The sequence below is a fragment of the Zingiber officinale genome, chromosome 7A, assembly GCF_018446385.1.
Source record: "Zingiber officinale cultivar Zhangliang chromosome 7A, Zo_v1.1, whole genome shotgun sequence".
Classification (NCBI taxonomy): domain Eukaryota; kingdom Viridiplantae; phylum Streptophyta; class Magnoliopsida; order Zingiberales; family Zingiberaceae; genus Zingiber; species Zingiber officinale.
Genome location: NC_055998.1, coordinates 92,251,317 through 92,323,405, shown reverse-complemented (window position 1 = coordinate 92,323,405; position 72,089 = coordinate 92,251,317). Strand labels below are relative to the sequence as shown.

At 38.2% G+C, this 72,089-nt stretch overlaps 1 long non-coding RNA gene across 2 annotated transcripts; it reads right to left on the bottom strand.

The window, feature by feature from the left end:
• Positions 1-64,475: 64,475 nt before the first annotated feature.
• Positions 64,476-66,721, bottom strand: LOC122000260. Of its 2 annotated transcripts, none has more exons than XR_006117049.1 (4): positions 66,518-66,721; positions 66,322-66,385; positions 65,353-65,971; positions 64,476-64,518 (listed from the first exon to the last, which is right to left on the bottom strand). It is a non-coding gene; the product is annotated as an uncharacterized LOC122000260 (long non-coding RNA). The 2 variants fall into 2 exon arrangements; XR_006117048.1 differs by lacking the exon at positions 64,476-64,518 and having other exon boundaries at positions 65,352-65,413; positions 65,506-65,971.
• Positions 66,722-72,089: the final 5,368 nt, after the last annotated feature.

Here is a 72,089-nt window from a genome sequence, read left to right as displayed (position 1 = left end):
ATGGGCATACATAAATAACATAGAAGCATAGCAAGTTCTTATCATATCATGAAGCATGGCATGTGAGACACATAGGGATCATAATTAGGTCTCTAACCCTAATATCACATAGTGGCCTAAACATATGGTTGTAACTTAGGTTAACAATCAACATATAAGCATGTGAACCTTAAACCAATATCATATCATATATCATAAGGAACATCATGAGCATGTTTAGTTTAGGTTTTAGGTTTCCTAAGCTTATAAACTTGCCATGGCCGAATCTTATCAAGCCTTACATTTGGTTAAAAATCAACATACAAGCATGTGAACTCTAAACCAATATCATATCATATATCATGAGGAACATTATAAGCATGTTTCGTTTAGGTTCTAGGTTTCCTAAGCTTATAAACTTGTCATGGCCGAATCTTATCAAGCCTTACATTTGGTTAAAAATCAACATACAAGCATGTGAACTCTAAACCAATATCATATCATATATCATGAGAAACATCATAAGCATGTTTAGTTTAGGTTCTAAGTTTCCTAGGCTTATAAACTTACCATGGCCGAAACTTGTTAATCATGTAACTAGGTTTCATGTGGCATAAAATCATGGCAAACCCTAAACCATTTTCATAGTATTTATTACAAAGAACATCATGAGCATGTTTAGTTTAAGTTCTAGGTTTCCTAGGCATATAAACTTGTTGTGGCCGAAAGTTCATGGAGCATGAAATAAAATTCTAACCAACCTACAAGCATGAGCATGTCATGTTATCTTCATATCTTGTCTTAAGGAAAATCATGGCATGCTTGGTTTAGGTTTAAAGTTTTCCTAGGCCCTTAATCCTACCATGGCCGAATGTTTATGAGCATGAAATAAAGTTCAAATCAACATACAAGCATGAGCATATCATGTTAACTTCATATCTTATCTTAAGAAAAATCATGGCATGCTTGGTTTAGGTTTAAAGTTTTCCTAGGCCCTTAATCCTACCATGGCCGAATGTTTATGAGCATGAAATAAAGTTCAAATCAACATACAAGCATGAGCATATCATGTTAACTTCATATCTTATCTTAAGAAACATCATGGCATGCTTAGATTAGGTTTAAAGTTCTCCTAGGCTCTTAATCTTATCATGGCCGAAAGTTGAAAGGGAGACATCCTAATTCCAAGCAACATACAAGTATGGGAAATGTTAACAACTCTCTTATTGTAGGGTACATATCATAAAAACAAAGGGAGCATGTTTAGTTTTGAGTCTTAAGCTTACCTAGTTCTTTTATTCATGCTTGGCCGAGAGTCTAGGATCATGAATCTAAGTTCTAACTAAACATTCCAGCATAGAACAATAGATTAACCCCCTACCATAAGATACATGTTACAAGAAACATATTGAGCATACCCTAGTTGGGTCTTAAAATTTCCTAGGTCTTTCTTTTTTTTGCCTTGGCCGAAAGTTTCATGAAGAACTCCTAGGTTTTTAAGCAATCTAACCTCATGGAAGAATATATGAACTATTGTACTACAGGTGAGGGGAAACTTACATATTTTCGCTTGTTGTTCCTTAAGAAAATGATACCCTTGTGAGGAGGAAGAAGAAACTTTTCTTCCTAGTTTTCCCTTTTTGTTTTATTCTTCTTGTAAGAGATAATCCTTGAGACTCCTTCTTGGAAATTTGTTTTCTTAGGGAGGAAACCTTAACTTAACTTTTGAGAATGAGGGAGAGGAGCTCTAAGTTTCGGTGGAGAAGGAAAAAGGAGGAAGAAGAAGAATTAGCAATTCTCTTTCTCTTTTCTCCTCTAAATCCTATTTATTCATCATGGGAATGAATCATGTCCTTATTCATTCCCCCTTAACTCCTCTATCTCTTTCCTCTTTAATTACCACGAAAATTAGAAGGAAAAGAGGGTAGGAAGGCAATTTGCCTTTTTCTTGCTCCCTCTCTTAACCAAGAGGAAGAGTAGGTAAACAACTTGGTTTTCTCTTGCTCTTTTACTTAGTTCTTTCTTCTCACCTTTAACTACAATTTCCATTCCTTTCTATTCATCTATTATTCATTATTCTAGTGGTTATCATACACCAATTTAACTCTATTATTTGTGGGAGGTTCAAGGTTCAATCCTTCACCTCCCTTTCTTTTTATTTCTATTATTTCTTTTGATTCCTCTTACTTTTATGCTCCAACGAAAAATAATACCTATATCTTATAATTTCGTGGGTGTTACAGTTTACTCCCTTTTATTCATGTTATAGTTCAGGCGGAACTGCTCAAAACTTCTAGGTAACGTTTGGAGAATTATATCGACCTGAGTTTCCCCATCGATTTCACCTCCAAGGACTTGTATTTCGTTCAGATAAGCCATCATTTTGAGGATATGATCCCTTACGAGTGTCCCCTCTGACATGGTGGTTGTCATTAACTTTCTCATTGCCTCTTGCCTAACAGTCTGACTCTGGTGCCCAAAAAGTTCTTTGAGATTGTTCATTATATCATAAGCAGTTGGTAAATCTTGATGCTGATGTTGCAATACATTTGACATTGAAGCCAAAATGTAACACCGCACCATCTCATCTGTTTTTACCCATTTCTTATAATATTCAATCTCCTCTAGGGTAGAATCATCATTAGGTGTATCTGGGCATACCTCTGACAGTACAAACTTATAGCTTTTAACAGTTAAGATAATATCCAGGTTTCTTTTTCAATCTATATAGTTGGGACCAGTAAGTCTATTCTCTTTCAAAATAATGACCAGTGGGTTGAAAGTCATCCTAAGAATCACAAAAAAAATAAACTTTGCTCAAGACTCTAAATTTAGAATAATATTGATTCCTCAAATAATACTATTTTAAATTAACCAATACCTCAAATCACCATGAATTTTGCATGCCACGATAGTGTGGACGTGTACAAAATCAAACATTTGTAAGAGGAGGTTTTACCCATTAATTTTATTCTTGTCAACCTAACTTTATGACAAATAAAATTAATAGTTGGTTTTCCTTCGGTCACACAAATAATAGCAGTGACTCCGATGGGGAGGATACTATTAGACGTGCCTAAGTGTATACCATTACTTGACACTTAGTCTATTAATAAGATTGTGCCTCTTCCGATGGAGAAACACGCTCTTAATTAATTTCCTATAGTCATCCAAAATGAAAGTTTGATCTAGTGATCCACAAATAAACTCATCCGATATGGAGGAAGGCACTCAAAGCCAATGCGCAAGTTTGTTTGCATCACTTACATACCAATAATGGAGACTGTGAAATTTATTTTAAAAAAGTCCCTCTCCCACTTAGTTATTTAAGGTAAGGAATTTTAAACTATGCAAGCATACATCATATGCACACACACACACATCACAGTAAATAAAAGCAATAAATTTATAAATTAATTTTCCAACTATTATGGTATTTTCCATCATTGTCCTCCGTGTGCTCTAACCCTAGCTCTGATACCAATTGTTGGTTGGTCCTAGGAAGATCGTACCAGTTCCACTGTATAAAAATTTTGTACAAGTGTCGAACCTTTCCTAAACAACTTATTGTGTTCTTTAGAAATTAAATTAGGAATCACAAACGGAACTTAACATTATTGATTCCAAATTTAACTTATCTATTCTTAATGGTTTAGATTTGGATCGCAAGCGGAACTTAACACTATTGATCCAAATCAACCTATGTTATAAATTTAATTAAATATTAATTTCCAAAATTAGCTTCCAGGACTGCATGGTGAGGCACATGGCCTTCTTGGGTATGGTGTTGGGACCGAAAAGTAACTAGAGGGGGGGGTGAATAGCTCGTCGCGTGCTCGTGTGCTTGGCGTTGTTTGTTTCTTCAAAGATGCAGCGGAAATATACAAGAAAACAACACTCAACGCTAGCACTAAGGATTTACTTGGTATCCACCTCACAAGAGGTGACTAATCCAAAGATCCACACACTCACGCACCCTCCACTATGAAACACACTCCTCTACGGTAACTACCGAAGGCGGAGAAGCCTTTACAAACTCTCAATACAAGAAGAAAAGGAAAGGATATGAGATACAAGCAAAAGCTTACAATAAACCGTAACCCTAACTTCTCTTCTTGCTTTTGATCCGCCTCTTGACTTGGAAGAACCTCCAAGAATCTTCAAGAACTGGCGATCTGAACTTGAGAGAGAGCTGTGGAGTCACTGGTAAAGATCGAAGATGAATCATAGAAGCGATACCGAAGGAAATGAACGCCTGCGGCTTAAATCGACACTAACGGTCGAATCTCAATCGATCGGGGAGGCTTTGGATCGATCCACGGATCGATCCAGAGCGCCTCTGTGCTCTTGGAATTTGCCTGGATCGATCAGCTGATCGATCCAGGGCTTATCGCCATAAAACGTGCCACCCCGATCGATCCACTGATCGATCGGGGTCTTTGGATCGATCACCTGATCGATCCAGAGGCATTCTGCTCTCGCGACATTTCTTCCCAATCGATCGGCTGATCGATTGGGAGGTGCTCTGTCGCAGGGACTCACCCGATCAATCGGTTGATCGATTGGGAAGCATCCAATTGATCAGCTGATCGATCCAGATGCTGGTTTTTGCCCGAAATCAAGTCCCAAAGCCCCCAACCCAACATCCGGTCAATCCTTGACCTGTTGGAACATCATGCCTAGCATCTGGTTACCCTTAACCTGTTGGAGTGTATACTAAAAGCCTAAGCTTTGTAAACATTCATTATGAATAAAGAATCACATTTGGTCTAATTATCTACATTTGTTTGTAGTTGTTCATTTAATTTATATTGTAGATAACATAGTATGTGGTGTCACATACAGAAGATGATGTTATCAGTACCTTATAAATTATAAACAGTAGCTCACGACCAGAATGGAAAGGAACAAACCATTAGAAGGTCGTAGTGTAATTAGGTATTAGTTTATCTTGACTATATAATTACACTAGTACACTCAGAGTGTATTGAGTAGGACCATTCGAGGTCGTTCCTTTTATACTGACTTTATAAAGGAACAAAGACCTCAGTTATTATGGAAGTGTGTGCTCTTAATCCTAATATAATAACAAGCACATATATTTGATATTTATTTCTTTAATTTATCAATGGGTGAGATTTAGTTCGATGAATCAATAAACCCGATAAGTTGGGAAATGCTATCACTTATAGTGTGTGTTGTTGATTATAGAAGGAAACTGTGTCCTAGAGATACTAGGTTGATAATGTCCCCAAGAGGAGCTCATAAGGATTGTCATGTTAAACCCTGCAGGTGGACTTAGTCCGACATGACGATAAAGTTGAGTGGTACTACTCTTGGACTTAGACATTAATTAAATGAGTTGTCAGTAACTCACTTAATTAGTGGACATTCGATATCTTAAACACAGGGAGACTAACACACTCATAATAAGAAGGAGCCCAAAAATGTAATTTGGGATTGGTGCGGTAGTTCAATAATAGTTCTCTAGTGGAATGAATTATCATTGATAAAATTAAGTTGTGTGTTCGGGGCGAACACGGGATGCTTAATTTTATCGGGAGACCAAAACCAATTCCTCCTCTCGGTCCCTATCGTAGCCTCTTATTTATAGAGTACTATACCCACCTATACCCACCTTCTATACCCACCCAAAGGGGGCCGGCCAAGCTAGCTTGGGAATCAAGCTAGGGCCGGCCTAGGTATATTTTGGGGCAGACCTTTGAACAAAAGCTAGTAAAAAGGAATATAAATTTTAATTTTAATTATTATTATGTGGAAGATATATTTTAAAGAGAATTAAAATTAAAATATCTCTCTTGTAAAAGATCTACAAAAGATTAAAGAAAGAGATTAAATCTCTTTCCTTATTTGTAGATTGGAGAGATGTTTTATTTTCTCTTTAAAATTATTCACATGTTAATAAAATTAAAATTATAGATATTTCCTTTTATTAACCATGAAGAGATTTTAAAGAGAAATTTTATTTTTTTAAAATTTCCGGAAACAAATTAGGAAGTTTTAATTGTTGATTAAAACTTGTCCTCTTTTGTATTCCAATGTGGCCGGCCATCACAAATTAATTTGGGAAATTTTATTTTATTTCTCTCAATTAAATCATGTCAAGGAAATTAAGGAAAATTTATTGTAATTAAATTTCCTAATTTACCTAGGCCAAGGAATATAAAAGAAGGGGTGAGGGTGCCTTCACAAGACACAACATCTATTATTCCTCTCCCTCTTTTGTTCCTTGGTGTGGCGGCCAACCTCTCCATCTCTTCCTCTTGTGGTGGCGAACCTCCTTCTTCTATTGGAGCTCTTGTGGTGGCCGGATACTACTCGGAGAAGAAGAAGAAGAAGGAGAGAAAGCTAGCATCTCTTGGAGCTTGGTTAGTATTTTGGTTTTTCTCCTTGGTGAAGCTTTTCTTTTGTGGCCGAACCTTGCTTGGAGGAGAAGAAGGTGGTTGGTGGTTTCTCATCTTGGAAGATCGTTGCCCACACAACGTCCGAGGTTAGAAGAGGAATACGGTAGAAGATCAAGAGGTTTTTCTACAAGGTATAACTAGTAATTTCTATTTCCGCATCATGCTAGTTATTTATGGAAATAATACCAAATACAAGAGGCTTACGTTCTAGTATTTCGAATATGTTTTTCGAAGTTGTGTTCTTTTGTTTCTTTCTTTTCCTTGTGATTTGATTGTTCTCTTTGGTTAACCTAAAGTTATTTTAGGAAATTAAATATTAGCTTTCTATTAAAGGTTTTGTCTAGTCGGTGGTGGTTGCTCCCATATCCAAGAAGGCCATGTGCCTCGCCACGTCGATCCTGGGAACCTTTTATGGAAATTAATATTTAATGGAATTAATAACTTAAGGAGACTTGGGTCGAACGTGTTAAGTTCCGCAGGAGATCCAAGTCAAAACCTAAAAGAACAAATAGATTAAGTTTTGGATCAAACGTGTTAAGTTCCGCAAGAGATCCAAAATTTAATTTAAAAGAACACATGGTAGCTAGGAAAAGGCTCAGACCTTTGTACAAAATTTTTGTACAGGGGAACCTATAGGCTTTCCGAGTAGCAACCACCAATTGGTATCAGAGCTAGGGTTTTGCCTCCGTGTATTTGGTATTTATCTTAATTATGCACATGTCATACATAATTTAGGCGGGATAATAGTAGGATGTGCTAACTTTGTGGATCAGGATCCAACTATTATGGCTTTTAGTTATTATGTGTGTGATTGGACCCTTGGACATGTCAAGGGCATTTAATGTGTGTGCATGATTGTATTAAAATACCAGGAGCTGTATTTAGTTTTATTAGGATTTTATTTTTTGATCTAGATACATGTACATTCCTTTTATGGAATATAGGATCAAAATGTAAAATTCTATTTATGTCGCGGATCGAATCTTGCAAAGCGTGGAACCTTCTAAGGACCAGAGGCGCAGCGGAACTAGGAGCAAGATGGATGCGACAGCTAGACCCGGTGGCGGTGGCCAAATATGGCAGCAGCTTGGGATGACAACACACGGAGGACAATTAGAGATAAAAGCCATAATAGTTGAAAATTAAATTTTCTATTTATTGCTTTTATATTGTGCTGTGTGTGCATGTTAGTTTACAAGTTTAGTAGGCTAGCATAGTTAAAATTCCTCATTTATAAATAACTAAGTGGGAGAGGATTTTAAATAAATCCCATGGTCTCCATTCTTGGTTTGTAAGTGATGCAAACAAGCTTGCGCGTTGGCTCAGTGCCTTCCTCCATAGCGGATGAGCTTGTTTGTGGATCACTAGAACAAACTTCAATTTTGGATGACTATAGGAAATTAATTAGGCGTGTGATCTTCCCCAGCGGAAGGGCATAATCTTATTAATGGACTTAGTGTCAAGTAATGGTATACACTTAGACACATCTAATAGTATCCTCCCCATCGGAGTCACTGCTATTATATGTGTGACCAAATGATACCAACTATTATTTTTATTTGTCAAAAGTTAGGTTGACAAGATAATAAAATTAATGGGTTAAAACCCTCCTTTTACAAATGTTGAATTTGTATCCGTCCACACTAACGTGGCATACAAAATTCACGGTGTTATGAGTGTTGGTTAATTTAAAATAGTATTGTTTGAGGAATCAATATTATTCTAAATTTAGAGTTCGACCAAAAGTTATTTGTGATTCTTAGGATGTCTTTCAACCCATTGTCCATCATACTTCAACAGAATAGACTTCTTGGACCAAACTACATAGATTGGAAAAGAAACACGGACATTGTTCTTCTTCGAAAGCTATAAATATGTCTTGGTGACGGTGCTGATGCACCTCTTGGTGAATCTACCCAAGAGGAGATTGAATATCATAGGAAATGGGTAAGCGGATGAGATGGCGCGGTGTTACATTTTGGCTTCAATGTCAAATGTATTGCAACATCGACATCAAGATTTACCAACGACTATGATATTATGAACAATCTCAAGGAACTCTTTGGTCATCGGGATAGGGCTTCAGGCAAGAAGCCATGAGAAAGATAATGGCGACCACCATGCAAGAGTACTGTAAGGGATCATATCCTAAAGATGATGGCTTATCCGAGCGAGATCTGATCCTTGGAGGAGAAATTGATGGGAAACCCGGATCGATATGATCCTCCAAGCGCTACCTAAGTTTTGCCTGAACTATAATATGAATAAGAGGGTTTATTCATTAGCGGAACTACTGACAGAACTTCAAGCAGCAGAAGGATTATTTCGTCACAATGCTCAAATTCACTATGCTGAAAATGGTTCTACTTCTAAACCGAAAGGAAAGAAGAAGAAGAAACAAGCTGGTTCAGCAAAGAAAGTGAATAAATCTCAGAGTACGGGATTTAAAGCTGGAGTGAAGAAGCCGAAGGGCAAATGCTTCATCTGCAAGCAGGCAGGACATTGGAAGGCGGACTGTCCTCGTAGGAACCAAAACAAAGGTATATCTCATGCTCTAGTTGTTGAAACATGTTTAGCGGTGTTATCTACCAGCACCTGGTGTGTAGATACGGGAGCCACTGATCATGTCTGCAATTCCTTGCAGGGGTTCCAGGAAACCCACGACTATATTACTATCTACATGGGCAATGCTACTAAGGTGGCAGCTGTTGCAGTGGGAGACGTCTACTTATCTTTTAGTAGAAATAGAAATTTGGTTTTAAGAAATTGTCTTTATGTACCCAGTTTTAGAAAGAATTTAATTTCAGTTTCTAAACTGTTTTTAGATGGATATTCAGTTTCTTTCAGTAACGATGTAGTTATTAAAAGAAATAAAGTGATTATCTGTTCTGGTGCATTAGTTGGCAATTTGTATACTTTAAATCCAATTTCTTCCACAAAGCAAAACATGGAAATTTATAACTCATCTTCTAATTCTAATAAGAGAAAAGAACCTTCAGAAATGAACCAAGCATATCTTTGGCATCTAAGACTTGGTCGTATTAATTTAAGCAGGATTCAGAGGCTTATAGCCGATGGACTTTTGAGTTCATTAGAGTTGGAAAATTTTCCAACTTGTGAATCTTGCTTAGAAGGTAAAATGACCAAGAGGCCGTTCAAGGCCAAGGGGTATAGAGCCAAAGAAGTGTTAGAGTTGGTTCACTCTGATTTGTGTGGTCCTATGTCTGTCCAGGCAAGAGGAGGTTTTGAATATTTTGTCTCTTTCATAGACGATTATTCAAGATACGGATATATTTACCTAATGCCCCGCAAGTCCGAGTGCTTTGATAAGTTCAAAGAATACAAGGGCGATGTGGAGAAGCGATTAGGTAAAGTATCAAGACACTACGATCGATCGTGGTGGCGAATACCTCTTAGGAGAGTTTAGGAATTACTTATCGGAGGTCGATTCAATCCCAATTATGCACTGGAACACCCCAGCGAATGGTGTAGCGAGCGAAGGAATAGGACTCTTATGGAGATGGTTAGATCAATGATGAGTTATTGAGAACCAAATTCGTTTTGGGATATGCTCTGGAAGCAGTGTACGTTACGAACTTAGTACCTTCTAAATCAGTTTCTTCTACTCCCATAGAATTGTGGAATGGGCGAAAACCAGGTCTAAGACATATTCGGATATGGGGTAGTCCAGCACATGTTTGAAACCAGATCTTGATAAGTTAGAATCTCGTACAGAAGTTGGCGTGTTTGTAGGATATCCCAAAGGAGCGAAGGTGGTTTATTTTATAGTCCTAAAGACCGAAGGTCATTGTTAGCACCAATGCCCGATTTTTAGAAGAAGACTATATAATGGATCACAAGCCCGATAGTAAAGTTGTTTTAGAAGAACTTAGAGAGGACATGTCTACTTGATTACCAACAAGATGAAGTACCACAAGAGCGCAACACGTGTCACACATGATACACAACCACAGACGATGCCTCGTCGTAGTGGGAGGTTGTAAGGCGACTGAAAGATTCATGTTTTGGGAGAGTCTTGAGACTTGGTCCGGGTAAACATGAACACGATCCACGAACATGACGAAGCACTCCAAGATATAGATGCGACATCTTGGCAAAAGGCAATGAATTCGAAATAGAGTCTATGTACTCTAATAAAGTGCAGGGAGCTTGTAGAACCACGATGGTGTAAAAGCCGTTGGATGCAAGTGGATCTACAAAGGAAAAGAGGACAGACGGAAGGTAGAAACCTTCAAAGCTAGGCTTGTTGCGAAAGGTACACTCGGAAAGAGAATCGATTATGAGGAGACCTTTTCACCGGTAGCCATGCTTAAGTCTATCCGGATACTCTTATCTATTGCTCATATGGATTATGAGATTTGGCAAATGGATGTCAAGACGACTTTCCTTAATGGAAGTCTTGAAGAGAACATCCATATGAAGCAACCGAAGGGTTCATTGAAAAGGCAAAGAGCATCTAGTGTGCAAGCTTAATCGGTCCATTTATGGATGAAAGCTTCAAGGTCTTGGAACATCCGGTTTAATGAAGTAATCGGTCATATGGATTTATTCAAAGTCCGGATGAGTCTTGTGTATATAAAAGTATGGGAGCGTGGTGGTATTTCTTGTACTATCGTAGATGATATTTTGTTAATTGGCAACAATGTCAAAGTATTATCGGACGTAAGGTATGGTTGTCAAACAATTTGATATGAAGGACTTAGGAGAATGTGCACACATTCTTGGGATCAAAGTTATAAGGGATCGTAAGAAAAGAATGTTGTGTCTATCCCAAGCTTCATATATAGATACAATCCTTGCTCGTTTTAGCATGCGAGTTCCAAGAAAGGTTTCTTACCTTTTAGACATGGAGTAGCTTTATCTAAAGAGATGTCTCCAAAGACATCAAAGAGATAGAGGACATGAAAGCGGTTCCTTATGCTTGGTGTAGGAAGCCTAATGTATGCAATGCTATGTACGAGACACGATATTTGTTTTTGGTAGGCATGGTCGTAGATATCAGAGTAACTCTGGACAAGGACATTGGGCTGCGGTAAAGCATATATTAAAGTACAGAGAAGGACTAGGGATTATATGCTAGTATACCAAGCGGATGATTTGCTCACAGTGGGTTACACGGATTCACAATCAGATAGGGATAACAGTAAGTCTACATCGGGCTATGTGTTTACTTTAGGAGGTGGAGCCATTTCATGGAGGAGTGTTAAGCGAAATGCGTATCGGACTCAAGCTGAGTATGTAGCAGCCTCTGAGGCGGCTAAAGAAGCGGTATGGCTCGGGAACTTTCTAATGGACTTAGATGTGATTCTGGTTTGCCCAAGATCATCACAATTTATTGTGATAATAGCGGTGCAGTTGCAAACTCGAAGGAACCACGAGCTCATAAAGGAAGTAAACATATAGAGCGCAAGTACCACATGATACGAGATTGTGAGCGAGGAGAAGTTGTCATCGCCAAGATTGCATCGGTGGATAACTGGCGGATCCTTTCACTAAGGCCCTTAAAGCTTTCGATCGGCATGTGCAGGAATGGGAATCAGATGTATGGTAGAAGATATGGCAGCTTAGTCATTAGTATAAGTGGGAGATTGTTGGAATGTATACTGAAAGCCTAAGCTTTGTAAACATTCATTATGAATAAAGAATCACATTTGGTCTAATTATCTACATTTGTTTGTAGTTGTTCATTTAATTTATATTGTAGATAACATAGTATGTGGTGTCACATACAGAAGACGATGTTATCAGTACCTTATAAATTATAAACAATAACTCACGACCAGAATGGAAAGGAACAAACCATTAGAAGGTCGTAGTGTAATTAGGTATTAGTTTATCTTGACTATATAATTACACTAGTACACTCAGAGTGTATTGAGTAGGACCATTAGAGGTCGTTTCTTTTATACTGACTTTATAAAGGAACAAAGACCTCGGTTATTATGGAAGTGTGTGCTCTTAATCCTAATATAATAACAAGCACATATATTTGATATTTATTTCTTTAATTTATCAATGGGTGAGATTTAGTTCGATGAATCAATAAACCCGATAAGTTGGGAAATGGTATCACTTATAGTGTGTGTTGTTGATTTTAGAAGGAAACTGTGTCCTAGAGATACTAGGTTGATAATGTCCCCAAGAGGAGCTCATAAGGATTGTCATGTTAAACCCTGCAGGTGGACTCAGTCCGACATGACGATAAGGTTGAGTGGTACTACTCTTGGACTTAGATATTAATTAAATGAGTTGTCAGTAACTCACTTAATTAGTGGACATTCGATATCTTAAACACAGGGAGACTAACACACTCATAATAAGAAGGAGCCCAAAAATGTAATTTGGGATTGGTGCGGTAGTTCAATAATAGTTCTCTAGTGGAATGAATTATTATTGATAAAATTAAGTTGTGTGTTCGGAGCGAACACGGGATACTTAATTTTATCGGGAGACCAAAACCAATTCCTCCTCTCGGTCCCTATCGTAGCCTCTTATTTATAGAGTACTATACCCACCTATACCCACCTTCTATACCCACCAAAGGGGCCAGCCAAGCTAGCATGGGAACCAAGCTAGGGCCGGCCTAGGGGTAAGATTGGGTGGCCGGCCCTAGCTTGAACCCAAGCTAGTGGGGGCCGGCCAAATTAAATTAAAAAAGAAATTTAATTTTAATTTTTATTATTATGTGGAAGATATATTTTAAAGAGAATTAAAATTAAAATATCTCTCTTGTAAAAGATCTACAAAAGATTAAAGAAAGAGATTAGATCTCTTTCCTTATTTGTAGATTGGAAGAGATGTTTTATTTTCTCTTTAAAATTATTCACATGTTAATAAAATTAAAATTATAGATATTTCCTATTATTAACCATGAAGAGATTTTAAAGAGAAATTTTATTTTTTAAAATTTCCGGAAACAAATTAGGAAGTTTTAATTGTTGATTAAAACTTGTCCTCTTTTGTATTTCAATGATGTGGCCGGCCATCACAAATTAATTTGGGAAATTTTATTTTATTTCTCTCAATTAAATCATGTCAAGGAAATTAAGGAAAATTTATTGTAATTAAATTTCCTAATTTACCTAGGCCAAGGAATATAAAAGAAGGGGTGAGGGTGCCTTCACAAGACACAACATCTATTATTCCTCTCCCTCTTTTGTTCCTTGGTGTGGCCGGCCAACCTCTCCATCTCTTCCTCTTGTGGTGGCCGAACCCTACCCTTCTATTGGAGCTCTTGTGGTGGCCGGATACTACTCGGAGAAGAAGAAGAAGAAGGAGAGAAAGCTAGCATCTCTTGGAGCTTGGTTAGTATTTTGGTTTTTCTCCTTGGTGAAGCTTTTCTTTTGTGGCCGAACCTTGCTTGGAGGAGAAGAAGGTGGTTGGTGGTTTCTCATCTTGGAAGATCGTTGCCCACACAACGTCCGAGGTTAGAAGAGGAATACGGTAGAAGATCAAGAGGTTTTTCTACAAGGTATAACTAGTAATTTCTATTTCCGCATCATGCTAGTTATTTATGGAAATAATACCAAATACAAGAGGCTTACGTTCTAGTATTTCGAATATGTTTTTTCGAAGTTGTGTTCTTTTGTTTCTTTCTTTTCCTTGTGATTTGATTGTTCTCTTTGGTTAACCTAAAGTTATTTTAGGAAATTAAATATTAGCTTTCTATTAAAGGTTTTGTCTAGTCGGTGGTGGTTGCTCCCATATCCAAGAAGGCCATGTGCCTCGCCACGTCAGTACTGGGAACCTTTTATGGAAATTAATATTTAATGGAATTAATAACTTAAGGAGACTTGGGTCGAACGTGTTAAGTTCCGCAGGAGATCCAAGTCAAAACCTAAAAGAACAAATAGATTAAGTTTTGGATCAAACGTGTTAAGTTCCGCAGGAGATCCAAAATTTAATTTAAAAGAACACATGGTAGCTAGGAAAAGGTTCAGACCTTTGTACAAAATTTTTGTACAGTGGAACCTATAGGCTTTCCGAGTAGCAACCATCATAACCTGCTAGGACTCCCTCACCAAGTGTCCGGTCAATCCCTTTGACCCACTTGGACTTTTCTTCATCTTGCCAAGTATCTGGTCACTCCCTTGACTTACTTGGACTTTCACCAGATGTCTGGTCAACCTTGACCCATCTGGATTTCCCCCGTTCCTGGCTTCACTCACCAGGACTTTCATTCTGCCTAGCTTCACTCACTAGGACTTCTCTTCTGCCAGGCTTCACTCACCAAGACTTTCACCTAGCTTCACTCACTAGGTCTTTCACCTGGCTTCACTCACCAGGATTTTCACCTAGCTTCACTCACTAGGATTTTTCTTCTGCCTGGCTTCACTCACCAGGACTTTCACCTAACTTCACTCACTAGGTCTTTCACCTAGCTTCACTCACCAGGATTTTCTCCTGCCTAGCTTCACTCACTAGATCTTTCACCTAGCTTCACTCACCAGGATTTCCCTTCTGCCTAACATCCTAGTTAGGACTTCCCAGTCAAGTATCCGGTCAACCTTGACCTACTTGACTCTTCTTCAACCAACCTGATCAGACCCTGATCAGAGAGGAATTGCACCAAACAATCTCCCCAAATGCACAACTGCATTGTCAAACATCGAAACTCAAACCAAGACTCAAGCTTGGTCAACCAGGTCAGCCTTGACCTGAGGGATATTGCACCAACAATCTCCCCCTTTTTGATGTTTGACAATACCACATTTAAGTTAGGCTAATCCCATAGCCTCAACCTCCTACATGCCACTAGGTAATGAAAGCATAAGTTAAACCCTTCATTCTCCTCCTAAGAGGGCAAACTCCCTCTAGGTAATGAAGTCCTAACTTAAACCCTTCATTATCCCCCTATTGGCACACATCAACCCCACCTTTGGGCACACATCAACAAATTCACTTGTTGAAAACTCTCCCCCTGAAGAGTTGCTCATCGTTGTTCACAACTTCACTCGTTGTGATCAACACGATAATGAAAGTCTCATACCCTTCATTATCCTTAACCCTATATTCTCCCATTAATGTAGTCAAATGCCCATCTCCGAGCATTGTTAACTTAACCCACTTGAACCACTTGAACCATGAGGATATCCACTCCCCATTAATGTTCAAACGCTCAACCTTGAGCATGGTCTGAAAAAACGGTTAACCACCTTCCAAAGTTCATGAAAAATAATTTTCATGTCTTTAAAGAGTCTCTCCCCCTAAAAACATGGTGGTAACTTCTGTCATTGCACCAACAATGACTTGGAATCCCTAAACCTTTAGGAAATCCAAATTTATAGGTTTTAAGGTTCAAATATTCAATATTTGAAGCAAACCTCAACCTAAACTTATACTTAGTCTCCCTTAACCAATCCATCCTTGTTTTCAACATGAAAACACCCTTTTTATGTATACAAATATATTTTGAGGGGTTGGAATGGTTACATAGACTAAACAAGGTTCAAAAATGCTGAAATCAGGCTTTACCAGCCAAAATCAGCATCTTGGATCGATTGGAGTTGGGTTCCAATCGATCGGACCATTCTGAATCGATCCATTGATCGATTCAGGAGGGCTGGATCGATCGGTGGATCGATCCAGACGGCTTCTATTCGCGAGAAGCCTGTTCTCAATCGATCACCCGATCGATTGAGACCCTTCAATCGATCGGGTGATCGATTGAGGTCTGCTAGTTACTGAAATTTCATTTCAGTCAACTTTAGAAACTCCTGGAAAATTCTATAAAATTCCAAAAATAGTGAAAATTTGTGTAGACATTATTTAGGGTATACTTTATCATGGAAAAATAGTTTTCTATGAAAATACATCATATTTCCAAAGATGGACACAAACTCGAAAACTTATAAAAACTTTAGTGTTTTCTTCAAGTTTGTGTCTAACTATTCAATGATGATTACTATCAAAAGATAGCCTTCACCAAGGTTTTCCAAAAACATTTAACAACATTTTCAAAACCAATATCCCACCATGTTCCTTGGGCTTAATGCACATGACTTGTACATTAGCTTTCCCAATGATGGGAAAACACATAACTATGTATTTTGATGAACTTAAAACTCAAGGAAATGCACTAAATCAGCATGTTGAGTGTTGTTCATCATCCTAACATCTCACTTGTATCTATTGTGCACAAAACACATACAAGTCATCCTATAGGTCTTTGTGAGATTTAAAAGTTTGGTTTTTCCCTAATCTAGGGATCATGCATATCTATCTAGGTATTTTGTAGATATTGAACATCCACCTAGGATGTCACTTGTTGATACACTTGTACCACTTGTTAGTGAACTTGTATCACTTGTTACAAAGACCCCCACTTGTTGATACAAGTTGATAAATGTCATTTGTCCTTAATTTTAAGGAATTAAAATGCATGATAATGTTATGGCATACATCAAAATGAAATAACTTTCAAAAGAAAAATCCCTATAACTACATGATGTATGAGTGCATGACATGGTATTTTTGTATTTTCATAATAAGAGATGAATGTAAAATATAAAATTAAATATGATGTCATGGCATATAATAGACAAACAATCATGGCAAAGTTTAGCATAAATAAAGTACCTAGATTATCTACCTAAGTATCCTTAAACCTTAGCTAAATTAAAGATTTAACATAGATTGCCCTCTAAACGCTCCAAGAAAATGTCAAACCCTAAATTGGCATTTCTAGTTCTCTTAATTAACTTATGCCAATTGAAATTAATCTTATTCCTCAAATGTTGGCATATTTCGTTCTTTCACAAGAGTAACACTAAGAAAATATCAAAATCCCAACTTGGTATTTCTTAGATTTTCCCAAATTGTGTCATTTTAGATTTTTATCAAATTCCTCAAATTTTTGGCACATTTTACTCCTTTTAAGAGTAAATGAATAATCCACTTCATTTTCAAAGGTTAATAATAACCTTGAAAATGCTCCTTGAGTGTCAATTTCTTCAAAGTTGGGTTAACTACCCTTCTTCTTAGAGTTGACACTCACTAACCCATCTATGGGGTAGAGAAGATGCTCCTAGGAACCCAAAACCTATTGGTGCTCCTTGGATGCTCTAGGTATTCATTAGGGATAACTTCCCTAGATACCTTCCTAGTGACCTTGTTTGGCTTCTTAGAAGCCTTGGTTACATTTTCTAGGTCAGCCCTAGGGATTTCTTCCCTTGTGACCTTCTTTGTGAATTTCTTAGACTTCTTAGGAGTCTTAGTCACATTTGTTGCAAAAATACTTTTAGGGAAAACTTCCCTAGTATTTTTGGCTTGCCCACTAGGCCTAGGGTTGGTTCCATAGCTATATGGAACTCTATGGTAAGAAATTACATCTTTCTTGGTTTTAGATTTGTATCCCAAACCCTTATGACCATTGGATGACTTTGATACTTCTAGACCTAGGTTTTGACTCTTGGACCCTTGTGTCATATTTGTGATTTTTCTAAGAGTCCTCTCTAATTTGTCAAGTCTTGACCTCAAGACTTGATTTTCCTTCCATAATTCTTCAACCTTAGGTTTTTCACTAAAACCTTGATTTTTCTTCTTCTTAGGCACATACCTAGAATCCTTAGGGTTCTTGCCTAAGTTTCTATCTACCTTTCTAAACCTAGGCTGAGAGGTCTTAGCATGATAAACTACATGATTTTCTTTAATTTTATCATGCCTCCTATTTTCATGGTAAATAGCATTGAAATGATATAAATTAGAATTATCATCCTTTTTACCATAATTTAAAGGGGTAGGCTCAATAAAAGATACCTTTCTTTTTACCTTGGAGGCTCCCCCTTGAATTAAGCTTCCTCCTTGAGCCTTGACCACCTTCTTCCCCTTAGAGCATTGACTTCGGTAATGCCCCTTTTGGTTGCACAAGAAGCACACAATGTGCTCCTTGCTCTTCTTTGTTCCGGGGATTGTCTCCTTGGCCTTCTCCTTGCCTTTTTATGCCACTTGGCCCTTCTTCTTGGCCAATTTAGGACACTTGCTCTTGTAGTGCCCATTCTCCCTACACTCAAAACATATAATATGATTTTTATTTTTAATTGAAATATTTATACCTTCACATGTAGGGATGGCACTTGGTCCTCCATGTGATGTAGAAGTAGAGGCTTCCTCTTGATCCGATAGTGATGCTCCTCCATTTGACTTAGCTTGACTTGTGGAGGTGGAAGCTTCTTCCTCCACTTCTTCTCTTGACCCCGGATGTAGAAGCTTCTCCTTCTTTTTGATCTGGTGTCACCAAGGATTGCTCCCCCTCAATCCTAGAGGTGGAGACTTCACCTTCTTCTTCATCCTCTTGTACATGAAACAAGGAATATACTCCTTTCTTGCTCTTTTGATTGCACTCCTTTGAGGATGAAGTTTCTTGGACTTCCTCTTCTTCGGAAGTTGAGCATCTTTCAACTTCGGAGTCTTCCTCCTCTTGGTCTTGATTCAATGAGTCACCCTCTTTGGATTCTTCTTGATCTTGTACAGTGGAGGGGATCTCATGAATCTTTGCCAATTTGCTCCATAGCTCTTTGGTATCTTCAAATTCTCCTATTTTCTCCAAGATGTTTCTCAACAATAAATTGACCAAAATCTTAGTCACTTTGTCATTGGCCTCACATCTTTGGATTTGGTCTTCGCTCCACTTGCTCCTCTTGAGTACTTTGCCCTTGGAATTTGTGGGAGCTTCAAAACCTTCCATGAGAGCAAACCATTGCTCTATCTCCACCATTAAGAAGTTTTCTATCCTTGATTTCCAAAGATCGAAGCTTGTAGATGTATATGATGGAGGCACCCTCGTGTCGAATCCGAGTCCATCTCGAAATTCCATTTGAAGTTGAGCTTCTTGTGATGAGGTCTTCGACTTGTAGAATTGCTCCAACTTCTTCACCCTCTAGCTTTGCTTGTTTTGTTTGCCCCTTCCGGCGATGATTCCGGTGAAGAGAAACCTTGCTCTGATACCACTTGTTGGGACCGAAAAGTAGCTAGAGGGGGGGTGAATAGCTCGTCGCTTGCTCGTGTGCTTGGCGTTGTTTGTTTCTTCAAAGATGCAGCGGAAATATACAAGAAAACAACACTCAACGCTAACACTAAGGATTTACTTGGTATCCACCTCACAAGAGGTGACTAATCCAAGGATCCACACACTCACGCACCCTCCACTATGAAACACACTCCTCTACGGTAACTACCGAAGGCGGAGAAGCCTTTACAAACTCTCAATACAAGAAGAAAAGGAAAGGATATGAAATACAAGCAAAAGCTTACAATAAACCATAACCCTAACTTCTCTTCTTGCTTTTGATCCCCCTCTTGACTTGGAAGAACCTCCAAGAATCTTCAAGAACTGGCGATCTGAACTTGAGAGAGAGCTGTGGAGTCGCTGGTCAATATCGGAGATGAATCATAGAAGCGATACCGAAGGAAATGAACGCCTGCGGCTTAAATCGACGCTAACGATCGAATCCCGATCGATTGAATTTCTCCCAATCGATCGGGGAGGCTTTGGATCGATCCACGGATCGATCCAGAGTGCCTCTGTGCTCTTGGAATTTGCCTGGATCGATCAGCTAATCGATCCAGGGCTTATCGCGACAAAACGCGCCACCCCGATCGATCCACTGATCGATCAGGGTCTCTAGATCGATCACCTGATCGATCTAGAGGCATTCTGTTCTTGCGACATTTCTTCCCAATCGATCAACTGATCGATTGGGAGGAGCTCTGTCGCAGGGACTCACTCGATCGATCGGTTGATCGATTGGGAAGCATCCAATCGATCAGCTGATCGATCCAGATGCTGGTTTTTGCCCAAAACCAAGTCTCAAAGCCCCCAACCCAACATCCGGTCAATTCTTGACTTGTTGGAACATCATGCCTAGCATCTGGTCACCCTTGACCTGCTAGGACTCCCTCACCAAGTGTCCGGTCAATCCCTTTGACCCACTTGGACTTTTCTTCATCTTGCCAAGTATCTGGTCACTCCCTTGACTTACTTGGACTTTCACCAAATGTCTGGTCAACCTTGACCCATCTGGATTTCCCCCGTGCCTGGCTTCACTCACCAGGACTTCCACTCTGCCTAGCTTCACTCACTAGGACTTCTCTTCTGCCTGGCTTCACTCACCAGGACTTTCACCTAGCTTCACTCACTAGGTCTTTCACCTGGCTTCACTCACCAAGATTTTCACCTAGCTTCACTCACTAGGATTTTTCTTCTGCCTGGCTTCACTCACCAGGACTTTCACCTAGCTTCACTTACTAGGTCTTTCACCTGGCTTCACTCACCAGGATTTTCTCCTGCCTAGCTTCACTCACTAGGTCTTTCACCTAGCTTCACTCACCAAGATTTCCCTTCTGCCTAACATCCTAGTTAGGACTTCCCAGTCAAGTATCCGGTCAACCTTGACCTACTTGACTCTTCTTCAACTAACCTGATCAGACCCTGATCAGAGGGGAATTGCACCAGACAATCTCCCCAAATGCACAACTGCATTGTCAAACATCGAAACCCAACCCAAAACTCAAGCTTGGTCAACCAGGTCAGCCTTGACCTGAGGGATATTGCACCAACATATGGGAGCATCCACCACCACCTAGACAAATCCTTTTAAGGAAAGCTAATATTTAATTCCCTTATATAACTCTAGGTTTAACCAAAAAGAACAATCGAATCACAAATTCAAAAAACAAAAAAAAACACAAACTTGAATTACAATTCGAAAAACTAGAATCTAATGACTCTTGTGTTTGGAATTCTTACAAAGAAAAATAACTAGCATGATGCGAAAGAAAATTACTAGTTATACCTTTTCTTTGTATGTTAATAACCTCGAGATCTTCTGTCGTATTCCTCGTCTCCTCTTGGACGTCGTGTGGGCGACGATCCTCCAAGAAGAACACCACCCAAAGAGCTTCTCCTCCTTCTCTAGATTTCGGCCACAACCACCACAAAAGAACCAAAGAGAGCAAGGGGAAAGGGAATAGGGAGAGGGTCGGCCACTATAGAGATCACCAACAAGAGAATAAGAATTGTTATATCATGAGGCCTCTCCTCCCCTTCTTTTATATTACTTGCCCAAGGCAAATAAGGAAAGACTTTTTACAAAAATTAAAATCTTCCTCTTGTTTTTCCTTTTCCCCTTTTATTTTTCCTTTTCTTTCCTCTTGATTGAATCAATCATCAATCATAGATTGAATGATGATTTAATTTGGTCGCCCCCTTGCTTGAGAACCAAGCAAGGGTGGTCGGCCCCTTAAAAAGGAAGGAAATAATTTTTATAAAATTTTATAAAAGAAGAAATCCTCTTATAAAATTTTACAAGCTCTCTTACCTATTGTGGATGTTAAAAAAGGAAAGTTTTAAAAAATTAAAAACCATGTTTTAAAATTTAAAACTTCTCTTCTAAAATTTCCTTTTTTAACATGGTTACAAAATTAGAAATTTTCAATTTTAAAATTTCTCTTCCTTTTTTCTAAAAAACATGAGGATGGTTAAAAAAAGGAAAGTTTTAAAACTTTTAAACTTTCTATTAAACCATGTGACCTAATTCAAATAAGGAAAATTTTATATTTTAAAAACTCTCTTTTAAAACTTGTAGTTTTCTACAAAGAGAAGATTTTTAAAAAATTTTAAACACCCCTCCTAATTTGACATATTATGGTCGGCCCCTCTTTGCTTGAACACCAAGCAAAGGGTTGGCCCCTTTGTGAAGGAGATTGGTCGGCCCCTTTGGCTTGGTCACCAAGCCATGGGTCGGCCTCTTCTTGGACATCAAGAAGGGCTTTATATGGGTGGACAGGGACCTAGAGGAGAAATTGGTTTTGGCCTTCTGATGAGCTTGAGTATCTTGTATTCGCCCCGAACACACAACTCAAGTTCATCAATAATAACTCATTCCACTAGAGAGTTATTATTGCACTACCGCACCAATCCCAAATTACATTATGGGCTCCTTCATATATGAGTGTGTTAGTCTCCCTGTGTTTAAGATAACGAATGTCCACTAATTAAGTAAGTTACTGACAACTCACTTAATTAATATCTAGCTCCAAGAGTAGTACCACTCAACTTCATTGTCATGTTGGACTAAGTCCACCTACAGGGTTTAACATGGCAATCCTTATGAGCTCCTCTTGGGGCATTCTCAACCTAGATAACTAGGACATAGATTCCTTCTATAATCAACAACACATACTATAAGTAATATCATTTCCCAACTTATCGGGTCTATTGATTTATCAAACTAAATCTCACCCTTTGATAAGTTAAAGAAATAAATACTAAATATATGTGCTTGTTATTATATTAGGATTAAGAGCACACACTTCCATAATAACTAAGGTCTAGTTCTTTTATTAAGTCAGTATAAAAAGAACTTACCTAAAATGGTCATACTCAATACACTTATAGTGTATTAGTGTAATTTATTAGTCAAGATAAACTAATACCTAATTACACTACGACTATTCCAATGGTTTGTTCCTTTCCATCTTAGTTATGAGCAATTGTTTATAATTTATAAAGAACTGATAACATGATCTTCTATGTGTGACATCACATACCATGTTATCTACAATATAAATTAATTGAACAACTACACTTAACAAATAAATGTAGACATTTGACCAATGTGATTCTTTTATTTCAAAAATAAATGTTTACAAAAGCTAGGCTTTTAGTATACACTCTAACACTGCATTCCTCGGTAAGTGATATGGTCTCAATGTCTCCCCTTCTTCTTTTGTTTGACATGATGTCCTTCAAAAATTTGGCAAACTTTAGCATTTGTAGAATCGCATCAATTAAAGGAACTTCAACACAAATTTCTTTAACTTTCTCCAAAAATCTGCCAAATTCTTCATCTTTTTCAGCTTCACTAATCTCTGAGGAAAAGGGACTACTTGATTTTGTGGGTTTAGTGGAAGAGTCTCTTCAACCTTATTGGTACTCCCCTCCTCTTCTTGAATTTGAAATGGTTCAAATGCAGGAGGAGAGAGCTCAGTTTTCATCCCTTTTGGAGTAGTTACTTGAGGATTACCCAAGGTCTGTCCACTCCTAAGCTCGATTCGATTGTAATGCTCTATTGGATTGACATCAGGTTTTCTAGGAAATTGTCCGAGTGCTCTTGAAGATGATGAGGCTAGCTGGGTAATTTGGCTATCTTGAATCTTTTGATGCTTTTCAGAATTATCCATATTCTCTGAGTTAGCTTCAAAATATCTTACTTCATTTCATTTTTATTGGAGATAATTTCCTCAAGAATCTTCTCTATTTTAGAAAACTAATAGCTTTGAGAAGATTGTTGTTGTTGCTGAAAATTTTGTTGCCCCGATTGAAAATTTTGTTTTGCCCCCATGGATGGTCCTTGTTCTTGATTGTTTCTTTAAGAAAAATTAGGATGATTCTTCCACCCAGGGTTGTATGTGTTGGAATATGGATTGTTCTGTTGTTGATTAAAACACATGATAGCGTCGCATTGCTCTAATTGATTATTTGTGCAGAAATAGCTCCCAAAGGACATGAGTCTTGAGAATGATGAAAACATCCATATGTTTCACAACAACATACTATGGCATTCACTGTATTAGTGCTAGTCCCCATATTTTCTAGTTTCTTTGTAAGAACATCCAACTTTACAGTCATTAAGGTAACTGCATCTACATCAAATTTTCGTGATGCTTTTGTTGGGTTTGTAAAGGAATAGCCCTCACTTCTCTCTGTTTCCCATTGATGATGGTTTTGTGCTACACTTTCAATAATTTCTTCGGCCTCATCTAGACTCTTATTCATAAGTGCCCCTCCAGCAGCTGAATCTAGGGACACTTTAGTATGATAGTTTATGTCGTTATAAAATGTGTGCAACACTAACCATTTCTCTAACCCATGGTGTGGGCATTGTCTGAGCATATTATTGTATCTATCCCATTCTTCAAATAAAGATTCTGAATCAGATATTCTGAAGCTTGCAATAAGATTTCTCATATGAGCTGTCTTGCTAGGAGGATAGAACTAGGTCTGTAAACAAGCCGAGTCAAGCTGAGCTTTGGGGTGCTCAAGCTTGTTTGATAAGGTAACTAAGCCGAGCCAAATCGAGCTTAAAATGAACAAAGCTTTTGAAATGAGTATTCAAGCTTGGCTTGGTTTATTTTTTATGAGCTTAAGCTTGTTTGAAGCTTGACTTGAGCTTGGTTCGTTTAGATGTTATCAAGCTCTCAATTCAAGCTTGGCTTAAGCTTGGTTCGAGTTTGGCTTGAGCTTGGTTCGAGTTTGGTTCATTTAGATTTTATCAAGCTCTCAATTCAAGCTTGTTTGATTATTTAAAACTTTTAGTTGTTTGATTGGTTATTGAGCTTGATAATTTAAATTTATTTATTTATTTTATTGTTTATTTAGCATATTATGTAACGCCCAAAAATTCTCAAATTTATTTTAGAAATATTCTATTATTTTTCTAGAATTTTAGGATATTTTTCTGGAATTTTTAGAATAGCCGAAGTAGCAAAATTAAATAAAAACGTAAAATAGCCTAAGCGGGAATTGAACCCGAGACCTATGGACCCTACGACTTATAAGGTGATTTTAGTAACCAAGGGGCCCCAGCTGGGGTGTGCTGAAAGGAAAGGAGAGCAATTATATTTAAGGTTTAGGTGGGGTGTACTAATCACTTAATATAAATAGGGAATTAAGATAGGAGTTATTATTTTCTAAACGACAACTTTTCCCTCACCCTCACCCGCCGATCTCTCTCTCTCCCGTACCCTCTCGGCGCCCAAGGCCAAGGAAACCTAGGGTTTCATCCCTAGGGTCATAGGAGCACCTCCCGGCGATGTCTCCAATACGAGGGCACTCCTCTCTGCGAGAAGAACGCATAGACGTAGGAAGATCGTCGAAACAATCTTCTTCTCCGGAAATCTAGCGATCGGATTGTAAGGAAAGTTAGCGCAGGATGTAAGTAACCCCTCACCTGCAGTATAAGTAGTTAATCGAGCATTTTTATGCTTTTAGTTCAGTTTTATGCATGATTATTCAGTTAAGTAGGTTTAGAGCACACCAAGTGTTCAATAAAATGCCTAGTACAGTTATAAATTACAGTAGGCATTTTAATAGCTCAATTAAATGTCATAGAGGCATTTTAAATAGCATACATAGTCTTGCTTCAGTTATATTGGACTACGGTCCAATGGGTGGGCTCCCATAGTCGCCTCTAGGTTCAGATAACCTAGCTCTAGGTTCAGATAACCTAGTAAAAGCAAGATAAGACAAATCAGTTTATAAACAATATTTTACTTTTATCAGTGGCACTGTACTAGACTCTTAGTTGTCCTTGGGTTGGGCTCCCATAGTCGTCCCTAGGTTTAGATAACCTAGTAACCCTACTAGATTCGGGACTTGCTACCTCAGGTCTAGTTAGGGATGCGCGCATAGCAAGTACAGTTGCCAGGCCCATCAGCAGCATGTTTATTATGTTTAACTATTTATATAAATAGTTTTCAAACTTCACAAAACAGATATGTGAATACAGCTTAGCTTCAGTTTAGTTTTCTTATTGTTATAACAAATAGCTTAGCTTATGTATCGGTTTAGTTTGCTTGTTGATACAATGAATAGCTTTATGTTCAGTTCTGATTGCTATGACTTGTATGTCCATATGCCATGTTTTTAGCCCGTTCAGCATGATCATCAGCATGTATTTCAAAAAACATTCTTTGAAAGCATGATTTCTTCGAATGCATGATTTGTGAGATAGATGGTTTCTTACTAAGCTCCCAAGCTTATAGTTTCATTTTCCTTATACTGCAGATAAAGGTAAATGAAAGATGGATTAGCGGAGGCTGGAGGGCAATGCGACTAGATGTGTGTGAGAAGGAACTTGGAATAAAGACTCTTGGGAAATAGCCCACCAAAAGATTTAGTATTTATGTTTTTAGTTACTTTTCTGCAACTTTAGATGTTTGAGTGTCTTGAATTATGAAAGTTATGCTTAGATTACTCATTGTCTGTATATTAGATAGCTAACCATGAGTACTGACATGCCTAGTAGTAGTGTGGTGTCTTTTGTTGATTTCTGAAGGTCCTGTACGAGGTTGGGTCTGATTTCTGCAAAAATCAGAAACCCAATCGATCAGCCGGTCGATTGAGGAGTCCTCAATCGATCAGCTGATCGATTGGAAGAAGTCCCCGCGTACAGAACGTCATTGATTCAATCAGCTGATCGATTGAGGAGCCCTCGATCGATCAACCGATCGATCGAACCATGATCTGCCGTGTACAGAGAGCTGATGAGTTGATCAACTGATCGATCGGCTATGGATCGATCAGCTGATCGATCGGGAATTTAAATCCCACGAACAGAGAGCTTCTAAATCAATCTCTGGATCGATTGGCCAGACTGGATCGATCAGCCGATCGATCCAGACAGGACTTCTGTGCACAGTAGCACGTGGGATCGACCAGTGGATTGATCAAACCACTCCAATCGATCAGCCAATCGATTTGAAAGTCTGATTTCAACCAGAAGTGTCTGATTGTAATTTTTGATCAAGTGGGAAGGTTAGGTTCCCTTCTTAGCATATGTATAACTTCAGAAGTGTAATCTGAACATAGAATTCCAAATTTTATAATTAATAGTAGAATTATTAATTAGTTCAGTTTTCCACACAGAATAGTTTAGCATAATGTAACCCCTGTCCTTACAGCTTAGTCAGTAGAAGGCGGGTCATTACATATTAAAAAGAGTGTTATTAATAAATATGGTTCGTTAACATTGTTTATGAACGTTGTTCATGAACATTGTTCACGAACGTTGTTCACGAACATTAACGAGTTGAACACATATATGTTCAAGCTTGTTTATTTAACTTAACGAGCTGTTCAAGCTTGTTTGTTTAATTAATCTTATGTATATTAAATGAATATAAATAAGCTCTTACAAAGCCGAACACCAAGCTTGTTCATGAACGCTTGGTTCATTTATAGCCCTAGATAAAACTTACCTAAGAATTACTACTCAAATTGTTCCCAAGTGGTAATGTTATTTGGAGGTAAGGAATTCAACCATTGTTTAGCTCTATCTCGTAAAGAAAACCCTGTTGGTTGGTCCTAGGAAGATCGTATCGGTTCCACTGTACAAAAATTTTGTACAAGTGTCGAACCTTTCCTAACAACCTATTGTGTTCTTTAGAAATTAAATTCGGAATCGCAAACGGAACTTAACATTATTGATTCCAAATTTAACTTATATGTTCTTAATGGTTTAGACTTAGATCGCAAGCAGAACTTAACACTATTAATCTAAGTCAGACCTATGTTACAAAGTTGATGAAATATTTATTTCTAAAATCGGCTCCCAGGTTAAACATGGCGAGGCACTAGGCCTTCTTGGGTATGGGATCATCCACCACTACTTCGACAAAGCCTTTTATAGAAATTCAATATTTAATTTCCTAAAATAACATTAGGTTTAACCAAAAAAACAATCGAATCACAAATTCAAAAAACAAAAAAAAACACGAACTCGAATCACAAATTAGAAACCTAGAATTATATGCCTCTTGCGTTTGGAATTCATACAAAGAAAAACTAGCATGATGCAGAGAATAATTACTAGTTATACCTTTCTTTGTATGCAACGACCTCTTGATCTTCTACCGTATTCCTCTTCTTATCTCGGACGTCGTGTGGGCGATGATGTACCGAGATGAGAACCACCCAAGCTCCTTCTTCTCTATGCTTGTTTCGGCCACCACAAAAAACTCCAAGAGATGTGAGGTTCGGCCACCACCACCAAGCTCCAAGGGATGCTAGAAACAAAGCCTCCTTTCTCTCCTTCTTCTCCTAGCTAGAATCGGCCACCAAGGACTCCTCTTGTGTTGATGCTACCAGCCACAAAGGAGGAAGAGAAAAGGAGAAGAGCAAGAAGCAAGGGCCAGCCACCACCAAGGAAGAGAGGGAGGAAAATAGAATAGAGTTGTTAGCCATGAAGGCACCCCTACCCTCTCTTTTATAATCCTTGGTCTTGGCAAATAAGGGAAATTTAAATAAAACCTTCCTTAATTTCTTTGTCATGAAAAGGAAAATTTAATTAATTAAAAGCAAACTCCTTTTCTTAAATCATATGGTCGGCCACCTTAAAGCTCCAAACAAGGAAAGTTTTAACAATACAAGAATTAAAACTTCCTAATTTGTTTCCGAAAATTTTAATAAAAATTTCTCTAATAATTTTTCCCTTCATGGTTGGTTATAAAAGGAAATTTTATAAATTAAAATCTTTTTTTTAAACATGTGGATAATTTCCAAAAAGGAAAGTTATCTTTAAAATTAAAATCTCCTTTTAATCTACAAATAAGGAAAGATATCAAATTTTTTCTTAATCCTTTATAGAAACTTAATAACAACAACAACAACCAAGCCTTTTCCCACTAGGTGGGGTCGGCAGTATGAATCCTTTCACGCCATTGAGCTCTATCTCCTATTATATCATCATCTATATTTAAATAAATTTTATCTTGTTTTATTGTTGCTAACCAAGTCTTTTTTGGTCTTCCTCTTCCTCGTTTTATATGCATGTTTATCATAGTTTCACATCGCCTAACTGGAGCATTTATTGGTCGTCTAAGTACATGTCCATACCATTTTAAACGTGTCTCTCTGAGTTTTTCCTCAATATATGTAACTCCTACTTTCTCTCTAATGCTCTCATTTCTTATTTTGTCCATCCTCGTATGTCCACACATCCACCTTAACATCCTCATCTCTGCAACTCTCATCTTCTGCTCATGTGCTCAAGTCATAGCCCAACATTCAGCTCCATATAACATAGCAAGTCTAACTGCGGTTTTATAAAACTTACCTTTAAGTTTAAGAGGTACTTTACGGTCACATAAAACACTCGACGCTCCCCTCCATTTCACCCATCCTGCTTGTATTCTATGTAAGACGTCTCTCTCAATCCCTCCATCATTTTGTAAAAATGATCCTAAATATTTAAATCTCTCGGTTCCGGGCAACTCGTCCTCTCCTATCTTAACAATTGTTTCATTACTTCTAATATTGCCAAACTTAAATTCCATATATTTCGTCTTTAATCTACTAAGCTTAAAACCTTTCCCTTCTAGTGTTTCCCTCTAAGATTCTAGCTTAGCATTTACTCCTTCACGTGTCTCATCTACCAAAATAATATCATCTGCAAACAACGTGCACCACGGTACTGTGTCTTGAATGTGTGCAGTGAGTTCATCCATAATTAATGTAAAAAGATAGGGACTTAGAGTTGATCCTTGATGTAACCCTATCTTTATAGAAACTTATAAAAGGAAAATTTTATAATTTTAAAACACTCTTTTAAATCATGAACATGGTTACAAAAAAGGAAAGTTTTCTCAAAATTAAAATTTTTCTTTCAATCTACAAATAAGGAAAGATATCATATCTTTTCTTAATCTTTTGTAGAAAGCTATAAAAAGGAAAGATTTAAATTTTAAACTCTCTTTTAAAATCATGGGATCCGCAAAAGAAAATTTTTAAAAATAAAATACTTTTAATATGATGTGGTCGGCCACCTAAGCTTGGACTCAAGCTAGGGCCGGCCACCACTTGGTTCATCCAAGGATTAACTTGGTCGACCCCTTTCTTGGGCTCCAAGCAAGGCTTGGCCGGCCACCTTAGGATGGGTATAAAGATGGGTATAATACTTTATAAATGAGAGGCTACGATAGGGACCGAGAGGAGGAATTGGTTTTGGTCTTCCGATGAAATTAAGCTCCCCGTGTTCACCCCGAACACCCAACTTAATTTCATCAATAATAATTCATTCCACTAAAGAATTATTATTGAACTACTGCACAGATCCCAAATTAAATTTTGGGCTCCTTCTTATTATGAGTGTATTAGTCTCCCTGTGTTTAAGATATCGAATGCCCACTAATTAAATGAGTCACTGACAACTCCCTTAATTAATATCTCAATCCAAGAGTAGTACCACTCAACCTTATCGTCATGTCAGACTAAGTTCACCTGCAGGGTTTAACATGACAATCCTTATGAGCTCCCCTTGGGGACATTATCAACCTAGATTACTAGGACACAGTTTTCTTATATAATCAACAACACACACTATAAGTAATATCATTTCCCAACTTATCGTGCCTTTTGATTTATCGAGATAAATCTCACCCTTTGATAAGTCAAAGAAATAAATACTAAATATATGTGCTTGTTATTATATTAGGATTAAGAGCACACACTTCTATAATAACTAAGGTCTTGTTTTTTATTAAGTCAGTATAAAAAAACTTATCTTAAATGGTCCTACTCAATACACTCAGAGTGTACTAGTGTAATTTATCAGTCAAGATAAACTAACACCTAATTACACTACGACTATTCAAATGGTTTGTTCCTTTCCATCTTAGTCGCGAGCTACTATTTATAATTTATAAAGAACCGATAACATGATCTTCTATGTGTGACATCACACACCATGTTATCTATAATATAAATTAATTGAACAACTACACTTAGCATAAATGTAGATATTTTTGATCAATGTGATTCTTTATTTCAAAATAAATGTTTACAAAAGCTAGGCTTTTAGTATACACTCTAACAATCTCCCACTTATACTAAAAGACTAAGCTGCCATATCTGCTGCCATACATCTGATTCTCATCCCCTCCACATGCCGATCAAAAGCTTTCGCCGGAAGGGCCTTAGTGAAAGAATCTCTTAGGTTATCATCTGATGCAATCTATGCGGCAACAACTTCTCCTCATTATATGATGTCTCGGATTGGATGGTACTTGCGCTCTATTGTGTTTACTTGCCTTATGGACTTATGGTTTCTTCAAGTTTGCTACTGCACCATTATTATTACAATAAATTGTAATAATTGTTTGGGCAAACCAGAAATCATGTCTAAGTCCATCATGAAGTTTCTGAGTCATTCAGCTTCTATGGTGGAATCCGAAAAGCACCTATGCTTAACACTCTTCCATTGTTATGGCTTCACTTCCTAAAGTAAACACAAAACCCCGAGGTCGACTTACTATTTTCCCTATCTGATTGGAAGTCAAAATCTGTGTAACCTTTAGGGAGAAAATTATCTACTTGATAAACCAGCATATAATCTATAGTCCTTCTCAGGTACTTTAATATATGTTTAACAGCAGTCCAATGTCCCTGTCCCGGGTTACTTTTGATATCTGCTAACCATGCCCATGGCAAAATAGATATCCGGTCTCGTGCATAGCATACATTAGGCTACCGTTAGCCGAAGCATAAGGAACTGCCTTCATGTCCTCTATCTCCTTTGATGTTTTTGGAGACATCTCTTTAGATAAAGTTACTCCATGTCTAAAAGGTAGAAAACTTTTCTTGGAGTTTTGCATGCTAAAACGAGCTAGGATCGTATCGATATATGAAGCTTGGGATAGTCATAATATTCTTTTCTTGTGATTCCTTATTACTTTGATCCCAAGAATATGTGCATTCTCCCAAGTCTTTCATATCGAATTGTTTGGACAACCATACTCTTACTTCTGACAACACTTTGATATTATTTTCAACTACAAATATATTATCTACGTATAGTACAAGAAATACCTGTTGGAGCAATATCTCTTAGGTCAAGGTTGACCTGGTTGACCAAGCTTGAGTCTTGGTCATGATTTCGATGTTTGCCAATACATGCAGACGACACATGAACAATGCAGGTGCAGTTGTTCATGTGGGGAGATTGTTGGTGCAATTCTCCACTGATCAGGGCTTGATCAGGTTTGGTTGAAGAAGAATCAAGTAGGTCAAGGTTAACCAGATACTTGACTAGGAAGTCCTAACTGGGATGTTAAGCAGAGAGAAAATCCTGGTGAGTGAAGCCAGGTGGAAAGTCCTAGTGAGTGAAGCTAGGCAGTGAGCAAATCATGGTGAATGAAGCCAGGTGAAAGTCCTAGTGAGTGAAGCTAGACAGTTGGAAGTTCTGGTGAGTGAAGCCAGGCAGAAGAAAATCCTAGTGAGTGAAGCTAGGTGAAAGTCCTGGTGAGTGAAGCCAGGCAGAAGGAAAATCCTAGTGAGTGAAGCTAGGCAGTGAGAAAATCTTGGTGAGTGAAGCCAGGTGAAAGTCCTAGTGAGTGAAGCTAGGCAGATGAGAAGTCCTGGTGAGTGAAGCCAGGCAGAAGAAAATCCTAGTGAGTGAAGCTAGGTGAAAGTCCTGGTGAGTGAAGCCAGGCACGGGGAAAGTCCAGATGGGTCAAGGTTGACCAGACATCTGGTGAAAGTCCAAGTAGGTCAAAGGAGTGACCGGATACTTGGTATGATAAGGAAAAATCCAAGTGGGTCAAAGGGATTGACCGGACACTTGGTGAGGGAGTCCTGGCAGGTCAAGGGTGACCAGATACTAGGCATGATGTACCAACATGTCAAGGTTGACCGGATGTTGGTTGGAGGGGCTTGGGACTTGGTTTTGGGCAAAAACCAGCAGCTGGATCGATCAGCCGATCGATTGGCTGGAGCTCAATCAATCGGTCGATCAATTGGGGAGTCCCCACGAGAAGCCTTCGTCCCAATCGATCAGTGGATCGATTGTGAGGCAATCGCGAGCGCACAGTAGCCTGCTGGATCGATCAGTCGATCGATCCAGAGGTCCCAATCGATCAATGGATCAATTGGGAAGCTGTGATTTGTTGCGATAAGCCCTGGATCGATCCGTTGATCGATCCAGGCATTTCCCGAGAGCACTGAGGCATTCTAGATCAATCAGTGGATCGATCCAAAGCCTCTCCGATCGATTGGGAGTAATCCAATCGATCAGGATCCGACCGTTAGCGTCGATTTAAGCCGCAGGCATTCGATTCCTTCGGCAGAATTTACAGAACTCATACGATTCATCTCCGATTCTTTTCTGCGCTTTCAGCTCTTCTCCACAGGGTTCTCACCGCCAGCTCTTGAAGGTTCTTGGAGGTCTTCCAAGTCAAGAGGTGGATCTACAGCTGAAGAAGAAAGCTAGGGTTAGGGTTTTCTATACTCATTGTAAGCTTTTGCTTGTATTTGTGTATCCTTTCCCTTTCTTCTTGTAGTGTGAACTTGTAGGGCTTCTCCGCCTTCGGTAGTTACCGAAAAAGAGTGATTTCATAGTGGAGGGTGCGTGAGTAGGTGTGGATCCTTGGACTAGTCACCTCTTGTGAGGTGGATACCAAGTAAACTCTCCTTCTTAGCATTGTGTAGTTTGTTTCTGTATTTTCCGCTGCGTATTTCTGAAGAAACAAGCTACAACGAGCACCTAGCATGCGACGAGCTATTCACCCCCCCCCCTTCTAGCTACTTTTCGGTCCCAACAAGTGGTATTAGAGCGAGGTCTCTCTTCACCGGAATCATCGCCGGAAGGGGCAAACATAACAAGAAGAGCTAGAGGGTGAAGAAGTTGGAGCAAATTCATCAAAGTCAAAGAATTCAAGAAGCTCAACTTCAAGATGCAATTCCAAGATGGACTTGGATTTGACACAAGGGTGGCTCCACCGTACACATCTACAAGCTTCGGTCTTTGGAAATCAAGGATCGAAAACTTCTTAATGATGGAGATAGAGCAATTGTTTGCTCTCATGGAAGGCTTCGAAGCTCCTACGAACTCCAAGGGAAAAGTCCTCAAGAAAAGCAAATGGAGCAAAGAGCATATTCAAAGGAGCGAGGCAAATGATAAAGTGACCAAGCTTTTGATCAACTTATTGCCTAGCCACATTTTGGCTCAAATTGGAGAGTTCAAGGATGCTATGGAGCTATGGAGCAAATTGGCATCAATTCATGAGATCCCCTCCACTACACCAATCCAAGAGGAATCCAAAGAGGTCGACTCATTGGAGCAAGACCAAGAGGAGGACTCTGAAGTTGAGAGATGCTCAACTTCCGAAGAAGAAGTCCAAGAAAAAGCTTCATCCTCGAGGGAATGCAATGAAGGGAACAAGGAGGGAGCATACTCCTTGTTCCATGTACAAGATGATGAAGCCTCCACCTCTAGGATTAAGGCGGAGTGTAGATCATTGACCCCGGAGCAAGAAGAAGTCTCCACATCCGGGTCAAGAAAATAAGAGGATGAAGAAGTTTCCACCTCCACAAGTCAAGCTAAATCTAATGGAGGAGCATCACTAACGGATCAAGAGGAAGCCTCTACATTCACATCACATGGAGGACCAAGTGTCATCCCTACATGTGAAGGTAAAAATATCTCAATTAATAATAAAAATCATATTATATGTTTTGAGTGTAGGGAGAATGGGCACTACAAGAGCAAGTGTCCCAACTTGGCCAAGAAGAAGGGCCAAGTGGCACCCAAGGGCAAGGAGAAGCCCAAGAAGACCATCCCCGGAACAAAGAAGAGCAAGGAGCACATTGTGTGTTTCTCTTGCAATCAAAAGGAACATTACCGGAGTCAATGTCCCAAGGGGAAGAAGACGGTCAAGGTTCAAGGAGGGCGCACACCTCAAGGGGGAGTCTCCAAGGTAAAAAAAAAAAAGATATCATTTATTGAGCCTACTCCTTTGAACAATGGTAAAAAGCATGCTAAGTCAAGTCTTTATCATTTTAATGTTATTTACCATAAGAATAAAGAGCATGATAGCATTAAGGAAAAACATATGGCTCTACATGCTAAAACCACTACACCTAGGGTGATCCGGTGGTAAGGACGGGGGACCCTCATGGGCGGAGGGTCAAAGACACGTGGAGATCAACCCCAAGTTCACGCCGAACGAAGGATGTCGGGCCGAACGGAAGGATGCCCTGCCGAACGAAGGATGCCGGGCTGAACGGAAGGATGCCGGGCCAAACGGAAGGATGCCCTGCCGAACGGAGGATGCCCTACCGAACGAAGGATGTCGGGCCGAACGGAAGGATGCCGGACCGAACGGAATCATGCCGGGCCGAACGGAAGGATGCCCTGCCGAACGGAAGCATGCCGGGCTGAACGGAAGCATGTCGGGCTGAACGGAAGGATGCAGGGCCGAACGGAAGGATGTCGGGCCGAACGGAAGGATAACGAGCCGACCTGACATTCGGCCAGGAGCTTCCCGGGCCGGACAGAAGACAACCCGACCATGGGCGGGTTTCCGACGCTCATAGTGAAAAGGGTCACCTGGCCGAGCGGATAGCCCGCTCGGCCGAAGCATAAAGCATCGTTGCTGTGGAACACTCTCAGCCGAGCACCCAGTCGGACCGATATCTACGCCCGGTCGGACCTATGCCTGTGAGCGACTGGCCGCTCGGCGCGGGAACAGAAGAGACAAGGACAAAGGAAACATCGGGGGAACATCTCCTGACAGCGGATATGTTCAACGATCAGGCCATACGCAAGATCTTACAACAGAGGATCTCGCTGTCCCATCATAGATGTGCTCGGACTGTAGCAGTATGGTGTCAGGTAAGCTCTTCTGACAAGCCCATACCGAGGTATGGACAGAGGACACGTATGCACCTCGGTATGTGTGCCCGAGCCTCTTCACAGCTCTATATAAAGGGTCCTCACCCTTCGCCGGAGGTACGCATTCTACAATATTTGGAGCCACTTCTTTGTTGAGCTTGCCTGACTTGAGCGTCGGAGGGTCATCGCCGGGAACCTCTTCCCGGCCCGACTTCCTTGCAGGTTCGCCGGAGGACCGTACGACCGGTCGGAGATCCACGTCAGCGACTCGGAGAGCGCCACATGCCCAGCGTCCGTTGATTCAGCGTTCGGACAGGATCAATTTGGCGCCGTCTGTGGGAACGCTCCTGCATCCGACCGGAAGCAATGGACGAGGCTGGACGACCGCACACGGTGATGCTCTCCACGAAGGAGCTCAACGCTCTAATCAAGGCAAGAGCAGCTAAGCTCGTGGAGCAACAGAAAGAGGATGCGCAAGCCGAGCGGCTGAAGCAACAAACAACGTCAGCATCAGGTGGCCGAGTGGAGGCAATGATCCCCAAGCGGACGCCTCCCCCGAGACAATGATCCAACCGGCATTCAAGGCAAAGCACCGCCGAGCAGATGAAGATGGATTGGGAGTTGGATCAACCATGAAGCGCAAATTATCTCTAGCCTTTCCGGGGCAGGGTGAAAGGTGCACCAATATAATGTGTGCTGTATATTTTTCGTTTGGCTGTATATTTGAAATGCAGGAAGCAAAATGTTCAATTGGCATTATCTGCCGAGCGGCCTATCTCCATGATGTATAAGATCCGAGGCACCGACTCAATGTCGAAGACCCCAGGCCGATCGGCCGGGCGTAAAAGTTATCCGAGCCAAGTCATCGAAGACGAAGACCCCTCGCCGCTCGGTAGGGCGTATGTCATCAGTGTCAAAATTAGCCTTAAATGCCGTCGAGCTCCGACGTTAAAAATCGAGAGACGAGCCGGCGTCTATAATTAAGCCGAGCGGAAGACCGTCGAGCTTCGACGTTAAAAATCGAGAGACGAGCCGGCGTCTATAAATAAGCCGAGCGGAAGACCGTCGAGCTCCGACGTTAAAAATCAAGAGATGAGCCAGCGTCTATAAATAAGCCGAGCGGAAGGCCGTCGAGCTCCGATGTTAAAAATCGAGAGACGAGCCAGCGTCTATAAATAAGCCGAGCGGAAGGCCGTCGAGCTCCGATGTTAAAAATCGAGAGACAAGCCGGCGTCTATAAATAAGCCGAGCGGAAGGCCGTTGAGCTCCGACGTTAAATATTGAGAGACGAGCCGGCGTCTATAAATAAGCCGAGCGGAAGACCGTCGAGCTCCGACGTTAAATATCGAGAGACAAGCCGGCGTCTATAAATAAGCCGAGCGGAAACCGTCGAGCTCCGACGTTAAAAATCGAGAGACAAGCCGGCGTCTATAAATAAGCCGAGCGGAAGACCGTCGAGCTCCGACATTAAAAATCGAGAGACGAGTCGGCGTCTATAAATAAGCCGAGCGGAAGACCGTCGAGCTCCGACGTTAGAAATAGAGAAATGAGTCGGCGTCTATAAACCCTCCGAGCGGAAGACCGTCGAGCTCCGACGTTAAAAATCGAGAGACGAGCCGGCGTCTATAAATCATCCGAGCGAAAGACCGTCGAGCTCTGATGTTAAAAATCGAGAGACGAACCGGCGTCTATAAACCCTCCGGCCGGAAGACCGTCGAGCTCCGATGTTAAAAATCGAGAGTCGAGCCGGCGACTATAAACCCTCCGAGCGGAAGACCGTCGAGCTCCGACGTTAAAAATCGAGAGACGGACCGGCGTCTATAAACCCTCCGGCCGGAAGACCGTCGAACTCCGACGTTAAAAATCGAGAGACGAGCCGGCGTATATAAATATTCCGAGCGAAAGGCCGTCGAGCTCCGATGTTAAAAATCGAGAGTCGAGCTGGCGACTATAAATCCTCCGAGCGGAAGACCGTCGAGCTCCGACGTTAAAAATCGAGAGACGAGCCGGCGTCTATAAACCCTCCGAGCAGAAGACCGTCGAGCTCCGACGTTAAAAATCAAGAGTCGAGCCGGCGACTATAAACCCTCCGAGCGGACGGAGGAAATCAATAAGACTTGTGAGCAAGTACCCGAGGGTATTCACCGTCAATATCGTTCGACCGCCTCTACGTTCCGCTCGGCTCAGTACCCAAAGGTACATCAACATCAAGCGAACAACTTCTTATCAAAGTAGGGCATATTCAGCCGAGCGGACTAGCTATACAAAATACTTCGTGAGAAATCCCTTGCAAAACGCAAGAGAGGTGGGATGAGAGGCGATTAACGAGGAGAAGCGGAGGATGGTTTCTTGGATGCGCCACTCGGCACTACGGGCGTCCAGTCAGTCGGACTGTGCGCCTCCTTCGACTAGACTTGAAGGGGAGGCATGTGATCCGGTGGTAAGGACGGGGGACCCTCATGGGCGGAGGGTCAAAGACACGTGGAGGTCAACCCCAAGTTCGCGCCGAACGAAGGATGCCGGGCCGAACAGAAGGATGCCCTGCCGAACGAAGGATGCCGGGCTGAACGGAAGGATGCCGGGCCGAACGGAAGGATGCCCTGCCGAACGGAGGATGCCCTACTGAACGAAGGATGCCAGACTGAACGGAAGGATGCCGGGCCGAACGGAAGCATGTCGGGCCGAACGGAAGGATGCCCTGCCGAACGGAAGCATGTCGGGTTGAACGGAAGCATGCCGAGCTGAACGGAAGGATGCAGGGCCGAACGGAAGGATGCCGGGCCGAACGGAAGGATGCTGAGCCGACCTGACATTCGGCCAGGAGCTTCCTGGGCCGGACAGAAGACAACCCGACCATGGGCGGGTTTCCGACGCTCATAGTGAAAAGGGTCACCTGGCCGAGCGGATAGCCCGCTCGGCCAAAGCATAAAGCATCATTGCTGTGGAACACTCTCAGCCGAGCACCCGGTCGGACCGATACCTACGCCCGGTCGGACCTATGCCTGACGAGCGGCTGGCCGATCAGCGTGGGAACAGAAGAGACAAGGACAGAGGAAACATCGGGGGAACACCTCCTGACAGCGGGTATGTTCAACGACCAGGTCATACGCAAGATCTTACAACAGAGGATCTCATTGTCCCATCATAGATGTGCTCGGACTGTAGCAGTATGGTGTCAGGTAAGCTCTTCTGACAAGCTTATACCGAGGTATGGATAGAGGACACGTATGCACCTCGGTATGTGTGCCCGAGCCTCTTCACAGCTCTATATAAAGGGTTCTCACCCTTCGCCGGAGGTACGCATTCTACAATATTTGGAGCCACTTCTTTGTTGTCTGCTCGCCTGACTTGAGCGTCCGAGGGTCGTCGCCGGGAACCCCTTCCCGGCCCGACTTCCCTGCAGGTTCGCCGGAGGACCGTACTAGCGGCCAGGATCTACGTCAGCAACGCGGAGAGCGCCACGTGCCCAGCGTCCGTTGATTCAGCGTTCGGACAGGATCATAGGGCTAGGAATGTAGATAAAAATCTAGGCAAGAACACTAAGATAAATAACTATACGCCTGGAAATAAAAACGCTCAAGGATTAAATAGGAAACCTAAATCTAGGGAGTTATGGGAAGAAAATCAAGTCTTGAGGTCAAGACTTGATAAAATGGAAAAGACCCTAAAAAGGATGGAAAATATCCTAATAGGGAAAAATGAGCAAAATCTAGGGTTAGGACAACAAAGGTCATCCAAGGGCCATAGAGGTTTGGGATACAAACCTAAAACCAAAAAGGATGTACCTACTTACCATAGAGTTCCATATAGTTATGGAACAAACCCTAGGTCTAGTGGTCAAGTCAAGAATACTAGGGAGGTTATCCCTAAGAGTATTTTTGTAACAAATGTGACTAAGACTTCTAAAAAGTCCAAGAAAGTCACAAAGAAGGTCACAAGGGAAGCAATCCCTAGGGTTGACCTAGAAAATGTGACCAAGGCTTCTAAGAAGCCAAACAAGGTCACTAGGAAGGTATCTAGGGAAGTTATCCCTAGTGAATACCTAGAGCATCCAAGGAGCACCAATAAGTTTTGGGTTCCTAGGAGCATTTTCTCTATCCCATAGATGGGTTAGAGAGTGTCAACTCTAAGAAGAATGGTAGTTAACCCAACTTTGAAGAAATTGGCACTCAAGGAGCATTTTCAAGGTTATTATTAACCTTTGAAAATGAAATGGATTTATGATTTACTCTTTGAAAGAGTAATATGTGCCAAATTTGAGAAGTATTGATCTTATTTTAAAATGGCACATATTAGGAAAACATAAGGAAATACCAAGTAGGGATTTTGGTATTTTCTTAGTGCTAGTCTTGATGGAAGAACGAAATATGCTAACATTTGAGGAATAAGTTTAATTTCAATTGGCATAAGTTAATCAAGAGAACAAAAAATGCCAATTTAGGTTTTGGCATTTACTTGGCACATTTAGAGGGCAATCTAGGTTTAATTTTTAATTTAGCTAAGGTTTAAGGATACTTAGATAGGTAATCTAGGTATTTTATTTATGCTAACTTGCCATGATTTGCTTGCCCATTATATGTCATGACATCATGATTATTTTTGCATTCATATCTTATGATGAAAAACACAAAAATATCATGTTATGACATATATACATCATGTAGGTATAGGAAATTTTCTTTTGAAAATTATCTCTTTTTGATGTATGCCATAACATTATCATGCATTATGTTTATTTCCATAAAATTAAGGACAAATGACATTTATTAACAAGTATCAACAAGTGGCATCCTAGGTGGATGTTCAATATCCACAAAATGCCTAGATAGATATGCATGATCCCTAGATTAGGGCAAAATCAAATTTTACATCTCACAAAGACCCATAAGGTGACTTGTATGTGATTTAGTGCACATTAGATACAAGTGAGATGTTAGGATGATGAACAAAACTCAAAATGTTGATTTAGTGCATTCTTTTGAATTTTAAGTTCATCAAAACACATAGTTATGTGTTTTCCCATCATTGGGAAAGCTAATATACAAGTTATGTGCATTAAGCCCAAGGAACATTGTGGGATATTGGTTTTGAAAATCATTTTAAAATGCTTTTGGAAAACCTTGGTGAAGGCTATCTTTTGATAGTACTCATCATTGAATAGTTAGGCACAAACTATAAGAAAACACTAAAGTTTTTGTAAGTTTTCTAGTTTGTGTCAATCTTTGAAAATATAATGTATTTTCATAGAAAACTATTTTTCCATGATAAAGTATACCCTAAATAATGTCTACACGAATTTTTATGATTTTTATAATTTTGTATAATTTTCTAGGGGTTTCTAAAGTTGACTAAAATGAAATTTTAGCAACTATCAGACTTCAATCGATCACCCGATCGATTGAAGGGTCTCAATCGATCGGGCGATCGATTGAGAGCAGGTTTCTAGCAAACAGAAGCCTTCTGGATTGATCCACCGATCGATCCAGACCTTCTGAATCGATCAATGGATCGATTCAAGCTGGTTCAATCGATTGGAACCCAACTCCAATCGATCGAAGATGCTGATTTTGGCTGGGAAAGCTTATTTTCAGCATTTTGAACCTATTTTAGTCTAGGTAACCATTTCTAACCCCTCAAAATATATTTGTATACATAAAAAGGGTGTTTTCATGTTGAAAACAATGATGGATTGGTTAAGGAAGACTAAATTGAAGTTTAGGTTGAGGTTTGGGTTCAATATTGAATTTTTGAACCTCAAAACTTCTAAATTTGGGTTTCCTAAAGGTTTAGGGATACCAAGTCATTGTTGGTGCAATGACAGAAGGTACGACCATGTCTTTAGGGGGAGGTACTCTGTAAAGACATGAAAACTATTTTTCATGAACCTTGGAAGGTGGTTAACCTTCTTTTAAGAACATGCTCAAGGTTGGGCATTTGTCTACATTGGGGAAGAATATAGGGTTGAGGATAAATGAAGGGTATGGGACCTTCATTATCGTGTTGATCACAATGAGTGAAGTTGTGAACAACGATGAGCAACTCTTCAGGGGGAGAGTCTCAAAGAGGAGAGTTTTCAACAAGTGAATTTATTGATGTGTGTCAATATGGGGAGAATGTAGGATTTAAGTTAGGCCTTCATTATCTAAGAGGGAGTCTGCCTTCTTAGAGGGAGAATGTAGGTTGTAACTTAATGCCCTCATTACCTAGTGGCATGAGAAAGAAGTTTGAGGCTATGGGACTAACCTAACTTAAAGGTATTGTCAAACATCAAAAAAGGAGAGATTGTTGGAGCAATATCTCTTAGGTCAAGGTTGACCTGGTTGATCAAGCTTGAGTCTTTGTCATGGTTTCGATGTTTGCCAATACATACAGACGACACATGAATAATGCAGGTGCAGTTGTTCATGTGGGAAGATTGTTGGTGCAATTCTCCGCTGATCAGGGCTTGATCAGGTTTGGTTGAAGAAGAATCAAGTAGGTCAAGATTGACCAGATACTTGACTAGGAAGTCCTAACTGGGATGTTAGGCAGAGAGAAAATCCTGGTGAGTGAAGCCAGGTGGAAAGTCCTAGTGAGTGAAGCTAGGCAGTGAGAAAATCTTGGTGAATGAAGCCAGGTGAAAGTCCTAGTGAGTGAAGCTAGGCAGTTGGAAGTTCTGGTGAGTGAAGCCAAGCAGAAGAAAATCCTAGTGAGTGAAGCTAGGTGAAAGTCCTGGTGAGTGAAGCCAGGTAGAAGGAAAATCCTAGTGAGTGAAGCTAGGCAGTGAGAAAATCCTGGTGAGTGAAGCCAGGTGAAAGTCCTAGTGAGTGAAGCTAGGCAGATGAAAATTCCTGGTGAGTGAAGCCAGGCAGAAGAAAATCCTAGTGAGTGAAGCTAGGTGAAAGTCCTGGTGAGTGAAGCTAGGCAGAAGAAAATCCTAGTGAGTGAAGCTAGGTGAAAGTCCTGGTGAGTGAAGCCAGGCAGAAGAAAATCCTGGTAAGTGAAGCAAGGTGAAAGTCCTAGTGAGTGAAGCTAGGCAGTTGGAAGTCCTAGTGAGTGAAGTCATGCAGATGAGAAGTCCTGGTGAGTGAAGCCATGCACGGGGAAAGTCCAGATGGGTCAAGGTTGACCAGACATCTGGTGAAAGTCCAAGTAGGTCAAGGGAGTGACCGGATACTTGGTATGATGAGGAAAAGTCCAAGTGGGTCAAAGGGATTGACTGGACACTTGGTGAGGGAGTCCTGGCAGGTCAAGGGTGACCAGATACTATGCATGATGTACCAACAAGTCAAGGTTGACTGGATGTTGGTTGGAGGGGCTTGGGACTTGGTTTTGGGCAAAAACCAGCAGCTGGATCGATCAGCCGATCGATTGGCTGGAGCCCAATCGATCGGCCGATCAATTGGGGAGTCCCCACGAGAAGCCTTCGTCCCAATCGATCAGTGGATCGATTGGGAGGCAATCGCGAGCGCACAGTAGCCTACTGGATCAATCAGTCGATCGATCCAGAGGTCCCAATCGATCAGTGGATCGATTGGGAAGCTGTAATTTGTCGCGATAAGCCCTAGATCGATCCGTTGATCGATCCAGACATTTTCCGAGAGCACAGAGGCGCTCTGGATCGATCAGTGGATCGATCCAAAGCCTCCCCGATCGATTAGGAGCAATCCAATCGATCGGGATCCGACCGTTAGCGTCGATTTAAGCCGCAGGCGTTCGATTCCTTCGGCAGAATTTACAAAACTCATACGATTCATTCCGATTCTTTTCTGCACTTTCAGCTCTTCTCCACAGGGTTCTCACCGCCAATTCTTGAAGGTTCTTGGAGGTCTTCTAAGTCAAGAGGCAGATCTACAGCTGAAGAAGAAAGCTAGGGTTAGGGTTTTCTATACTCATTGTAAGCTTTTACTTGTATTTGTGTATCCTTTCCCTTTCTTCTTGTAGTGTGAACTTGTAGGGCTTCTCTGCCTTCGGTAGTTACCGAAAAGGAGTGATTTCATAGTGGAGGGTGCGTGAGTAGGTGTGAATCCTTGGACTAGTCACCTCTTGTGAGGTGGATACCAAGTAAACCCTCCTTGTTAGCATTGTGTAGTTTGTTTCTGTATTTTTCGCTGCGTATTTCTGAAGAAACAAGCTACAATGAGCACCTAGCACGCGACGAACTATTCACCCCCCTCTAGCTACTTTTCGGTCCCAACAATACCACCACGTTTCCATCACACTTCTTATATACATAAGACTTATCCGGGCACTAAATAAATCTATAAGTCTAGATTACTTTATTAAACTGATGTTCTAAGACTTTGAAGCTTCAGTCCATAAATAGACCGATTAAGCTTACATACTAGATGCTCTTTGCCCTTCGCAATGAACCCCTTTGGTTGCTTCATATGGATGCTTTCTTCAAGACTTCCATTAAGGAAAGCTATCTTGACATCTATTTGTCAAGTCTCATAATCAATATGAGCAGCAATAGATAAAAGAATCCGGATAGACTTAAGCATGGCTACCGGTGAAAAAGTTTCCTTTTTCAACAAGCCTTGCTTTGAAAGTTTCCACCTTCCCATCTATCCCTCTTTTCCTATTGTAGATCTATTTACACCTAATGGCTTTTACACCATTTGGTAGTTCTACAAGCTCTCAGACTTTATTAGAATACGTAGATTCTATTTCAGTATTCATTGCTCTTTGCCAAGATGCTGCATCTTTATCTTGGAGCGCTTAGTCATATGTCCGGGGATCAGGTTCATATTCACCAGGGATCAAGTCTAAAGACTCTCCCAAAACATGAATCTTTCAGGTTGCCTAACAACCCTCTCACTACGACGGGACACTGTCTGACACGTATTGCAGTTTCTTGTGGTATCTCATCTTATACTGTTGGTACTAGATTAGACGTGTCCTTTATTATTTCCTTAAGAACAAATTTACTTATGGGCATGTGGTTCATTACATAGTCCTCTTCTAAAAATCGAGCATTGGTGCTAACAATGACCTTCTGATTTTTAGGACTATAAACTCCTTTCGTTTCTTTAGGATAACCCACAAACAAGTGAACTCTTGTCCAACTTATCAGTGTCTCCTTTTAGCACATGTGTTGGACTACTCCAAATCCAAATATGCTTTAGACTATGCTTATGCTCATTCTACAATTCTATAGGAGTAGAGGGTTCTAATTTAGAAGGTACTATGTTCACTTTCATTTCCAGAGTATATCCTCAAAACGAATTTGGCAATTCTTAATAACTCATCATTGATCTGACTATTTCCATAAGAGTCATATACCTTCTTTCTGCCACACCATTCTGTTGGGGTGTATCAGGTGCAATCAGTTGGGATTTAATCCCAACTTCTGATAAGTGTCTCCTTAACTCCCCTAAGAGGTACTCGCCACTACGATCTCACCGCAGTGTCTTTGATACTTTTACCTTGACGTTTCTCCGCATCAACCCTGTACTCTTTGAACTTATCAAAGTACTTAGACTTGCGGTGCATCAAGTAAATATACCCGTATCTCGAATAGTCGTCTATAAAAGAGACAAAATATTCAAAACCACCTCTTGCCTGGATAGTCATAGGTCCTCACAAATCAGAATGAACCAATTCCAACACGTCTTTGGCTCTATACCCCTTAGACTTAAAAAGCCTCTCGGTTATTTTTCCTTCCAACCAAGACTCGCAGGTTGGAAAATTTTCCACCACCAATAAACCCAAAAGTTCATCGGCTATTATCCTTTGAATCCTACTCAAGTTAATATGACCTAGCCTTAGATGCCAAAGATATGATTGGTTCATTTCTGAAAGTTACTTTCTCTTATTAGAGTTAGAAGATGTGTTATTAATTTCCATTTGTTGCATCGTGAAATTTATTGGATTTATATAAATTTCCAACCAACGTACCAAAACAGATAACTTTCCTCTTTTTCTTGATAACAACTTTGTTATCAAAAGAGACAGAATATCAAGTTCTTTGAATAGTTTAGACACTGAAATCTAGTTCTTTCTAAACTTGGTACGTAAAGATAATTTCTCAAAATCTATGTTTTATTCCTATTGGAGGATAAACATCTCCCACTGCAACAGCTGCTACTTTCGCGGCAGTGCCCATGGTGATTTTCTCTTCATATAGTTGTCGGATTTCCTGGAACCCCTGCAATGAATTACAGACATGATCAGTGGCTCCCATATCTACACACCATGTACCGGTAGATAACACCACTAAACATGTTTCAACAACTAATGAATAAAATACACCTATACTATTCTTGGTTCCGAGAAGACAGTCCAAGTCATATTTCCAATCATTATAATTGGGACAACTAAGTCTATTCTATAGTATAACAACTAGGGGGTTGACAAACATTTAAAATCCTAAGAATCAAAAAAAATATTTGGTCAAGACCAACACCTTAAAATCCCCGTGAATTTTGTATGCCACAATAGTGTAGACGTATACAAAATCAAAGAGGAGATTTTATCCGTTAATTTTATTCCTATTGTCATCATAACTTTATGACAAATAAAATTAATAGTTGCTCTTTCTTTGATCAAATATTTGGTCAAAAAACTTTGAATTTAAAATAATATTGATTCCTCAAAACAATATCATTTAAATTCACCAATACCTCAAACACCGTGAATTTTGCATGCCACGATGGTGTGGACGTATACAAAATCAAACATTTGTAATAGGAGGGTTTTACCCATTAATAACCTTGTCAACCTATCTTTATGACAAATAAAATTACTTCAAACACCGTGAATTTGTATGTCATTATAGTGTGGACGTATACAAATCCAAACATTTGTAAGAGGGGGTTTTTAATTTTATTATCTTGTCAACCTTTCTTTATGACAAATTAATAGTTGGTTTTCCTTTGGTTACACAAATAATAGCAGTGACTCCGATGGGGAGAATACTATTAAATGTGTCTAAGTGTATACCATCACTTGACACTTAGTCCATTAAATAAGATTGTGCCCCTTCTGATGGGGAAGATCACACACTCCTAATTAATTTTCTATAGTCATCCAAAATAGAAGTTTGATCTAGTGATCCACAAACAAACTCATCCGATATAGAGGAAGGCACTCAGAGCCAACGTGCAAGTTTGTTTGCATCACTTACAAACCAGTAATGGAGACCATGGAATTTATTTAAAAAATCCTCTCCCACTTAGTTATTTAAGGTGAGTAATTTTAACCTAGCAAGCACACACTACACACATAACAGTAAATAAAAGCAATAAATATGGAAATTAATTTTCCAACTATTATGGCTTTTTCCATCACTGTCCTACGCGTGCTGTCAGCCCTAGGGTTCATGTCGTCAGGTCCATCGAGCTTCCTTTTTCCACTGCGCTTCTGGTCCTCCAATAGTACCACACCTTGCAAGGATACGATCCACAATAAAAATAGAATTTTACATATATCGATCCTATATTCCACAAAGGAATGTACATATAATCTAGATCGAAACAAAAAAGTAAAATCTTAATACCTAATACAGCTCCTGCTGTATTTAATATTACAATCATGCACACACAATAAAATGTCCTTAACATGTCGAAGGGTCCAATCACACACAATATCTATAAGTCATAATAGTTTGAGCCTGCAACCACAGATTTAGCACATCCTACTATTATCCTGCCTAAATTATGTATGACATATGCATAATTAAACTGAAAACCAAACACACAGAAGCAAACCCTAGCTCTGATACCAATTGTAGGATTGAAAAAAAATTAGATATCTCCATAATGGTATGATATTGTCCACTTTGGGCCTAAGCCCTCATGGTTTTGCTCTGGGCTCTACCCAAAAGGTTTCATGCCATTGGAGATATCTTGCATCCTTTTAACCTCATGATCTTTACCAAATCTTTCCAATGTGGGACTTTGATTGAACCCCAACAGACCCAAACAGTAGTAGTATAATAGCTTCTGAAGGAACACCGTTCATTTTCATGGTACCGCAAATTTCATAGAAGACTTCCAAATGATGATTAGGATCTTCATGCGATCCACCTCCAAACTGATTTTATTGTACCATATTGATTATTGCAGACTTGATCTCAAAGTTATTTGCTTCAACAGAGGATATAGTAATGCTTGAGCGAAACCCTCTAGCATAAGGTGTTGCATAATCCTTAAGTGGTCTATTCGCCATATTTAATTGTTCTTGGTCTTCTAGATGTCTTTGCAAGATTCTACTTCTATGGAATGTTCTATCAATCTCAGGATCAAGAGGAAGCAGATCTCCTGTAAAGTTAGATCTTCGCGTACAAGAACAAGATTAAAGAATTTGATTCAAAGAAAAGAAAAGAATTGAAAGAATTTAGTTTACAAAAAGAATTAAAGATCAATGAATGCAATGAATGAATGAAATGATAAAGAAAAAAAATAGATGCAATGAAAGAATGCAAAACAAAATTAGAAAACTAGTTACAAGTTAGATGTAAGACAAGAAAAGAAAAGTTTAGTCTAAATCAAATGATAATCTCTAATGTTATAGACGCAGTCCCCGACAACGGCACCAAAAACTTATTACGCACTGCAAGTGTACAGTTATGTCTTCAGTAATAAAAGAATATCGAATCCACAGAGACTGGTTATAAGCACTAAAGATGTCTCAAAAGTGAATTAGCTAAACAATCGTGAAGAGATTATATATCTTAAGAAACAACTAAAGATTAAAAGTCAAATTTAAATGTAGAGACTTAGTTTTGTGAAGGTTCTAGGAGATTTGGTTCCTTAGTGATACTCATTATTGTAAAGCGATCTATAAATCCTATCCTCAATTGAAATGTGTTTGCAAGAAGTCACCGGTTATTTCCTGCAGAAAACACCGATCAAGGACTCATATCTAAACCTTAAGCAATCAAATAGTTATGATCCCTATGGAGCCCGTTTAATGGGGCAGCCCTTTCACGATGCCCCGCGGTCATACAACATAGAAATATCATCACTAATCAATCCACAATAAGATATAGAATTCAGCATATCAATCCGTCCTACTTCTTTGTAGATCCCTGCTTCATCCCCTCAAAGTAATCCCCTAAATGTCCGTTTAATGGGGCAGCCCTATCACGACGCCCTACGGCAATACAATCTAGAGAATTCTTCTAAAGATTCCACAAGAAATACAAACAACCAATAAAGAATGGTATTAGGACATAAAACACAATAATCCATACAAGATTGATTGATATAAAACATAACAACATCCTTGAATCAAGAAGATGGTAAATCCATGAATCTTACATCAATTTACATCACCAATACTCCCTCCATCCTAAAACAAAGGAATCTACTCCATAAAACATAGGAAAAGAACCGGAGACGAGAGGATTGAAGACATTCCTATCCAAATCAAGAAAATAGAAAGGAACGCTTATCTCAATACGACGAGTGATCTCCGGAACCAATCCACCGCTCTTAGAGTCGAATCTTGGACAGAAAACGCCTCCTAATAGGTGGAAATCACGCACAAGAACTGATCTCCTCAAAGGGAGAGCCTTCCTTTTTCAAAGAGGGGGAAACCCTTTATCTAGAAGAGGGAATTTGGGTGCCACACGGCCCAAGACACGGTCGTGTGTGATTCACACGGCCAGGGCGCTCCTCTTCTCGGCCAAGGTCACACGACCGTGTGACCCTCACACGGCCATGCTATGTTCTGCTTCTACCTGCTTACACGGCCGTGCAATCCACACGGCCTAGCCAATTTCTGTCTCTGGAAGTGTTGCACGGTCGTGTGGCACACACGGTCATTCCATTTTTTGACTCTAGAAAGGTTGCACGGCCGTGTGGCACACACGGCCATGTATTGGCTGGCTTGAAAAGGTGGCACGGTCATGTAAGCTTCACACGGCCAAGGCACTCTCCCTTGTTGTTGATGCTACACGTCCCTGTCATCACCACACGACCAAGGTCATTCCCCTTTGCAAGGCCATATGGCACACATTGCCAAAGTCATTTTCCTCCGTTTGATCGTAGAATTGGCTACGAACATCAATTCTGTTGAGATGTATACTAAAAGCCTAGCTTGTGGTATAAAACATTTATTTTGAAATGAGAATCACATTGGTCATGTCTGCATTTAGTTAAATGCAGTTGTCCATCTAATTTATATTATAGATAACATGGTGTTTGGTGTGACACAGGAGATCATGTTATCAGTTCTTTATAAATTATAAATAGTAGCTCACAACCAAGATGGAATGGGGCAAACCATTGGAGTGGTTATAGTGTAATTTGGTATTAGTTTATATTGACTATAAAATTACACTAGTACACTATGTGTGTATTGAGCTGGACTATTTGGGGTTGTTTCTTTTTATACTGACTATATAAAAGAACAAAACCTCTATTATTATGGATGTGCGTACTCTTAATTCCGATATAATAACAAACACGTATACTTAGTATTTATTTCTTTAATTTATCAATGGGTGAGATTTAGTTCGTTAAATCAATAGGCCCGATAAGTTGAGAAATTATATTATTTATATGGTGTGTTGTTGATTATAGAAGGAAATTGTGTCCTAGTAATCTAGGTTGATGATGCCCCCTTGAGGAGCTCATAAGGATTGTCATGTAAACCCTGCAGGTGGATTTTGTCATGCATGACAATGAAGTTGAGTGGTACTACTCTTGGAGCTAGATATTAATTAAGTGAGTTGTCAGTAACTCATTTAATTAGTGGACATTCTATATCTTAAACACAGGGAGATTAATGCACTCATGATAAAAAGGAGCTCATAATGTAATTTGGGATTGGTGCGGTAGTTCAATAATAATTCTTTAGTGGTATAAGTTATTATTGATGAACTTGAGTTGGGTGTTCGAGGCGAACACAAGAAGCTCAAGCTCATCAGGAGACCAAAACCAATTTCTCCTCTCGGTCCCTGTTGTAGTCTCTATAAAACCTTGTATCCACCAAGTCCACTTCTTACCCAAGTAATGGGTCGGACACAACCTTGCTTGGTGCAAGGGGGTCGGCCAAGCATTGGCTTGGAGTCCAAGTAGTGGCCGGCCAAACCATACTTGGTGACCAAGCATGGGGTCGGCCATAGGTAAAGAATAAAAGGAGTTTTTAATTTTATGTTAAAAACTTTCCTTTTATAGCCATCCACATGGTTTTAAAAGAGAGTTTTTAAAGTTTTAAAATCTTTCCTTTTATAGCTATCTACAAAGGATTAAAGAGATATTTTAATTTTGTTAAAATCTTTCCTTATTTGTAGTTTAAAAGAGAGATTTTAATTTTTGATAAAACTTTCCTTTTTGTAACCATGATTTAAAAGAGAAGTTTTCATTTTAATCTTTCCTTTTTTGTAAATGTCTACATGTTTTAAAGAGAGAGATTAATTTTAAAACTTTTCTTTATTGCCATGTACAATAGAAAATTTAGAAAAGAGATATTTTAATTGTTGTTAAAATTTCCTTTTTAATGGAAGGCAACAAATAAGAAAGTTTTAATTATGTTTAAAACTTTCCCTTTTTGTCATGACCAAGGATTATAAAAGAAAGGTAGATGGTGCCTTCATATACAACCTAAGCCTTGCCTCCTCTCCTTTCTTCCTTGTGGTCGGCCCTCTCCTTTCATCTTCTTTCTTTGTTTTCTTTCCCATAAGGGTCGGCGGCACCTTTCTTCTTGTCTCCTCTTTTGCTTCCTTAGGTCCGGCGACATCAAAGATTGGAAAATCCTTGTGGTCGGTTGCTTGGAGAGGAAGAAGAAGAGGAGGAGAAGCATTTGGTGGTCGGTTGCTTGGAGAAGAAGAAGAGAAGGAAATTTCCTATTTTGGCATCCCTTGGTGGCTTGAGAGTCTTGGAAAAAAAGAAGTGGTTTGGGTGGAATTCATCTTGATAGATCGTCGCTCACACGACGTCCAAGAGGAGGAGAGGAATACAAAAGAAAATCAAGAGGTCTTTAGCTACAAAAAAAATGTATAACTAATTAATGGTTTCCTCTTTGAATTAATTAGTTAGTTTTCTTTGCATGGATTCTGAAACACCAACACAAGAGGCTAACGATTTTATGTTTTGATTTCGTGCTATCGATTTTGTATTTCAATTTTGCATTTCGATCTTGTGTTTCTATTGTAGTCTCTGTAGTTAAACCTAGGGTTACTGTAGAAAGTTAAATATCTAATTTCTTTGAAAGACTTTGTCTAGGAAGTAGTGGATGATCCCATAACCAAGAAGGCCTAGTGTCTCGCCATGTTTAACCTGGAAGACAATCTTTGAAATAGATATTTAATCAACTTCTATAATATGGTTTAACTTAGGAAGATCACACCGGTTAAACTTGGAGTAAAAATGTTAAGTATCGTTTCTAATCCAAGTTTAACTTCTGAAGAGCAACTTGGATTAATAATATTAAGTATCGTTTGCAATCCAAGTTTAACTTCAGTAGAGCACATGGGTAGCTAGGTTAAGTTTTGTGCTTGTACAAATTTTTTTACAGGGGAAACAGAACGGAATCCAGGTGTAGTAACCAACAAATTCTTCTCCAAATTTGACTCTTGAAAGCATAAAATACACAAGAGCATATCTCCGAATAAAGAAAAGTATTTATGCTAAAAGTAAAGTAAGGAGCATAAAAGTGAATAGCTAAAGCATGTATAAAATATAAGAATGTGCGTCAAAACATGCTAAACAAGTGTATAAAATCTACGCACATCACCTGTGGACTCAACCGGACTTTCCGTTAGATATCAGGCCTCACGAACCTATCTGGACTTCCCACTAGCTATCGGGTCCCGCGAACCTAACTGGATTTCAGTCTGGTGTCAAGTCCTTTAGATCAGTCAACTCTTACACACTTGGTAAAGCAATTAGACCATAAAATATTCTAACTTTAAGCCCCTTATCGTTTATCAAAACTTGAGTTAGATTATTAGTACAAATTGCACCAACAGTTATCAAGTGTGTTAACTTAGAGAAAAATGATTAGTTGTCATTGATGTATGAATTATAACAAAGGTAGGTCCCATTATATTTTGACCGTGTATTTTCTGCTAGAATGTCAAGTTGTCAATGATCTAAAAGCTCACATTCATTTTTCAAGAAATATGTCTCAAATAAGAATTCATTGATGGATTTTATCATCCATTTCAATAGGACATTGTGATACCAAAGACATAATGAGTTAGTTATTGCCCATATTGATATGAATGAGTATCCCAAGATTAAGATAAACTGGCCTATGGAAACTCAAATGATTAAATTGTACACAAAAAAGAAATGGTTGGATTTTCAAAGTGAAATGAGTGAGAGTCATGATTATTGTGTGTAAAAAACATCTATAAGAATTGAAAGTGGTTTATCATGTCATAAATTTTCAAAGTTGTTCTTTTGTAAAACCAAGGGTGCTCACACATGATAAATAGACGGAGTGCATATCCTGTAGCTATAAGAAATTTGAGTTCAAGGGCATTCTATACAAGTTTTTTCCTTATCAACTAAGTGTTTCTACTATCTGATAAGTATATACTCGAACGATGGACAAGAAATGCAAAGGTTGAAGTAATATATGCTTTAGGTGAGCAAAATTTTATCACATTTGATATCAAGACACTCGAGGTTATCCTATAAAGCTTCAATGGTAATTGATGATGCATCTTTGACTGATGAGGGGATAAACTTTTTGGATGAACAGTTCGATTGTATATACAGAAAAATATAAGAAATGAACATTAGTAGAACATGTGACAATGAAAGACAAAGGAAGGAATCCATGGATTGGGCCCCTTTTATTGTTGATCCTTCTTTAGTAAGGGCAAAGGGGTGTTGGAAGAGATTGAAATCATCAAAAGAGATGTCAACGCAAAGTCCAATCTATGTCGTGGATGCGATCATCGAGGTGTCTCACACCTTAAGCGCAATTGTCCAGTTTTACAACAAGAGTATGTGTCGATTAATTATGTATTTGTATTGCAATTTTGTTCTGAAATCAATGATTTTTTAAAATACTAGTAAATATGATAATATGTCAATTGTCATATCAACTACTATAGAGAATCATCATAACATTGATGATGATAAATATGAATAAGATTTGGCATCTATAGCTGGTACTATTAAAGTTTAATTTCATTTTATTTAGTGGTTCTTAATAAATTTTAGCTTATAATTATCTTTATTATTACAGATTCTAACAACATATCCTTTGAGTTATGAAGCTAGGTTTATCAAACTCTTGGTAAGCAGTTATTAATTATTACATATGGATTTGATGTACTTGTTGGTATTTACAGGTTTTTCTTTAAATGGCATTTTTGAGTTTCATAAAATATCAGGGAATGGTGAGGTTATCATATCAACTATTGTGATATTGTTGACAGTAGCTGCTACAACGTTAGGGTAGTTGTTACAATGGTGTAGCAGCTACCCCATAGTAGCTACTACAACGTGGACCTCATGTTCGATGTTCGTGAGTTTGATTATAACTCATGAGTCCTATTTAATTTACCACATCAAGATTGGAGAACATATTTAAGAAATAAAATAAGAATAATATATATACAAAGATTGTAGAACAGATTCAAGCACCATGTTTAACAGTTACCCTATAAAATAATCACATCATCTATTGGTCTTTGGTACATTAAACTCTCAGCATACACGGTGTAGCAGCTAATGCCGACTAGCTGCTGCAACTTGCACTAGCTAACTTAACAATACATTTACATATGCTATACAATGGATTTAACCAGCTTTTACAGTAATTTTACAATACATTTAGACCAACTCGACAAAAAATTATCAATAAAAATACATTTCGATTACAATGTCAATTTCATATTGTACATATTATTAACAGTATTCTGAACCCTCATAAGCAATCACATTGTTCACATATTATACAACGTCAGTTTCATATTAGCCTATCTACGTCCATAGCGTTCTCCATGAGCGATCAACCTTGATCAACATGCATAATATTTTGAACCCCAAACATCATTTGTTATTTTGTATCTCCCTCATATACTTTGGTTGTGGATGGGAGAAAGCGAGAAGTTCATAATAGCGATCATCCTCTGGTTACTCCATGAGCATTCCTCAAGGCATTCCTAAGGATCTTTGTTCCAACCAAAGGATGTTTGGGTGATCAACGTCCACTCCATGAGTGGTCCAACTTGATCAATGCACATTAATTGAGGCTAGATGATGATGTTCGCAGGAAAGTTGTTCCTTTTCAAACCCCAAACAGGCTTCCTATGGCCATATGAAATCTTACACTACACTACAGAAGACAACATAACAGCTTTGTCATTCTCGCTTTAGGAAGAAGAAACACTACCAGGTTTCGGGCAAAGACAATGGATGTCATGAAAGGAATTATGAATGTTGTGTCAAGAAGATGACGCTAATCCATTATTATGCTACTTATTTATCTTTGGATGTCATGAAAGGAGGCTCCCTATGTTTTATAGGAAAATAGAGGCATTATAACTATTCAATCTGGGAATAGGTGTTTCACGAGTCTACAATTGCCCTTCTAACAAAGTTGAATTTTTCCAGTATTCATGGGCCATGATTTATGACAAGTATAAGTGCTCATATGGTTTAATGAGCCAGATTAGGTAGGTCGTCATTAATTGATTGATGAGTCTCTATAAATTCATTATTTTCAAATTATATAAGTGCTTACCAAATTATTATTAGATTTTAGGCTTGTTGGCTGCATCGGTATTAGTTGCTACAATGTGTAGCAGCTAATCGGAAATAGCTACTACACATTGTAACAACTACTATTGAGAAGCTGCTACACATTGTAGCAGCTACTACATGTTGCAGTAGTTGCCATAACGTGCAGCAATAGCTGCTACATGTTAAATATTTGACTAATTTAAAATGTTTTTAAATAATTTTTTACCAAGATGTTTAAAATATCAAAACTATTTTTACACATGTAGGAAGCTAGGATCAACTGTGTACAGTAATTTTAACTAAGTTAAAATGATCTTTAGGGCTACTAGCTACTACAATGTGTAGTAGTTAGTAGTTATTATGGCAGTAGTTACTGCAACGTGTAGTAACTACTTGATTTAAACTATATTAAAAGTTGAGATTGATATGATCTATTATTATTTGAAAATATAACATCTTGTTGAGCATAAACGAAGAAAGAATTGGAGACTTTTGTTGGGTTGAGATAGATAAAAGGAATAATATTAATATCATAAAAAATATAATAATAGAGGGCAAACAAGATCTTAAGCCAAAAAGTTAATACAAATACTAAAGTGTAGAAAGGGCTATAACTAGACTTCAGTCATTTGATATATAGCATCTTCTAATGGTACATTAACTTAGGAGAGTTGTCATCGGCAGTTGCAAAAGTTAACTTTGATTTTTTTTTTCTCTCATAAAAGGGCAACATTGATACGAAATTCTTCATGCTAAAAAAGGACATGATCAATGAACTTCACAAAGAATGATGTTTCACTCAATCATTTAATTTATAGAATCCTCTAATACTACATTAACTTGGGACAATTGTCATCGCAACTGCATAAGTTCAGTTTGATTTTTTTTCTCTCCTAAAAGGGCAACATCCAACTCATTTCTCGTCTGGTTTCGTTGTTCTGTGAGAATCTTAATATATGCGCGAGTTATATGATTATCTATGGCTTAACTGATATACTTGGTTGGATAAATTTATACAATATATAAATTCAAAAGGCAGAAGATATATAGCTTGAATCATCATCGATAGGGGGTTCTTTAACACCACCTTCAGTGGGTTTCATCTTTCTGCTAAAGCAGGACATGATCCTCGAAGAATTATACTAAAACCACTATATAAGAGGAAGAAGGGCTAGACAACGTGAAAAAGTGAGTTAGGTTGATAGATGATTTATAGAAAAAATGATTCTAACAACATTAACTCTTGATAAAGACAATTCAAATTGAAGCATCTTTCAAGACTATAAAAAGGGTCATCAAAAGACTTGCTACAACTCCTCAAAACTTATGAAAAGATATGGCAGAGAGTAAAGACATTGCTACAACTCCTCAAAACCTATGAAAAGATATGACAGAGAGTAAAGACAAGGATAACCAATCGTTGGGCCTTAAATCCTACCATGCACCTACTGTACAAAAGCTGCTACAACTTGTCGCAGCTTAAAATTTATCAAAAAGAAAAGATTACAAGCCCTAAACACTAATAAAAAAGTATGCAACAATCTATTCTTACAATGGGGTGAATAATCTTTTATTTTGATAAATTGTATAGTTACTGCTATAACGAGTAGCAGCTACAACATGAAGTCTATGTTGTAACAGTTACAAACCTGTAATTGTTACAATATCATCTTGATTATAATTATTAAATTTACCAACTCTTCCCATTCCATTTAATGTATTATCTGGAAATAATGTTTCAACTCCCTAAAATAAATTTCACCACTCCTCACGCTTTACTTCTGGAATTGATAACATCACACCATTATAAAGATGATATCCTAAACCCTTTAGTCTTCATTATCCTAAACCCTTCAATTTCAGATAATGGCTTTTCCTTTGAAAGCCAAGAAAATAACACCTTCTCATGGTCTCATGATATTGGTTGATGAATTGACATCTTTCTCTTCTTTGGGGTCTTGGGAAGACTCTTCAGCCTCTTTCCCTTCTAAACCACCAGCAACCTTGCAGCAAAAGTGAGATCAAGCGAAGAGCCAATTAAAGGGAGCCCTTGAAACACTAGAGGAAACTGAGCCAATTGTGAAAGTGGCCATCAATCTGTTAGAAAGCATGGAATGCTAGGGGCTCGCTTTAGAAGTCTGTAGGCTAGAGAAGAGTCATTGTATAGCTCTTCCTTTTGTTGCGTTTGTTGGTACAGTTAGCATCAATGGTCAAACTCAGGTTTTGATGAAAATGGATTAAAGTTAGATGTTATGTTGTTTAACCTTTCTACAAAGTGTGTAGAATATAAACTTGATGGGTCTAGAGGAAACACCAGGCTGAGGTCCATCTAGGTTGATAGTTGGCACGAAATTCAGATTGGTTGAAATCTAGCAAGAGAAAGTCCAGTTGGGTTGACAACTGGCTAAAGTTCAAATTGGTTGAGATATGGTAGAAAGTCACCATGGTCAAGGGACATGACATCAAGGAAGTCCACAAATGGTAAGTAAAGGTAAGTAACTAAAAAAGAGATCCAACGAGGGTGCGTTCCCAATTGAGGGAACAATAGGCGTCGGTCCGACCTAGGGTTTCAACAAAACTTAAAGTCAGGAGTAAATGGTCCAAAGACTGTCAAATATTTTATTGCTCCATATAGCTGGAAAAAGGGGCTCCAGGGGCCCGAACAAGGTCTAGGCGACTGAAAGTCTGGGTGCTCGATGTTGATCCAGGTGCCCGGGAAGGGGCCAAACAAGGCGACTGGCAGAGCTTAGGTGGCACTCGCTGATTGGTTAGGATACATCATAGTCCAAGCGCCTAAATTAGTCCGGGAGCCCAGACAAGGATAAACTTTTAGAAATAGAGTTTCATTGAGGAGCAGGCACGTCAACAACCCAAGTGCCCGGGGTAGTCCAGGCGCCCGAAGGAGAATAAGTCAGCGACAGGTCAGGCTCTGTTGGAGGCGCCCAGGATTGGTCTAAGCATCCGGAAATGACCTATAAAAAGGCCTTCGATCAAAGCCTTCAACACAACATTTACTCCAACTTTCGTTCTTGTGCGTTATTACGAGAAGGCTCCAATGACACTGAAAGGTTACTCCAACGATCGATACGCAAGCTTTTACGCTACTTGTTATTGGTAATATTTTTCTATTTATTACATTATACTTAAATTCTTGTAATCTTTTCAAGTTTATAGTGGTTACCCAACGAAATTACTCAACGAGTGCAGGCCTTGGAGTAGGAGTCATCAAAGACTCCGAACCAAGTAAATTAAACTTGTGTTAGCACTTGTTTCTTTTCTATCTCATTTCTTTTTCCTTAGTTATATTTCCACTGTGAACTTGTTTTTTTTTTAAAAAAAGAAACATTTATAAAAGTCACGTGATTCACCCCCCCCCCCCCTCACGTGCTCATGATCCAACAAGTGTGTTAATGTTCTTTTTTGTTTTGTTGGTGTCTTATAACGACTATCTTCCATATTTTATTTTTCTAATAGAATCAGTAATTTTTACTTTTAATGTTGAACTATGGGTTGATCTATCTCGGTCTTATACACTACGTTATAGCATCTATGGTTACGTAGCTACTACAATACAAGTTTGACTTTATAGCAGCTATTGCCCAATAGCTACTACAATGAGTTAGTCCAGTGATTTTCACGTTATAGCAGCTAGTCTCAATTAGCTGCTACTATAGCAGCTAGTCTCAATTAGCTTCTAGTATAGCAGCAAAATATAACTTGAATCATAATATATTAACATATATCAAACATGTGAACTATAATACTGGATAGAAATAATGACAACAAGACAAATATAAATGTCTACTCTTCATAACTAATTTGTTCAAAAGTTAATACATCATGGAAAATTTAAAATCATAAGACCTATAAATACTACAACTTCAAATATCATATGTATTTTTCATTACTAATTTGTAGAGAATCTATCTGTTGATCTATCTCTTCCAATGCATCGTTAAGTTTTTTAAATTTTTCAGTCTTTGATAGTTTTCTCTCTGAGTTTGAACTTGATACTATATTTGAGGATGCACACAAACTTTCTTTTCCTCTTGATGTAAAGGAGGCAAGTGCTAGATTTTTATCAAAGTATGTTTCAAAAGCTTTTATTGCATTCTCTTTACTTTCGAAGGATTGGTGTATAACGCCCTTAAAATGATTAACTTATATAAATACTTCTATCCAGGTGTCATAAACATTTGGCTAATGCCCAATAAAGACAACATATGTTTTCCCCTATATTAATTAAATAGATGATTTAGAATCACGCATAAATAATATATTAGGATTAAAGAGAATTACAACTTAAAATGAAACGACTTACTAAGTAGTTGTTATACATTGTAGTAGCTAATTATCCAAGTAGCTACTACAACATATAACAGCTAACTATCTAAGTGGATGTTACACATTATAGCAGCTAACTGTCCAATTAGTTGCTACAATGTGTAGCAGTTAACTATTCAATTAACTGCTACAGCTTGTAGCAGCTAGGGCTTATACGTTGTACCATAAATCCTAATAATATATTAGGATTAGAGATAATTAAATCTTAAAATAAAATGACTTATCATCAAATGAATTGTAGGAAATGACATTTAGCAAGTTCCTGCAAATTATATAACATGAATTTTAACAATTTTAAAATGATTTTAAATATTTTTTACTAACTTGGTATACATTACAAAAAATATTTAGGGGTATTATCAGCTATAAATACATTATATAACCAAAAAAAATTAATTTATCAAAAACAAGTATTCACATTAAAAGAAAAGATTGTATGCCCAATATTTTTTATTAAGGTTTATGCTACAATGACACAACATATAAGCCCTAGCTGCTACAACGTGTAACAGATACTTAGACAGTTAGCTATTACACATTAAAAACTAAAATTTTAATGTATCATTAAGATTATCACAAGATCTAATGTATTTATTTAGTAGAATTAAATGGTGAACCAGAAAACTTCTTGTCTTATTATATTGTAGGTGTGGATGTATGAACATTGGTATCTAATTGAGTCTTACAAACACCACCATGACATTCCAAGAATGTAGACTAGCTGGTCGCCCTTCTTGTCTTTTCCATTTTCCTTGCGTAGTGGTGGGAGAAGTTTGGGCGATCAAATCCACAGAAGAGGCTTCTTGAAATTCATAGAGTCACAAAGTTTGAAAGATGAAACAGTAGCACATGAAATGGTGTTCACAGTAAAGATATTCCTTTCTGAACCCTAAATTGCCTGCGTACAGCCATATGAAAACTTACAATACACCATGAAAGACAATATGACTACCTTGTCACACTACCAGATTTCGGACAAAAACAGTGGATGCTATTAAGGGAATGACAAAGGGGGTGTTGGGAAGATGACACCATAGTTATGCTACTCGTTAAAGTGTCATGAAAGGAATGATGAAGAAAATGAGGAGGCTCGTAAAAGAGCAATGAAATGGAAGCAATAATGAGAAGCCTCCCTCTGCGACACCATCAATTTATAGGAAAACAGAGCCTATAAAATCTGAGAATATAAGGAGTATCACGCGCCCACAATTTCCCTTCTGACAAAATTATATTTTGCTTATGTTCACGGATCATGGTTTATAACAGATATGAGTGATCATTTTATAAAAGTGGCGGATCAATGAACTAAAGTAGGTAGGTCTACATTAATTAATTGATGAATCGTCATAAATTAACTGGTGTTGGGTAACTTCTACAACTTGTAGCAGCTAATGTAGAATAGCTACTACATTGTGTAGTAGCTACAAATTATAGCATCTACCCAATTGATAGCTGATACATGTCGTAGCAGTTACAACTTAAATCATAATACATTAAAATATATCAAATATATGAACTATAATATTAAATATAAAAATAACAACATGATAAATATAAATGTCTATTAACTAATTTGTAGTAGCTAACTATCCAAGTAGTTGCTACAATTGTCTAAGTAGATACTACGTGTTGTGGCAGCTAGGACTTGTACGTTATAGTATAAATCCTAATAATATATATTAGGATTAAAGAGAATTACAACTTAAATTGAAATGAGTTATAGTCGAATAAATTGTGGGAAATGATGGTGGGCAAGTTTCCTACAAATTATACAATCAAAAAATGATAAAAAAAAAAAAAAGGTTATTTAGACTATCCAAGTACCTATTATAACGTGTAGCAGTTAGCTATTGAAATAACTGCTACAATGTATAGTGGCTACATGGACAATTAGCTGCTATACATTGTAACAACTATGGATTTTACGTTGTAGTATAAATTCTAATAATATATTAGGATTAGAGGGAATTACAACTTAAATTGAAATGACTTACTATAGAATCAATTATGGGAAATTGAAATTACTTAAATTAGTAAGTTTCCTGCAAATTATATAATAAAAATTTTTAGATTTTATCAAAAATAAAGATTATTAATATTGTAAGATGGTACGTTGTGGGCTTTAAAAGCTCTTATTGCATCATTTTTACTCTTGAAGGATTGGTGTATAACGTGCTTGAAATGATTAACTTCTATAGATGTTTCTATCCAGGTATCATAAACATCCGGCTAACACCCAATCAAGACAACATGTGTTTTCCCCTATATTAATTAAATTGATCATTTAGAATCATATATAAATAATATATTAGGATTAGAGGGAATTACAACTTAAAATGAAATGACTTACCAAGTAGTTGTCACACATTATAGTAGCTAAATGTCAAAGTAGCTACTACAACGTGTAGCATGCAGTTAACTGTCCAAGTAATTGCTACATGTTGTAACAGCTAAATGTTCAAGTAGTTGCTACAACGTGCGACAACTAACTATCTAAGTAGTTGCTACAACGTATGGCAACTAACTGTCCAAGTAGCTTCTACCATGTGTAACAGCTAATTATCTAAGTAGTTATTGTAACGACTAAATGTCCAAGTAGCTGCTACAACGCGTAGCTAAGGATGTAAATGAACCAAACGGTTCGCGAGTTATTCAGAGTTCGGTTCGATAAAAAGCTCGTTCGAGTTCGTTCGTTTATCTTATCGAGCCGAGCTCGAGCTTAAGGATATTCGACTCGTGAGCTTACAAATATATTCGTTTGTAGGCTCACGAGCCAAAAAACGAGCCTTAAAACGAGTCTTAAAACGAGCCTTAAATCAAGCCAAAAAATGAGCTCTAAAACGAGCCAAAAAATGAGTTCTAAAACGAACCTTAAAATGAGCTTTAAAACGATCCAAAAAATGAGCTATAAAATGAGCCCGAAAATGAGTCTAAGCTCGCTTAACGAATTAGGCTCGTTCACTATGATAATTGAGCTAATAACGAGCCGAGCTCGAACTATTCATGAGCTTGATAGTTCCAAAACGAGCCGAGCTCGAGCCTTGTAATAAAAGTTTGATTCGAGCTCAAGCTGAGCTCGAGCCCGGATATAACTTAAACGAGCCGAGCTTGAGCCTAATACTGTTCGGCTCGGTTCGGCTTGTTTACATCCCTACGTGTAGCAGCTAATTGTCTAAGTAGATGTTATACGTTGTAGCAGGCATCGGGCTTGTACGTTGTAGCATAAATTCTAATAATATATTAGGATTAGAGAGAATTATAACTTAAAATGAAATGACTTACAATTGGTTCTGAAATATGAGAAATGATGTTTGACAAGTTTCTTACAAATTATATAACTAAAAATGGTAAGAAAATATTCTTTGGACTGTCCAAGTGGCTACTACACATTATAGCAGCTAGAGATTGTATGTTGTAACATAAATCTTAATAAAAAATATTGTACATAGTTGAAAAATAGATAATGGAGTGAAAAGACTTACGATTAAGAATGGAGAGGAGTAATAAGTAAAGTAGTAGTGTTTGTGGCAATTTGGAGAGTTTCCAACTAGCTCGAGAACAAGCATGCGGCTGCTTATCTTGCAGCGTCTTTGTTTTGTTTATCGGTAGGAGTGAGATGGAGTGGAAGACAGCGATCACTACAAAAAATAAGGCATTTTGGGACAAAATTAGGGACGAATTTTAAAAAAAAAATTCGTTGTAAAAATTTTAGGGACAAAATTTGGGACGAAAATTTTTTCGTCCCAAAATGGTTGATGCCAACTTTTGGAACGAATTAGGGATTGTTGCAAATTTGGGAACGAATTTGGGGACGAATTTGGCGACGAATAAAATTTTCGTCCCCAAATTCGTTGCAAAAAAATATACAAATTTGCAACGAAAATTATTTTTGTTGCAAACTTAGGAACAAATTTGGGGACGAATTCACATAAATTTTCTGCCAAATTTGTCTCTATTTTTGCAACAAATTTGGGGACGAATTCGGTGACAAATTATATTTTGTTGCCAAATTTGTCCCTAATATTGCAACGAATTTGGGGACAAATTCGGTGACAAAATTTTTTTTGTTGCCATTTTTGTTCCTAAGTTTGCAACGAATAATAAATTTGTTGCAAAACTGGCAACGAATTTGGCAACAAAAACTTGCCAAATTCTTTGATAATCATAAGATCAATTTTCGTCCCAGAATTCGTCCCAGATTCTGGGATAAATTTTGGGACGAATTTTGTAGATTCGTCCCAGATTCTGGGACAAATTTTGGGACGAATTTTGTGGATTCGTCCCAGAATCTGGGACGAATTCTGGGACGAAAATAATTTTATCCCAAATTACGATAGAATTGGGACAAATCATTTTCGTTGCCAAATTCGTCCCTATATTAAATATTTTTTCCAGCTTCAATTTATTTCTGCAATACAATCCAAATACATAAAAACCAAATTCAAATAACAAATAATATGCATTCAACACATCCTAATTTAACATTCAACACATCCTAATTTAACATTCAACACATCAACTCATAATTCAAAAAATATAAAGATTTCAACAAAGTTTATAAAATCCATCTTGTTCAACAAAGTTTATAAAATCCATCTTGTTCAACAAAGTTTACAAGTTCAACAACCCAATGTTTTATAAGTCCATCATCCATCCAACAACACTAAGAATACATATAGTCATCTTCGTGTGCCACAAAATCTTTGATCCCCATCAAATCTCCTTTGCCTACATAACAACAAACAAATAAACTAGATTATGTGTAACAAGAAAGATTGTAAATAGTATACGATATGGCCATGTAAAAAGAATAATTGGAAACAAAACATAAATGTGAAATTCCTTAAACATTCTAATAAAAGCCCTAATTCTAATAAAAGTCATATTTACCAACGATATGAATCATCCATGTCATAGCAACGGTAAATAAAATTATAAGCATTATTTTGAAGCTAAGTACATGTATCGTAACTATGATACAACCTAATATAATTGGCACATCATATAGAGAGAAAGAGAGAGAGATCTTGTGAAGTATGGTATTAGGGTTCAAATTTTCTCACTTAGTTAACTTTATTTTTCATTTTAATTTGCTGAATTTATAGTTTTGTCTTTGGTTGGTATTTAATGTAAACTAAAGGATGTTTAAAATAATTGTTCCTTTCATTGTGTTAACTAGTTGACAATTTCATATGAATAACTTTAGCACATTTTTAACAACTCTTTACAAAATATTAAGGTAGGAGGATGCATCGTTATCTAGTAAAGAATTTTAGAATAGTGTGATGTAATTCTAGATGAAATATAGAACTTTTATGTATCTATATAGTTTTGAGACTGTACATAGATCAAATTCAGAACTTTTATGCATCATTATCATTGAAGACAAAACAAGAAAGAGCAACTTATCAAAAGAAGGAACACAATTAAACAACTATTTAAAGCTAACTTTAACATAATTATTTAAAGTTAACTTTATATAATTAAACAACTATAACATAATTATTTAAAGCTAACTGTATATATAGATCAGTAAATGCATATTAATGAACTTAGGAATACCGAAAAGAGGTGAACAAATACAGCTGTCTTCAACTACAGTGAGATCACACCAAATTGAGACCTGCACAAACAACATTATCAAATCAGGACAAAAATAAAGTTAGAGTATTAGAGACTTCATTCATATTGCCTAGTTAGAGACTCCAAACGAACCTCTGGATTAGTAGCTCGAGAATCTCTATCAAAGTGCCTTCCTCTTTTTGTTCCTTTCTTCTTTTTATCTTTTTTACCCAAATCATTGGATTCATGTGCCAAAGTATGAGAACCATTTGATATTATAGATTGCTCCAAATTTATGCATTTCAGATATAGAGTTTGCCAGACAAACATTTTCCTTCTTTGAATTACAATACAAGCATAACTCAAGTAAATAACAGAATATGAAACATAATTGAAACAGAGTAAAATTGAGTTCACATTTTCAAAGAATCAACAAAGCTCCTACAACAATATGTTATTTATTGCTTCCATGTACCACATGAACCCAGCCAAACAATAAACCAATTAAACAACGAATAAAATACAACTGAACCCCACAACTTACCTTGAACCTTCTGCACCTTCTTCCTGACCTATCCTTACAACCTTCACAATGTATACGGACTATAAGAACACATGTCTGCAATTGAAAACATGTACTGATTAATACGCATGAAAGTCAATATTTTCTACAAATAATTCAATTCTCATTTCATTAAAAAAAATAGAAACTAAAAATTAAAAACATATTATTGAAGAAATCACAATGAAATCCTGAACAATGTACTTGGTGTTGATTTCTTAGCAAAGATTTGGATATACCATTTTGATTAGTCATCTCGTCAAAGAGTCTCTGAGTTATCTGAAACGATTCTTAATAAATAAATGGCAAATCTAAAATCATTTAACTGAGCTCTTACTAGTTTCTAGAACTAAAACCCTCATCAACGATCTCTAACCCTTGCAGAATCGAGGACAAATAAAACTAACCTTATTCATTGGCTTTGTAGGATCGAGGAGTTATCTTGGATAGCCATAAACCAGGGAAACAATACTGCAGAGGCAAATCAAGCATAAGAGAAGGCGCATATCAATGGTAAAGAGCAGAAAAGAGATCAATCCTAAGTCAAGTGCGAGAAATCAAACCAAATTTAGGAAAACAAGCATGTTTTTATAGGAAACTTACATCAAGATGCTGCTGCATGATCTTGGGCTTCTTCTTCAGCTGCAGAGGGAGACGGCGGTTAGCCACGGCAAGGCCCACGCCGGCGGCCAGACGCCGGCCAGCCAGCGCCTGGCAGTGTCCAGCCACACGCCTGGCAGTGGCCAGCCACACGCCGGCCAAGCAGCGGCCTGGCGGCGGCCAGGTAGGGCCTGGCGCCGTCCAGGCAGCGCCTAGCGGCGGCCAGCACGCGCCGGAGAGAGGGAGATCCGAGAGAGGGAGATTCGAGAGCAGTGGGCTTACCAATCGAAACCTTCCACGGCCGGAGATCAAGCGGTCGTCGCATATCACGCCGCCATCGTTGGTTGGAGATGTGGCCAAAACCCTGGAAATCGCAGGTTGGAAGGGGAACGGGGGAGAAAGAAATGGGGAAGAAAACAAGAATCGGAATGGGATATAGACATAGGGTTATTAGCATCAAAATTTTTTTGTTCCCAATTTCGACCCTAATCTGGGACGAATCCTGGATTCGTCCCAAAATCTGGGACGAATCCTGGAATCGTCCCAGAATTTATTTTTTTTTTTAATAAAAAAGGGAAAAATCAAAAGGAATAAATACAGACCTAGAGACATCGGAATTTAATGAAACAAGTTTCTATGCGTTCGTATCATTGTCCTGATCGTAAATCTATCAATAAAAATATTTTTTACCAAATATATATATATTTGGAATTTTTTAATCTCAATTTGACCTTATTTGGTATTAAAAATTCAAATTACTGAAAATAATAATTAAAAATTATGGATGATGACGTATTTACGATTAGCTCAATGATACGAATGCATAGAAACTTGTTTCATCAAATTCCGAGGTCTCTAGGTCCATATTTAAGCCTTACATGTTTCATTTTAATTATTTAAAAATAATTTTAGGTTTGGGACGAATTCTGGATTCGTCCCAAATTTTGGGACGAATCCAGAGATTCATCCCAAAAATTTAATGTAACGACCCAAATTTTCTCATTTTGAGCCCCAAAAATAATTCAAAAATATTTAGAAATGCTATATAAAAATTCTAGAGATTTTTAGAAATTTTTAGAGTATTTTTATGCAATTTTTGGAGTTCGTTTGGTATTTTTACCAAGGAGAATAAGTTTTAAAAAATAAACTAAAAAAAAAAGGGTTGTAGAAGTTGGGTTTCGAACCCAGCACCCCGGACCCAAGCAAAACCGGCCTAATCAACCGAGCTGCGCTCGATTTGTTAATCATATATGGAGCGATATATATTTAAGTAGTAGTTAGGAACAGTAAAATAAATTGGAAATAAAAGTGCGCGGCTAAGGAATTGAAGCCGTGATCTCTGGCTTCGGTTAAAACCAGCTAACCAGTTATTCTGTGGCTGTTTTGTGAACAAATAGAGAACAAAATAAATTTAAGTAGTAGTTATAGATAATAGAAATAAAAGGGTGCAGGAAAAAAGGGCCAAGCCGAGGCTCAACCCGAAGACCTCCGACCGCAGCAAAGTTTTAAGCGGAACACAGCCAACCAACTCTGCTAGCGATCATTTGTTATTAAAGAAGGAGAAAAATTCCACTTAAGCTATAGTTGGAAACGAAAATAACCTTGAGTATAAGTTTTAAATCCTTTTCCCTAAACCTAAAATTTCTCCCGAAATTACCTTTCTTCTCTCACGCTCACGACGTCGCGCGACGGCTCTCTCTCGGGTGGAAACGAAGACGACTTAGGGCACGTCTCCGGCGGCCGACGAGCATCGTTTTCCGACCGGTCTTCATCCGCGCGTGACCACCTCGACGAGAGGAGCTCGGAAACGCAAAGAAGCCGCCGGGATTCTCATCTATCCGAAACCCTAGATCTCCCTTTTCGGCTGTGAGTTCAAGGATACAAGGAGTGAGTTGCTACTCACCTGTAGTAGGATAGCTCCGAGATTTGTTTCTTGTTATTTTCTTTGTTTTCGAAGCTTTGCTTGAATTTTCTTGCGTTTCAGCTTTTGGATCTGTTTGTTGCCGTGTGCTTCAAAGAAAAGGGAATAGGGTTTTTGTTGTTTAGCTTGTGCCTAATTTCTTTGGACCTTGTTGCTTAATTCAGGGATTTTGTTTGCTGCCATGTTGTTGCCGAGAGTTTCATAGGTCAAGAGATGAATTTTAATAGGTTTTGCTTCTTCGCAATTATTACTCTGGAAGGATTTTCAATCTGTTGATGTTCTGGTTCTCTGATTAGTAATGGTTCTTAGTGGGTTTCAAAGAAGGATTATGAATGGTAAAGTTCAAGTTTGATAGGCATATGGTTGTAGCAGAATTCAGAATTTATGCTTATATTTTCCCTTTCGTTTTCTTTTGCTGCTGTACAAACCCGAATTGCCTTTTTATTCCAAGCAGATAGTTGGATTTCTCATTTATCCTCTAGCTTCTTAGTGTTGTGGTAGGCGTGAGCAACAATTGAAACAATGCAAATTTTCTTAAAGCTTCTAGTATTCTTTTGTGTCTACAATAGGCAGGGGATGGTTTGTATGTTTTGCATGGGAAAAGACAGCCAAAGGTGTTAGAGGTGATTGGTAAATCCCTAATATGAGGAATGATATGCTTATGTTGAGGTTGAGATGTGTTTCAAAACAGCACAAGTATGGTTAGAAACTGTGAATGAACTGTCAAGCTACTGTTAATGAGATTAGTTTTATGAATATTTTAGTGTTGGATTTTATTACAGTAGAAGATTTCATTTAATATCAAGCTGCAATGTTATGTTAGCTTCGGGTAATGGAGTTTTAGTTCCTTAGAATGGTATTTCTTTCAGTGTCAATTGCCATGCTATATTAGCTTGTATCTGTTTATGAATTGTTGTTCATATTAGAAGGAATTCCATAAATATTATCAGCCACGTTCTGTTAATTTTTACCTTAGTATTGAAGTGTTAGAAGTTTAAGAGAAATTCCAAGCTTTACATAGGTTTGAAAATCTCAGCAGGTTTTAGCTTGAGTTGGTTTTTGGAAAGCTGAAAACTGCCAAGGAAATTGAGTTGTCTACTTTTTGGTTGATGACTGTTATGTGAATTGATTCCTTATCCTATAAGCATACGGTTTTGTATTACAAGTTCTAGATGCTAATCATGCACCGAATCCTTTGATTTGAGACTAAAGATGATTTGAATTGAGGTTCTGCCATTATAAAGTTAGTAGACTGAGTTTCATATCAGATTCGGTTTTATGTATTAGGTTTCAGATTTAGTTTGGGTGCATGTGTTATGAACAATTAGTCTCAATCTTTAGGTTCCTAAAGTATGAAATAGTTTCAGTTTTTAGGTTGTTTGTGACCTTAACTAGCTTTAGTTTTGTGTTGAATTACTAAGTGTGAACAACCTTTGGAGCTACTATATACTTTAGCTCACTGTTTAATTGCCGAGGCAATTTTAGAGTTTATAGAGCAGAATTCTGTTAGCTTAGCGTGCAGAATTTTAAGTGCAGATTTCTTTCATTAAATGCAAATTTCATCAAGTGCAGATTTTATAAGTTTAATATGCTGATTTTTGTCAAGTCTAGTATAGTGCAGATTTTTGATATTAGATGAGTGGGGAAACCGAGATAATTGAAATCAATTTGGAAGTTTGATTAAGTCTTTAGAATATACAGATTTGAGGTTCTTTAATCTGAACATGAGGTTTAGATAATTTGCTTACATTAAATCTGAGCATGAGGTTTAGATAAATTGCTTATGTTGAATCTGAGCTTGAGGTTTAGTTATGCTACTTCCATTCAAGTATATGGATAACATCTGTGTTTGGCTGATTCTGGAATTTTAAATGGAATACGAGTTATAATATCTTTATTAAGTGAATTCCAGATAAGTTGTGTATTAGTCATATTATGAAAAGGAAGTTTGAGAGACGATGAAAATCTGTACTAGCCAGAATATGTTTTCTTTTGTTAAGTTTCTTTGCAGAATTTCTGTTAAGCAAGTGCAGAATTTTATTAAGCTTACAAGTGCAGAAGTTAGTTAGAGTAGTAAGCAGATTTTGTTAAGCTTAGTATGCAGATTTTAGTTAAGCTTAATATGCAGATTTCTGTTTAAACTTGTATGCAGATTTTGTTTAAGCATTGTAGTATTAGAATTTGTTTAAACATTTCAGTTTTGTAAGAAGCATTCTTTTATAAGGAAAGTATAAGAAAGATTAAGAAAAGAAAGAAAAGGCCAAGGCCTTAAGTAAATCCCAAAGTCAAGATTTTAGGGATTTTAGCACACAAGGTGCTTATTAATATGCCAAGGCATTTAAAGAAGAAGTAGATAAGATAATAAGTATTTTACTTTTAAAGGGCATGTACCGGACACAAGGTCCAAGGGATGGGCTCCAAGTTGCCCCTAGGCACAAGGCCTAGAAGTATCTTAGTAGTTTCGGGATTAGCTACCTCGATTCTTATTAAGAATGCGCGCAAAGTGGTACAATGCCGGGCCCAAGAGAAGTTGATTATTATTTTCAAGTATTAAAGTATAAGTTTTAAACAAGTGAAATAAAAGAATAAGATTAGAGTAAAAGAAGTAAGTTTCACTTTGTTTTAAAAGATCAGCAAGTTTAGCTTTCTTTTATGCTAGCAGCTTTTACATGTTTAGTTTCTTACATGTTATTTATTTGCTAGTTGATGAGCATGTTTTGCTTTATATGTTAGCATTCCAGTTAGTTTGCTTTCTTTATTATTTTATGAGCATGAGTAGTTATACATGTTATCTTTTCTGTTAGTTGATTTCTTTGCTATTTATGAGCATGAGTAGCTTTACATATTAGCATTCAGTTTTAGCATGTTTTTATTTGTATACATGCATATCGAGTTTTTGTGAGTTAGATAGCGCTCACTAAGCTTTATGCTTATAGACTGCACTTTCTCCTACTGCAGATAAAGAAAAAGGAAAGCTAATATGAAGGAAGGCGACAAGGAGATGCAAGAGGGGTGTATGATGTCTGCACTATGGAAGTCCTAGGGATCCTTGCGAATAAAATAAATTATGATTTGTTCTTTGAGTTAATTAAGTCTTTATGTGTTAAGGAAATTTGATAACTGTTTATAAGGACACTTGATACTGTGTTTGCTATTCAATTGTGAGTATGGATTAGTTTTCCTTTATTGTTGCTGAGTTAGAATTTTTATACTGCGTGGTTGATTGTTATGTGTTCCAGCCGCTTGTGGCTGAGTATATATACTGCATGTATTGTTGAATATGGTCACCGGTACAAGGGAGACTCTGTCAAAATTTTTCAGTAGGGTTTCCATGTGGTTTTTAATCACACCGGTTAAGTAGAGTTAGTAGTTAAGTAACGGTCATCCTTAGAGAGTAGTAGTAGTAAGAAGGGTGGTTGTTACATTTAATCATTTTTTTAAAAAATAAACAAACTTGGACGGCTTAAATACGGACCTAGAGACATCGGAATTTGATGAAACAAGTTTCTATGTGCTCGTCTCATTGTCATGATCATAAATCTATCAATAAAAATATTTTTTACCAAATATATATATATTTGGAATTTTTTAAACCCAATTTGACCTAATTTGGTGTTAAAAATTCAAATCACTGAAAATAATAATTAAAAATTA